The following is a 72,089-nucleotide window of genomic DNA, read 5'->3' on the forward strand; positions in this document are numbered from 1 at the left end:
CCTAGAGGAAAGGTCAGTTCAGATAGAGAAGGGAGCACCAAATAAAGGATGTTTGGAGGGTCCTCCCAGGAGGGGAGATTCATGTCGAAAGTAGACTATGGACTGAACATGTTTGCCACTCAATGCCTCTTTTGCAGATCACAACACCCAAAAGGAGAGAGAGAACACAGGGGATTGCGCTGCTACAGAGACAGGGGCGATGGGGGAATGGGGGTGGGAGGGAAATTATCCATGGTGGTGGAAAATGGGCACTGGTGGACGGATGGGTATCTGATCATTGTATAATTGAAACCCAAGCACAGAAAATTGTAAATCTACAACTGTAAAAAAAATAAAATAAAGGGAAAAAATTTAAAAAAAAAGAATCAGGGACTTTGCCACGGTGTCAAAAATCAGATGTGCTGGTCACGTAATGAGATTTAAAGACGACCGCTGGACTAGAGCTGTTACCGACTGGATTCCATGGGATGTCAAAAGACTGCGTGGCTGCCCACTACCAGATGGTCAGACTTCTTCATCAAGATCATGAATGATCAGTTTGAGGCTCTTCATGTTCCTAGAGCGACTAGACCCCATTGGGCTACACTAGCACGCAACAGGGACAAATGGAGACGTTACTGGCGCCCACTCGAGCAAATCGACGATTAACGGGAAGTGATTAAGCGATTAAGTGTAATCACTAATTATACACTTAAATTGGCAAACTTTATGGTATATAAGATATACCTCAAAATAACATTTAGGAAACAAATGCTAAGAAAATAATCTAAAGCATGTTGTCAAAGTTTTAAGCACCATAATACAGTGCCACTGTAAGTTGAAAAGTTGTACTACCTAAATCATTGAAGCGAAACATCATATGAATATCTACTTATTGTAAGTTAGTCACTAAACATGAGAAATGAATCATATTCTAACCACAGGGAATTTGCAAGAAGTCAGTTAAGCCATAACAAATCAAGACAGAATGTAGAGGGGGGAAATAGGGAAGTGTTGAAAAGGTGCTGCCTGAGCACTTGTAATTCACTTCCCCAGATTATATTGCTTCTCATGGAGATAATTTCTGTACAACTACCATCCAAAGAGAAATATCCATCCCTGTAAGATGTAATATCAGGTCCAACTACAGCCACTTATTAATGTGACTATATACCATTAAAGATTAGATAAAGTACTGGGAAGCACAAACTGGGAAACCTCAAACTCTCTCAGGGGCTTAACATACCCCTGTAGAATAGGTGGGAGGTTTGCCATTACCAATAGTAGGTTTTTTTTTAATCTCCCAGATCCTTACCTGGCTATATACACAGAAGAGGTTCATAGATCAGAAAATGTGCAAATACAAGTATATCTAATAGCCCCTCCTGCTGTTGGTTCAGATTCTTATTCTCAAATTTCCTAAGATCTGATCGGGGAGAATGCATAAGACAAGGCACTGATAAAAAAAAAAGTTTAATAAGTGATGGCAGCGGGAATATGGAAGTTACAAAAAGCACCAGATCTAGTGGGGGATAGGACTATGAAGTTTTCAAGAAGTGCTGAACTCAGTTTCCAAAGTGGCAAATAACTAGCTGAAACGTTGGATATTGAGGCTATTGCAGGTGAATCTGAAATATCTTTCAGAACTGGAGGCAATTTTCTATTTAGAAAGATATTTAAGAACACTGTGCTGCATGCACAGTCTCTAGCTGTATGTAGCTGTATTCCATGAATTTGATAAATGGTAGATACTCAATCTGTGGAATGAATAATTGGGTCCAGATGGAGCAATTATTGTCAGAGGAAAGTAGGCCTTCTCCAAATAAGAACGTAAACTACAAATAATAATAGCTACATTCATCTTAACAACAATCTTATGGGATAGATTTGGAATGTGTCATTTTAAAGAGGACTCTGGAATTTAGTGAATCACACAGCTGCTGAGTAAGGTAATAGATGTGAATTATCTTTTGGGTGCACCTGACTCCAGAGCCCATACTTTTAACTGCTACTCTTTACTGCCAACTCATTTCAAAAATGAGCAAAGAACTAGATTTGGAAATTCACAAGAGGAAATACGCAAATGTTCATGAAACATAAATGAACAGATGCTCAATTTGATCAAAGCAATACTCTTATATATTCTAATGACTATAACATAAAAATAATTTTAAGATTTATTAAAACTGGGCTGGAGAATGGTGTAATAGGCTGAGTGCATGCTCTGCAAGCTGGAGGCTTGACTTCTCAAGACCCAGTATTGCATAGTCCTCCAGAAACCACCAGAAGTGAAACCCAAGCATAGAGTTGGGAACAGCTTCTGACTACCACCAGGTGTGGTCCAAAACCAGAAAACATTTGGGGCCAAAGAAACAGTAAAAACACGTGGGCAATAACCCTTGAACACAAAACTAGTTGTGAACTCTGAGCACCACCATGTGCAGCTACAAATAACTGACATTTATAAGTTGGTGAGTGAAGTATCTCTCTGATATACATCATATTTATGCGGTAAATTCGTATCAAAATTTAAATAATATGGGATCATTACCTTCCATATTCCCTCTGCCAGCACCAGGAGTGATCCCTGAACACTACTGTTTTCTGACATGATGTTACTGAACACTGATCTGAATATATCTATGGAAGCTATGAGACTTTTCCATATGTGCTATAGTTACCTCTGAGTTTATTTGCCTTCAGAAAGGTGGTTTTACTCAATATCCCCTAACCATATATAGGTGTTTTATTACAAAGCATAATGAGCTTATTTTGCCATTTCAGATGAAGAAGAGAGAAAACTGAAAGGAGAAAGCCAGTTCTGGGTGAGGGGAAGATAGGGGAGAGAGGATTTTATCTCTGGAAAGAGCCTATGATACTTTTGGGGTTAATTTAGGGCCAGGCGATCAGAAGGCGGGGTGGGTGGAGTTGAACAAGTGGAAAAGGGATAAAGGCCAAGCCCTGACATACGGCATCCACCCATCGTTCGTTCGTCCTCAGTGTAGGGCAACAGGTAAGAAGAGTTTTGTGTTTTGTGCCTTCTTTCTGGCCTGCCAACCTAAAGGCTGCTTTGGATGACTCCTGACTGTGTTAATTTTGTTTCTTAGAATGTATCTCCCTCATATTCTGTCACCTGCCTCTCCTATGTGTCTTCTACTTCCCTGTTTTCAGGTTTTCTTTTTATTTTTCTCCCCTTGTTTCTTCTCTGTGTTTAAAATCACTCATTTCACATCATCTCCTTGACACTAACTTTGTATTAATGTCCCTTCATCCAATACCTGTGTGTGTATCTTCTCTCTGCCCCTTTTCTCTTCTCAATATATCTCCTTTGTACTCTGTATCCCTCGATCTGTCTTTCACTCTCCCGTTCTCCTTCTCCTGTCCATGGATAATGTCTTGAAATTGCTTCCAGGAATTTTCCATCTTTAACTCCTTCTCCTTACTTGGGTGACATCAGAATTCAATGCCTGGGAGGCCAGAGGTAAGGATGGAAAACTTACAGAATGTGAGGATGATAGGAATAAGGATTTGGATAGGATATAATTAAGAAATTTAGATATATAAAAATTATAAAAATTTAGAGTAATATTGTGTCATTAAAAATCTGAAATAGCCCCTATTTTGAATTTATTATATTTGTACTCTCATTCTAATTAATGAGACTGCAAGAGCTAAGCCATTCATCCTCTGAAAAAATAAGAGTTTGAACTATGTTTTTTTTTTTTTTTTGCTTTTTGGGTCACACCCGGCAATACACAGTGGTTACTCCTGGCTCAGGCACTCAGGAATTACTCCTGGCGATGCTTGGGAGACTATATGGGATGCTGGCCATCGAACCCGTATTGGCGCGTGCATGGCAAATTACCTACCAGCTGTACTATTGTTCCAGTCCCTGAAGTATGATTTTCACAATGTATTCTGGTTTTTGTGACCTTTAAAATTTTTCTTATTCTAAGAATTTCAGATTCCAAAAACAAATTATTTTCTCTGACTTTTCCGTGGAAATGAGAAGGTACTAGGAGGGAAGTATATCTGATATTTCCAATTGATAAAGAAAAGTGATTACATCTCATCCATATCAAATTTACTTTTGTAAAGAAGGATCCTTGCAATAGGAAGAGAGGGGACAAGAAATTCTTTAATGGATGGTTTCTTACTATGGCAAGAAATAGTGTTGTGGTTTCCTCTTCTGGTCTCTGGAACTGAAGATTGGTTACTGACATAAGAATATTTTAAGGTGCAAAAAAAACCCAGTTATGGTCCATTGCTTTGCCTGAAATTTGAGTTTCAATTTTTGAGGTGGAAACAGTATTTTAAGCAGGTCACTGGTAAAGACTATCATACGATAGATATTTTAATTTTTTAATAATGGAATGAGTGAGTGACTGAATGTTCACCAATGCCCTAAATTCTATTTAAGTTTAAAATATGCTAATTTTATGGATGTTTTATATGGGAATAAATACATTGTTTCCCCCATTAAAATATGTTAATTTTGTAAAAGCATTTTTAACAATTCAAAATCAAATATCTCAGAAAGAGGTCTACTAGTGCAGCAAGGGGGAGGGGGCACCTGTTAATGTCTGACCAGACTTTTAGTAATATCTACTAATATTTGAGTCCTAGACCCACAGTGGTTAAGTTAGTTTGCTCTTTAACCAAGTTGCTTGCTGTCAACTCCTAGTTCTCCTGAGTTCTTACTCTGTGACCTGGTAAGGTTATTTAATCTTTTGGGGCCTCAGTTTTCTCAACTTTGAAATAAATTTACAAATAATAGCTATCTCATAGAGTTGTGAATATGATGAGGATTTACTATGGTATTGCCTACGAACCATTTTCAAACAGCATCCAACCCAGTAAGTACTCTATGAGTATTTGGCTATCTAAACAAGATATAATATATACAGAGAAAATTAGGCCAGAGAAAAGAGGCAGAATCCAACATATAAAGTTTTGATGGGATAAAAACACAAGGACTGAATTAAGCTACTCATACCTGGTCAAGTATATTCATGGGAAGAATTCCCTTTATCTTTCCTTTAACTTCCCTTGACCTTTCCTTTAACTGCCCTTGTGACCTTTCATTTAACTTCCCTACATAAAAACAAAATTAAAGAGAACAGCTAACACTTCCAATATTTTCACTGGAATAAGAATTTTTCTGTATACTTTACCTAGTCTTCACAACATCCATCTGAATTATATATCCTTTGCTCGAGCGGGCCCAATAACGTCTCCATTTTGAGACTTCTTGTTACTGTGTGTGGCGTATTGAATACATCACGGGTACTTTGTCAGGCTTTGCCGTGTGGGCGAGATACTCTCAGTAGCTTGCTGGGCTCTCCGAGAGAGACAGAGGAATCGAACCCAGCTTGGCCGGGTTGGCTGAGTGCAAGGCAAACGCTCTACCGCTGTGCTATCGCTCCAGCCCATATATATTTACTACCTACATTTTACAGATATAAGGCATAGAGCAGAGATGTGACTTTTCTAAGTCCCAGAGATAGGGATTATGAGACTGAATCAAAACAGTAGAAATTGGAATTACAGCTTGAAAGACTTGTTAACTCAACAAATCCAAGAAGTATACTATTTTCCCCAAAAGTCTGAGAAAATCATAGGCAAAAATCCCTTGGAGGTAGTGAGAGACAGCATTTGTCATTTTTGTTTTTGTTTTGAGGCCATAACAGTAGTGCTCAGGACTTCTTCCTGACTTTGCACTAAGGATATTCAGGGTACCAAACAATCAATCAATATATATATATATATATATATATATATATATATGTATATGGATGAATATAATAAACATCAAGGCAATCTGACTTTGCCTTTGATGTTGGGATTTTTCTTCTCATTTTATACCCAAACATCACTGTTGTAAGTGTTGTAAAGGAGTTTGTAGGAATCTGAAACCTGGCTATGCTCCTTGTTTGCCTTTCCTTATGCAATCCAGCCCTCTCTTGCCATCAATAACCAGCGTCAGCCTTAACCAGATGCTCAGAAGTGATTCTAGCAAAGAGCACTGCTTCTCTCCCACACCCTGATCTCAGCTTGGAGAGTGGTCAGACCTTAATGAAGATAAACTTGGGGAGTGAGCTTTAGAGCTTTATCTGTGTTCTGCAGGCTCAACCACAAGCACTTTAGTCTTTTCAGGCAGACAAGGTAAAGAAAACATCACCAGATATGATGCAAACACTGGGTTCAATTCATTACCTATCATATGAAGTAGGCATAAAGAAAGTAGCAAATATTTAACAACAGATAAAAACAAAGACTTAGAGAGGAAATGTGGCTTTCCAAAAACTTTCAATAGGGACTTGACATGGAACTTAAATTAAAAAGGCTAACATTTATTGAAAACTTTTATGTGTCAGGCCCATAAATGCTTGAGTGTCATTTAGTCCTTTCAATACCTCTTGGCCATTCCCAATTCAGGGCCCACATATCCTGGTCCATATACTAAGCTATGCCTGTGAGAACTGAAAGGAGTTTGCTTGGGGTGGAATAGGAAAAGAGATTGCTTTGAGTTAGGAAGTAGACTCTTTCTCAATGAGATATGAAAGGGAGGGATGTTCTGCAAGAATTAAAGGTATTTGCCACGTGAGAACATATTAGAGTTGGGGGGCTCCCATTGTTAACTTTTAACAACATAAAACCCTGCATATTAGAAGTACTGTTAGAAAGGGATAGATACAGAATAAGCTTTCTCATGTATAGGAGTTAAAATACACAGCAAGGTAGCAACAAAGGGCCAAAAGTAACACCTAGGATAACTGATCCACAAAATTCAATTGGTGGAGGAAGGGTTTGAATGAGAGGAGTGTCCTTGGGGTAGGGATGTAAGTACACTGGTGATGCGTGTGGTGTTGGAATTATGTGCATGAAAAACCATCATTGCTAACATTATTGCAAAGCACAGAATATCAATCAATGAAAAAATCTTTCTAAAAAGAAATATTGTTAGATAATACTCAGTGGTTCTTCTGGTATTGACATGGTCTGATCATAATCTTGCCACATTCCTCTATATCTCTCTCATTGTTATATCTCTTGTCTCATTCCTGTTTCAACTTCTGACATTCCAATTTCCCTTTTTTCTCACAATTTGTTTATCCCTCTTATGTTCTCTCTTCTCCTTCCTTCATCCCACATTCAATTCACATTAGCCACTACCTTAACTTTATCATTTCCTTCTATCACCCAGTTTCTACCTTCAGTCTCAAAAGTTCCAACTCCCATTTCCCTGACTCTTCTTTGTTGCTCTGTAGCATGTCCACAGTGGCAGTATTTCTTCTTTTTATTCATCCCTGACTCTGTGTTTGATGAATTCTCTTATAACATGCTCTCAGTTTTTTAAGTCTTTGTATACTATTTTTATTATTCTGTTTCATGACCTCATCTTCCTTTACCTTGTGTCCTGCAGTCTGCCTCTGCCAGTATCTCCACTTCCTCTTCCACATCTTCTTCCTTGTCCTCCTCCTTTTCTCTCTCTCATAGTCTTTTCTCCATCTTTCACCATCCTTATTCATTTCTTATCATATTCTTGAGTCCATTTTGTTTATATGAACCAGTCTTCCTTTCCCTTCTTTTCTTATATTTATCTTGTTCACTGGTTCTTATAATTCTACAACTGTCACTGAATCTTTGTTCTTTCATTTTCTTTCATCTTCCCTAAATATTATTTTCTTTCTACTCTTCCCCTATGCTACTCTTTCTTCCATTTGACTCCTTATTCTGTACCACTGTAGCGCTGTACTCCCATTGTTCATCAATTTGCTCGAGTGGGCACCAGTAACATCTCCATTGTGAGACTTGTTGTTACTGTTTTGGGCATATCAAATACTCCACGGGGAGCTTGCCAGGCTCTGCCGTGCGGGAGGGATACTCTTGGTAGCTTGCTGGGCTCTCTGAGAGGGATGGAGGAATCGAACCTGGGTCAGCCGCATCTAAGACAAATACCTTACCTGCTGTGCTGCAGACGCAGATAAACACTTAGACATATACCCAAACATACATACACAAAAAGGCACACAGAGACACACAGACATATATACACAGCCATATAAGCAGACCACCATATCGCACACACATACATATACAGTGTCTGGGTGCACACAAGACACTGGACATTTACACACAGAAAAACACAGACACACAAATATACAAATGTACACAATGACATACACATATACACAGATACACAAACATATACCAAGACACACACAAACCTGATCGAAAAGATAGGTAGACATATACACAGAGACAAACAAAAATATACACAGATACACACCCACATGCACACACAGACACACACAGACATATACACAGACACACATATAGATGCACAGAGACACACAGAGACATACACAGGGACACACAGACACATGAACCCAGAAACACAAACATGTACACATATACACAAACATGTACACAGAGGTACATATAAACAGAGTAGGAGATACAGATATCAATATAGACAAACACATACATATACAAATATATACACATAGAGACACATACAGAGATATATAAACACACATACAGTTGCACACATACAGTTTGGCTGGAGCGATAGCAGTGGGTAAGGCATAGACAGATACACAGACACACATTCTCACTAACATGGAGAAAGAAACACAGATATAAATACACACAGGTGTACACATACAGACACAGATAGACATATACCCAGACAAATACAAAGGCACACACAGAGACAAACAGGCATATACACAGAGAGACACACAGAGGTATACACCCAAACATACACATTCATAGATATATACAAAGATTCCTTATTCATATTCATTAATTTACTCCCAAATCCAATACACATTTATTGAAGACTTGATTTCTGATTTTTTTGTGTGTCCTCTTTTATTTCTCTTTGCCCCTGTTTCTCTGGGGTTTTCTTTTTGTTGTTGTTGTTTTCTGTCACACCTAGAGATGCTCAGGAGACACTTCTGGTTCTACACTCAGGAAATACTTCTGGCAGGCCACAGGTGGACTATATGGGATGCTGGGGATTGAACCTGGGTCAGCCGCGTGCAATGTAAACACCCTACCCACTGTGTTATCACACCAGTCCACATTTTTGGTTTTTTTTGTTTTGTTTGTTTTCATCTTTTTAAAAATTTTATTTTTTTTAATGAATCACCATGAGGTACAGTTGCAGACTTATAAACTTCCGTCCTTATCTATCAGTCATACAATGATCGAGTACCCATCCCTCCATCAGTGCCCATTCTCCACCACCAAAGTTCCCAGTATACCTCCCATCCACAATGAATGTATTGAATGGCCATCATGTTCAGTCTATAGTCTACTTTCCACACGTATCTCCCATCCGAGCCAGTCCTACAAACACCATTTACTTGGTGGTCCCTTCGCTATCTGAACTGCCATGGAGCAAACTTCATAGAAATTATCTCTACTATTATTAGGTTTCCCATTCTGATAATTTCTATTCCACAACAGTGCACTCTTTTTATGTCTGTCCCTCTCTTCTGACTCATTTCATTTAAGATGATACTTTCCATGTTGATCCACTTATATACAGATTTCATGACTTCATCTTTTCTAACAGCTGCATAATACTCCAATGTGTAGATGTACCAAAGTTTCTTTAACTAGTCTCGGGCACTTGGTTTTTTTCCAGATTATGGCTATTGTAAACAGTACTGCCATGAATATACAAGTGCAGATGTCATTTCTACTATGCCTTTTTTGCATCTCCGGTATATATTCCCAGAAGTGGTATTGCTGGGTCAAATGGGAGCTCGATTTCTAGTTTTTTGAGAAAAGTTCATAGTGTTTTCCAAAAGGACTGAACCAGTCGGCATTCCAAACAGCAGGGAAGGAGAGTCCCTTCTCCCCACATCCATGAAAACACCAGTTGTTTTTGTTCTTTTGGATGTCTGCCAGTCTCTGTGGTATGAGATGATATCTCATTGTTGTTTTGATCTGCATCTCCCTGAAAATTAGTAATAAAGAGCATTTATTCATGTGCCTTTTGGCCATTCAGATTTATTCTTTGAGAAAGTTTCTGTTCATTTGTTCGCCCTATTTTCTGATGTGATTAGATATCTTCGTCTTGTAGAGTTCACTGAGTGCCTTGTATGCCCTTGATATTAACTCCTTATCAGATGGTATTGTGTGAATATCCTTTCCCATTCTGTATGTTGTTTTGTACTTTGGAAACAGTATCTTTTGAGGTGCAAAAACTTCTTAGTTTAAGATAGTTCCATTTGTTTCTCTCTGTTTCTAATTATTTGGTCAATGGCGTTTTGTCCTTAAAGATAACTTTAGCTTCAATGTTGTAGAGGGTTTTTCCAACCTTTGCTTCAATGTACCTTATGGAATGTGGTCTGATGTTGAGGTCTTAAATCCATTTTTATCTGACTTTTGTGCATGGTGCTAGGTTAAGTTCTGAGTCCATTTTTCTGCATGTAGCTGTCCAGTTTTGCCAGCAGCATTTGTTTAAGAGACTTTCTTTGCTCCATTTCACATATCTTGCTCCCTTATCAAAGATTATATGAATACCATGCTGTCTTAATTATTACTGTTTTGTAGTACAGTTTGAAGTTGGGGAAGGTGATGAACCCCATCAGTTGTTTACCAGAGAATTGCTTTAGCTATTTGTGGGGGGGGGGGGCTTGTTGTTCCATATGAATTTCAGGAGTATTTGATCAATTTAAGAATCTTATGGGTATCATTATAGGGGTCACATCCAACCTGTATAATGATTCGGGTAGAATTGTCATTTTGACAATATTAATTCTCCCAATCCATGAGCAGGCTCTATGTTTCCATTTCCTTGTATCCTCTTTTATTTCGTAAAGTAGAATTTTGTAGTTCTCTTTATACAGGTCCTTTACTTCCATAGCTAAGCTGATTCCGAGGTACTTTATTTTCTGAGGCATGATTATGAATGGGATTGCTTTTTTCATGTCACGTTCTTCTCTCTCATTATTTGGCTATAGGAAAGCCATGGACTTTTGGGTATTGATTTTATAGCCTGCGAATTTACTATATAAGTATATTGTTTCTAGGTGTTTCTTGGTAGAGGCTTTAAGGTTCTCTAAATGCAGTATCATATCATCTGAGAATAGTGAGAGCTTGATTTCTTCCTTTCCTACCCGAATGCCCTTAATATCTTTTTCTTGCCTGACTGTTATTGCAAGTACGTCCAGTAACATATGAACAGAAGTGGCGAGAGTGGGCATCCTTGTTTCGTCCATGATTTTAGAGTAAAGGCTTAGTTTTTCCCTATTGAGACTAATGCTTGCCATAGGCTTGTGGTAGATGGCTTTGATTATGTGGAGGAAAGTGCCTTCAATGCTCATTTTTGTGAGTTTTCATCATAAAAGGGTACTGGATCTTGTCAAATGCTTTCTCTGCATCTATTGATATGATTACATGGTTTTATCTTTTCTTTTGTTGACATGATGGATTATGTTGATTGATTTCTGAATGTTAAACCATCCTTGCACCCCTCAGATGAATCCCACTTGGTTATGGTGTATGATATTATTGATGAGTTGTTGGATTCTATTTGCTAATATTTTGTTGAGTATCTTCGCATCCATGTTCATCAGGGATATCGGCCTGTAGTTTTCTTTGGTGTGTGTGTGTGTGTGTGTGTGTGTGTGTGTGTGTATGTGTGGTGTCTCTGTTTGCTTTTGGTATTAGTGAGATATGTGCCTCATAGAAACTGTTTCGGAGAGTTTCTGTTTCTTCAATTTTCTGGAAAAGCTTGAGAAGAACTGGCAATAGGTCTCTTTAAATGTTTGGAAAAATTCGCTAGTGAATCCATCTGAACCTGGGCTTTTGTTTTTGGGAAGACTTTTAATACAGTTTCAATTTCCTTGATAGGAATAGATCTATTTGGGTATTGCAGATAATCTTGGTTTAACTTGGAAGATTATACGAATCCAGAAATTTATACATTTCTTCTAGGTTCTCTTGTTTGGTGGCATGCAGACTTTCAAAGTAGTCTCTGATAATCTTTTTAAGTTCTTTGGTTTCTGTTGTTATGTCCCCCATTTAATTTCTGATTCGGTTTATTACTGTTCTCTCTCTCTCTTTCTTTGTGAGTCTTGCTAGTGGTTTATTAATCTTGTTTATTTTGTTTAATCTTGAAGAACCAGCTCTTGGTTTCATTGATGTTTAGGACTGTTTTTTGGTTTCTATATTGTTGATTTATGCTCTAAGTTTTATTATTTCTTTCATTCTGACCGGCTTGGGCTCCTTTTGTTGGTCCTTTTCTAAGATCTTTAGCTGTGAAGTCAAGTTATTTATGTGGGCCCTATCTTCTTCCTGACAAATGCTTGCAGAGCTATAAATTTTCGCCTTTACATGGCTTTAGCTGCATCCCACAGGTTCTGGTAGCTCGTGTCTTCATTCTCATTTGTTTCCAAGTATTGTTTGATTTCTTCCTTGATTTTCTTGTTGACGCACTCATTGTTCAACATTGAGTTGTTTAATTTCCAGATGTTTGATTTGGTTCTCTGCGTCTGTGCGTGATTAACGTCTATCTTCAGTGCATCATGGTCTGAAAAGATAGTTGATGCATTATGTATCTTCCTAATTCTATTGAGGTATGTTTTGTGGCCCAGCACGTGGTCTATTCTAGAAAATATTCCATGTGATCTGGAAAAGAATGTGTATCATTTTTGGAGGGGATGTAAAGCCCTGTATAGATCTATTAGCCCTCTCTTATTTCTTCCTTCAAAGCCAGTGTTTTCTTGCTGAGTTTTAATCTTGTTGATCTATCCAGAGGTGATAAGGTGGTGGTGAAGTCTCCAACTACTATTGTGTTGCTCACAATGTCTTTCTTAAGGTCTGTTAGCAGTTATTGTAGGTATTTGGCTGGTTCCTCATTGGGTGCATATACGTTTAGGAGTGTAAATTCTTCCTGCTGTTCAGATGCCTTGATTTTTTAAAAAATGGCCTTAGCTGTCCCTTCTAATATTTTTAAACCAGAAATCTATGTTGTTGGATACCAGTAAGGACATCTCGGCTTTTTTGAGGTAGTTGTTTTCTTGCAGGTTTTTATTTTCCATCCTTTGACTTTGAGTCTGTGTTTGTTCTGACTGTTAGAGGCATTTCTTGTAAGCAGCAGAATGTTGGGTTCTGTCTCCGAATCCATTTTGCCACTCTGTGTCTCTTAATTGTTGCATTTAGACTATTGACATTAAGAGAGATTATTGCATGGAGTTTTGTGCCATCTTTCTCTTGGGTTTTTTTTGTGCTTGTAGGGTTTTCCTTGTCCTACGGTAGCCCCTTTAGTCCTTCTTTTAGATTTGGTTTTGAGTCTATGAAGTTCCTGAGCTGTTGGTTACGCATAGAATAGTGTATCGTTGCTTCGAGTTTGAGTGAGAGTTTAGCTGGATAAAAAGTTCTTGGTGAGGCATTCATCTCATTGAGTTTTTTCACTATATCCCACCATTGTTTTCGGGCTTGGAGGGTTTTCTCTGATAGTTCTGCTACACATCTAAGCGGTTCTCCTTTGTTTGTAATTTCCTTCTTTGACCTTGCTACTTGCAGTATTGTGTCTCGATCCGTGGCGTCCATCATTCTGACTATGATATGTCTCGGAATCTTTTTATTAGGGTCTCTTTTAGCTGGCACCTTCGGGCTCCTTGGATCTGCATTTTCCAGCTCTGGGCACTTTTCAGCAATGATATCTTTAATTGTAGCTTTTTCATTGGAGTTGCCTCCTTGTCCTTCTGGTACTCCATTGATTCAAATGCTGTTCCTCTTGGAATCATCTCCTAGGTCTCTTGCCCTATAGCTATTTTGAGTTCTTTTCCTATTCTTTGTTGTTGCCTGTAAGCTTCCTTAAGCTCATCTTCAAGCTCAATGATTCTTTCTTAGGCTGTAACCATTCTACTGTTGAGGGCACCCGCTGAGTTTTTTTTTTAAATTTCATCTACTGATTCCTTTATTAGTGACACTTCTGTTTGTAGTGTTTTTTTTTTATTTCTGCTCTCATTTCTTCCTGTATTTTCTCAGCTGTCCATTCCATTGTTTCTTTTATGTCCTCCTTTAATGTAAAAATATTTACACATGTGCAGAGAAGGGATGACGATGATGTGTGTGTTGGCAGGCTTTCTGGACGGGTCTCTCTCGCCACCCACGTTCAGTGCTCTCGAGCCGCTGTGTATAGAACGGATCTGCATGGCTCCTCCTTTGTGCTCTTCTTCTGTGTGTGCCGCTGTGCTCTCTGCTGTTTGTTGTTCTATTTCTGACTCTGTCTCTGTAGTCTCTCCTCTGGTCTCTTCCGATCACTCTCTCTCTGGAGCCCTTCTGCTTCTCTCTCTGGAGCCCTTCTTTCTCACTCTGGATTCTGACTCTGTCCCCTCCAATCTTACAGTCTTAGTTTATATAGCAATCACATAGGGTGGTGATATAAAGGTGGGTTGAACAAATCAACAAAGAGGGGTAAGACCACTCCTCCAGGAGATTAACTCAAAGACAAAATATTATCTAAGGAGATTATTACAGATTACTAGGAGATCTGCTTAAGGGCGGGATCCCATCCAAGGTGTGTTGCTTTCTTCTTTCCTCAGCTAGTAATCCTCTTAATTAGTTGTAGTAAATCTACTTCTAATATTTCTATCAATGTTGTTCTTTATGAGCACAGTAAGAGATATATCAAACTTAAAGTTTGGTTCTTCCTGAGGACATCTCTATATATCCCAGACCACAGTGCTCAGGCCAGGTTAGTCTTCCTAACCCCAGCAGGTTCTTATCTCGTCGTTACTTTTGGATCATGAACAGCATTTGTCCATGATCATGCTCTCAACTTATAGTTGATTATTGCTGCGCTTTGTTCTGGCCCATTTTAATGCCAGGGTAGCTCACAGCTTGCCCTGAGTCCATTCAGTTACTCACTGGGACCCTGCTTTTGGGGTGCTAGGAACTAAGGGCAACTCAGTTGAGAAAGCAGATGCCCAGGAGTAAATATTATTCAGAATCAATCAACTCGCAAGTTACAAGAGCATAATATTATCTGTCTTCCTATGTCCAGACAGAAAGGACATTGCTTTAACGCAAACTAAGTTCTCTGCGGCAAGACTGAAAGGACAAACCCAGTGTTATCCTACACTTTAATTTACTATATGCCTGTTCCACTGTTTCTTTCGGTTCTTTGAACATCTTCAACATTTTATCTCTTAATTCTTTATTGGAGAGATCATATTTGTTGATAATGCCTATGGATGTTTCTGTACTTTTTTCTTCATCCTCTCCTCATGATGGGGATTTATGCTGTTTCTTCTTGTTGTGGTGGTTGTATGGAGGTGGGAACTTCCAGTTCATTATCACTATTCCCTCTTGCTATTAGAAAGGATTCTGGATGAGCTTGGTCGATGGTGGTCACCTTTTTCCCCTTCTAGAATACGTCCTTCCTTTCAGGCATTCCTCTGTGACTTATGTGAGGCCTCTATTGATGCTTCGAAGGATGTGATCTTTTATACTGGGCTTAAACAGATTCTTGTGTTCACCAGTATTATGGTGTAATTACAATAGATTAGTGGCCTAGTGGACTATTTTGTTCGAGATAGCTAGGATGTTCTTCACAGAATTAAGTGATGAATATTGAGATGTGACTCCAAAGTGCTGGGAATGGGGAAAATAAGACCGCTGCCTCCAGACCACGCCCACTATCATGGAGACCATGCCTCCTGATAAGTTTTCCGTGCCTCCTGACGCGCTCTAGATAGGGTGTCAGCTGGGGGTCACCCACCTGGGAGAGGAAGCAAGCCAGAGCCAGCTCTGGACGACAGGATGGGCATGGGGGCCTGCAGGATGGCGGTCCGGGAGGCTAGGAGTCTTTGGGTTTGAAGGACTGGCTGGGGTGCGGGCACAGGAGTGTTTGTTTTCATCTTTTTGCTTTTTGAGTCACACACAGAGATGCTCAGACGTTGCTTGCCCCCGTTTCTCTGATTAGCCTCTGCCTCTTTCATTCATCTTGTTTTCCAGTTCCTTGAGTTTTACGTTTACATCCTTCTGTGTTTTTCAAAAATTCACCATCAAATTCAAAGAAAACAAACTGCCACCCCGTGGCAAATGGTTCTGTACTTTAGTGATAGTCTCTGAGTCTACTTAAGCTTGTACCTGTGACCTTAAACTCTTCTGTTCTGAAGAAACACTGAATCTGTTTGAGTTAACACAACGAATATTCTCTTATCTGAGGCAAATATTCTTAGAAATGGTATTGGTTTTAGGTATTATCATTTCTAATATTGCCACAAATAATCACGTCTCAATGATCCTGATCATCACAGACTAGGCCAGTGGAGGAGTTTGAACAAGAATTCATGCTTTCTCTCCTCGAGTTGGAACTCCTTTTCTCACTCCTTTGCCTAATGGTCAGTTTACTGTTTGATTTTCCCTGAAGCCTGATAGATATATTTAATCACTGGAAAAATATTTATCCTACAAGGACAATAAGGATATCTATTGGAGAGAAGCAAACACTGGGTTAAAATCAAAGGCTAAAGATCACAGGAATGACCCTTGACGTCAATGATATCATGATGAAATTCTCTTTCACATCTTCTGCAGGACTTTGGGCTCAACATGGTAACAGCAGCTATGTTGCTACAGTGCTGTCCACCACTTGTTCAGGGTACCACAGGCCTTCGAGGGAAGATGATTAAGGTTCACCAGTTCCTATTTAATATTGGACACTGTCCTATTCTGGCCATTCAAAGACCAACCTGTTCTCAAATACATCTGGATGTAACCAAGGCTGGAGGAGGTAAGAGGCTACTGGAAAATAGAGAATATCAAGGTCCTAGACAATGTTTCAGGTAATAGTGACCATCATTCCCTAATAACTGTGCACCTTCATGTAAAGAGTATCAACACAGACTGAGCAGGGCCCTAAATATACCTGGAATCTGAGTTTTGCTAGAGTTTCATTTTCTAGTCCCTCACACTGTATAATTCATTTAGTGCTGAAACAATTTAACATTACCTGGATCAAGTCTACTGTCTCAAGCATTGTGCTTTTGATTCTGTCAAATGGTTCTCTCACATACTTTTTTACCAGAGTATCTCATACTTCTCATTCAACACTTAACTTAGGCATCATATCCTTTGCAAAACCTTTCTAACCTCTAATCTTGGGCCTGGAGCAATAATACATAGGGTAGGCTGCTTGCTTTACATGCATCCAACCTGAGTTTGATCCCCAACATCCCATATGTCTCCCCCAAACACCATCGGGAGTAAGTAGTTCGTGAGTGCAAAGCCAGGAGTAACCTCTAAATATTGTCAGGTTGTCCCCCAAAGCAAAATGCCAAACCCAAACAGTTAACCTGTCCAATTCCAATACTGGATCATGTCTCTTCCATTTTCTAGTCTTCCATAGTTTATGTGTTCTCTTCCATCCTACAACTGTTCATTATAAATCTTCACTGTATGCTAATACCACAAGCTTAAGCACTTCCCTAATGCAGGTACTTCATGTTATTACCATGGTCCGAGATAGAGTTTTGGGACAGAGTAGGTCTCACTACTCATTGTTAAAATAAACTTTATCAATGCACTGCCACTCATCCTATCATCTTTGTATAGACTCTGCATCATGGGCGAAGAGTCACTGTCCCTTCATGTTGACGGAACTACAGGATGGGAAGAGCAAGATTGTGCAGAAGGCACCCCCAGAAGTCCAGGAAGATGTGAAGACTTTCAAGACAGGTTGGAATTAGGGTCCACCTCACCCTACCCCTACTCCTAATGCTTGAAACTATTTCACCATCATAATCATTAGCAAGGCTAATCCAAGAGCAACTGTACACATTTCACATATCCATTGCTGCAAAGTCAATTCATTCCTATACAAATAATGTTAAACTGTAGCTAAAACTTCCCTTAAATGCAACACACACACGCATATATGAACACATGTGCATGTGAACAGGCTTCTATAATGTTTGGCTATTACGCTAAAATAATTTATTTTAGATACTACTCAGTGGTTTCTGGTGGTTTTCCAGCCTCTGCTGAGCTGGAGAGATAGTTCACCAGGTTGAGCACACATATGCTTTGCATATGGGATGCCTGTGTTTGATCTGATGCCTGTGTTTGATCTGAAGCATCACATGCAATTGCTCCCAAGGACCTGTGGAAGCATACCCTGAGCACCAACTCAAGAGCAGTCCCCAAACACTACTGGTTGTGGATCCCAAACAAAACAAAATAAAGTAGTTCTTCCTCTATACCTTTATTAAATGGGCTTTAATAGGCTAAACTGCCACATTTAAGCAATAGCATTCTATGACAACCTGGATTTTCATGAAAGGGGAAGTGTTGGAAGTAGGTCCTTCTTTAGAAGGGTAGACTACAGATAAAAGACCAAACATGATAACCTCTCAGTATCTGTATTACAAACCACAATGTCCAAAAGTAGAGAGAGAGCATGGAGAATATTGTCTGCCATGGAGGCAGTGGGAGTGTGGGAAAAGGGGGTATATTGGGGATATTGGTGGTGGGGAATGTACACTGGTGGAGGGATGGGTGTTTGATCACTGTGTGATTGTAACTCAAACACGAAGGCTTGTAACTATATCTCACAGTGATTCAATAAAATAAAAAAATAGAAGGCTAGGTCAACTCAAACGGTACATAGCACTCAAGCTCTGAGAGATGGCCTGTTGACATCATTCACAGCCTTTTAGGTTAATTATTAAGGGTAATTTTTAAATTTAATTTTAATGGCATTTAGAAAAGAAATGTTAGACTGTATTTACCTTTCATGTGAAAAATCTAAGGTGGCTGCTCAGTTAATGTTTCCAAACGAGAGAAATATTTTTAGCTTTCTTAGGTTTTTTGACACAGTAGTTTCCACTTGGGGAGATGAGGAGGGGCTCACTTTCTCTCTGCCGAAGGACTTCCTGTTTATAAATTTAACTGTTCATATGTTTCATAAAGAGGATTTCCACATACTTCCCTTTTCCTCTCTTATCATCATGGTCAATGAATGCCAAAGTCTCTCAGTCTGGAGCAGGTCTCAACCACTCTCTGAAAGTCATTCTCTAGAACCTAGAGCAGATGTCAGAGAAGGTTGTACATGACTCAGAATAATATGACCAGTGAGTTTGCTGAGGCCTAAATAAAAGAGTTAGAAATATAATACTGAAGGGTACTAACAGAGTAGAGGAAACAGAAAGAAAGAACTTCGAAACCTAAAGGATTCTTAGAATTTTAATGCTTGTACTTGCTGGATCTGAGTGCTTTAGCAAGTAATTTACTAAAATGAAAATGAACTTTTATTCAATGAGAAATCTTCAATGAAATTTTAACACCTACCTCAACAGGTTATCATAAAGAGGAAATTATATTTATAGAAGCATTTCTACCTTGCTAAAGAGCACTCATTAAACATTATTTCCCTATTATTTCTTCTCCATGCATCACTTAAAATTATTATTCTTTTATTTATTTATTTATTTATTTATTTATTTATTTATTTTTATTTTGGGTTGGAGCGATAGCACAGTGGTAGGGCGTTTGCCTTGTGCGCAGCCAGCCCGGCCAAGCCGGGTTCAATTCCTCTGCCCCTCTTGGAGAGCCCAGCAAGCTACCGAGAGTATCTCGCCCACATGGCAAAGCCTGGCAAGCTCCCCATGATGTATTCAATATATGTCAAACACAGTAACAACAAGTCTCAAAATTGAGATGTTACTGGGCCCGCTCGAGCAAAAACCGATGAACGATGGAAGGACAATAGTGTAGTGTTGTTTATTTTTATTTTAATTAATCACCGTGAGATACAGACCTACAAACTTGCATGATTACGTTTCGGTCATACGATGTTCAAGTATCAGTCCCTCCACCCGTGACCATTCTCCATCACCAGTGTTTCCAGTATCCCTCCCGCCAACCCGACCCTTTCCCCCCACTGTCTCTTTGGCAGGCACATTCCCTCTAACTCTCTCTCCTTCTCAGTATTATGGTCAGAAAGAGAGAGACAAACATAGAATGACTGCCCTCAAATGTGGAATATAAAGTAACATAATAGGAGACTAACACTTAAGGATAGAAGAGATAAGGGCCAGGCGGATCACTCTGCGGCTTGGAATCTGATCTCATGTGCTGGGGGGGAAAGGAAGCTAGGATAGAGAAGGGACCACTAAGTAAATGATGGCTGGATGGCTTGCTCGAGGCAGTAAATGCATGCTGAAAGGAGATTATCGACCAAACATGATGGCTGCTTAGTACTTGTAATACAAACCAAAATTCTTATTCTTAATAAACAGCCTTTTCTTCTCTCTTTTATGTGCTTACATTCATTTTGCATTATAAAATTTGTTTTATGCTCGTATTATAAAAGAAAGATGACTGCAACATATTTTTCAATAGATATAGGAAAAGATAGAGTAAATTTAAATAACTCAAAGGTCCAACATTCAGCACTGAAAGGAAATAGAATTTTATTCAAGATATTCTCCTCTGATACAGACATGCACAGGCATGCATGCACATTCACAAATTCACTTCTCCACTCTCCTCCATAAACATGTTTTTATTGTAAATGTGATTTCATTCTATCTGGAGTTTATAATTTTGCCTTGTTCACTTAATACCTCATTGATATCACTCATTGTCCCTAAACATAAATGTCTGATAATATTAATAGTTGAACTATGTTCTGTAATGTAGATGCAATATCAGTTGACTAATCAAGAACCTATAATCCAGGACATAGTTTCCAGTGTGTATGTGTTTTCTTCCAGTTTATAGTGTTTGTTGATTTTACATAAGCATATACATGTCACAAGAAGCACTGTAGCACTGTCCTCCGTTGTTCATCAATTTGCTCGAACTGGTACCAGTAACTCTCTCCGTTGTGAGACTTGTTGTTACTGTTTTTGGCATATCGAATATGCCACAGGGAGTTTGTCAGGCTCTGCCGTGTGGGTGGGATATTCTCGGTAGCTTGCTGGGTTCTCCAAAAGGGACGAAGGAATCAAACCTGGGTCGGCCACGTGTAAGGCAAACGCCCTACCTGCTGTGCTATCGCTCCAGCCAGATTCTAATAAAGCTCCCTGGTAATTCCTAGACCCTGGACAATAAAGTAGCAGAGTGGTTCAAGGTATATTTTTTCACAATTTGGAATGTTGGCTACAAAACAATGACAAGTAAGTCTTTTTCTTTCTAGTAAGTGGCAGTCTCTAAAAGTGTCAACATAATTTCTTTGGTGAGGGAACAGAGCACTTTCATGCCCCCAAAATTTCAACACATGGAATCATGATTATTTAACACAACACAATTTACTCTGGCTTTATAGGGAAATTTTTAATCCTATTTGCTTGGCATATAACAAACGTGAGTAGTAAGATCCAAGAGAATTTTGAAACCTGATTTAAGTTTTGAGTGGCCAAATGCTAATTTGCCTGCAGTTAATCATTCCTAAGAGGAAGCAGAAATTAAAACCCATCTGCTCTCCAGTGGGATCTGTGTTCTTTTACAGGAACCCTAAGGTTTCTATTCAGGCAACCCTTAGGAAAACCTCTGATCAAGACGTGTAATTATCATTAATACCTGAAACCATTTCTTTCCATAATCTGATCTGCCTTAAGTAAAACTGTCAGCTTTCTGAAAATTATCATATAAACTTTGGAGTTGTCACATACTTGAGCAATAAAATTTTGAAAAATAGTCCAAGAAATAATGCAGCTTTACAAATCTTGACTCAAATCCCTATCAATTACTACTTACATGACCTTGACCAATTAAGGTTTTAAGTCTGTTTCCTCAGCTATAAAGAGGAGAACAGCCCCAAAGTAAGATTCAAATGAGGTCTTGTACTTGGAGTGCCTAGGTCGCTACACTGCTTGCCCAGTGAGATGTAAGAAAGGCCTATTAGTTACCATCGGCCACTCTCCAAATTCAGCAAACCAATCCTGACCTTACGATAAACATTCATGTCATTGGCCAGCAACACATTTAAGTCACGACCACATTAAAAACAAGGTATCTTTACTGATTATTCTTGCTTCAACACACACTGTGGCATGTTGTGAATACGCAGACCCATTCTTTCCCGTCCTCACAGGGCCATCCCATTAACCTCCCCTTAGATCTGCATTCTGAGTACAGGCAGAAAAACAGTTTGCTTTAATATTAGTATGGATATACTATGACTGTTCATCTAATCCTGTATAAAGTTGCTTGCAAATTTTCCTATTGCAAATAGATATCCTTAAATAGACCCCTCATTACACAGGTAACTGTTTCCCTAGATAGATACTGAGAAATAAAAATCCCCATGTACAAGAGACATATACTTTCAACATTAATATTTACAATTAGTTATCTAAGGTGGTTGTACCAATTTTAATAGCTGTATTAGTATTTGTATACCTTGTATAATATCAAATATTATATGATAAAATACTTATCAAATTTTATTAATTTGATAAAAAAATTTTGCAGTTTGATTTTTTCTGATTAAGCATATTTTATTTTAATTTTATTTTAATTTTATTCACTGAACTATATTTAACATTCTTTGTTCATTTTACTGGGTTAAAAGTGTTTTCACATTAAATTTTCAGGGTTGTTTATAAATATATAAAATAAATCCTCACTATTAATATTTTGTTGAATATCTGCAAATATTTCTCTATTATATTAATATATAAATTTCAACAAACTCTTGATACATATTCACAAATATGTTTGCAGCATAAGAGGTTACAAATTTGCTATTTACCACATAAATTTTCATCTGTAATAATCCTAATTTGTTTCATGTATAGAATTTTTGAGTTTAACAACCTTTTGCGCTACAGTTTTTCAATTTATCCTGAAAACATGTTACTCCATTTTTCAGTGTTAGTGAATAAAGAAGTGTACTTTAGATTACTTACTTGTAGGCTACATACTTGATATATGACCTTGGTCAATTTACCAAAGCCCTGTATGTCCCATTTTCCTCATCTATATCACAGCGATACTAAGACAACTGTCCACATAAAATTCCTGTGATGATTACATAATATTTTAAAAGTTTCTAAGAAAGGAAAATACATGTAATAGACACTCATGAAATGTTAGCTATAACAACAAATATTATGCATTATTACTACTATTATTACTTCTATGATTACCATAATCATAATTCTTCTACTAATAGCATATAACATACATTACTTTGGGTGTGTTACCTTTTCTCTGTCACCAGATGCTCATAATTTTCACAAGGAAGAGTATTCGATATGCCAAACACAGTAACAACAAAGTCTCCAATGGAGACGTTACTGGGCCCGCTAGAGCAAATCGACGATCAACGGGAGGGCCTATAGCTATAGAAATTGAAACAAAAAGAAAGGATTCATAACTTGCTCAAGTTCATCCAACTAAGAAGTGGTAAAGCAAGTAGATATAAAAAGTTGAAACTTCCCACTGAAACCAAAAATAGTAATTTTAATAAGGAAGCTGCTATACTAACCAAAAGAAGATAAGTGGAAATTATACCAGGGTTAGGAAGACTGAGTGAATGTATTAATAAATTACTGAGTGAATGCACAAATGAGTAATAAAAGGGGATATTGAAGCAGTGGAGAATTAGCAGTGCATCAAATAAATGAATAAATTGAAAGAAAATTGAAGAACTCAACAACATAAATAAAATATACACTAGCAATTTAAAATAAATTATTTTATCTTCATCTCCACTCCTGCAGGAAATCATGTCTTTGGTTATGACCAGTTTTTCAGGGACAAGATCATGGAGAAGAAACAAGACCATACCTACCGTATATTCAAGACCGTGAACCGCTGGGCTGATGCTTACCCCTTTGCTCAGCATTTCTCTGAGGCAGCTGCAGCTTCAAAAGATGTATCTGTCTGGTGCAGTAATGACTACCTGGGCATGAGCCGACACCCTAGGGTATTGAGAGCCACACAGTAAGTAGTAGGGTCTGAATCCTGAGCTGTGTGTGGAAACACATTCAGAGAAAAGACAAAGCCACAAAGAGAAGGAAAAGGCAGAACTAGCAGTGGAAAGCTGGGTTCAAACCACATTCTTTTTTTCAAGGCACTCTATCATAATTTTATCCAAAGTTAGCCAACAAGCTATGTTTTCCAGACACCTGAATGTCTAGTACTATGCAGGGAGGAGAGAATAGGAGACTGGGAAAGGCTCACCCTCAATAAGCTCTTATTTACTCTGAATGCAAATATCCATTTGAATGAATATTGTTAGATATGGTGTGGCACTTCCTCTAGATTTTCTATGAAGCAGCTCAAGTTTGACCTAGCTTCACCCTCCATCTGTGCTTCAGTTTGAGAAGGAGGGTAAATGTTCCTTCATCCTTTCCATGCTGCTCTGCTGTTGGTCACATTGGACAGCATTCATAAAGTATTAACCCCCATTTTTTTTCATTAATGGGGGTCAACATCAACCCTCATTAAGGAATAAAAACTTATCTACTCAGTTCCTCCATGTCTAAGCTTTTTCATATCTCATATTTTTCCTGGTCAGGGAGACCCTGCAGCGTCATGGAGTTGGGGCTGGTGGCACACGCAACATCTCAGGTACCAGTAAGTTTCATGTGGAGCTAGAGCAGGAACTGGCTGAGCTACACCAGAAGGACTCAGCCCTGCTTTTCTCTTCATGTTTTGTGGCCAATGACTCTACTCTCTTCACTTTGGCCAAGATACTGCCAGGTAAGCCTCAGGCCCAAGCTTTGTTCAGGACTGGTATCCCACATGTAGCCAAAAATCTAACTGACTCCATAAGTCTTTCCTTCTATTCTGATTTCACTGTCTCACTAATTTTCCTTTTTACTAATCTTTCATTTCTTCTAATACTAGATGTTTATAACCCTCTGCTATTTCTTCTTATTTACATAAAAAAATCTCTGAAGGAGCCGGAGAGATAGTACAGTGTGTAGGGTGTTTGCCTTGCATGCAGCTGACCCAAGTTTTATTCCCAGCATCCCATATGATCACCTGAGCACTGCCAGAAGTAGTTCCTGAGTGCAGTCTTAATCATCGCCAGGTGTGGCCCCAAAACAAACAAAATATCTCTACTGAGGAACTTGTCCAACCTTACAGAGTGGTCACACTAAATTTGTAAACTTTTAATTTTTTTTTATTAAATCACTGTGAGATGGGTCCTTACAAAGCTCTTCATGATTAGGTTTCAGTCATAGTGTTTCAATACCCATTTCTCCACCGGTGTACATTTCCCACCACCACTGTCCGCAGTTTCCCTCCCATCACCCCCACCCAGTCTGCCTCTATAACAAGTGCACTTCTTCTCTCTCTCTCTCTCTCTCTCTCTCTCTCTCTCTCTCTCTCTCTCTCTCTCTCTCTCTTTATCTCTCTCTCTCTCTCTCTTCCTCTCCCCTTTTGAGCATTGTGGTTTATAATACAGATACTGACAGGTTATCAGGTATAGCTCTTTATCTACTTTTAACACTCAGTTTTTGTCCAGCATAATTCCAGCTATTATTGTCATTCTGGGCTGGAGCGATAGCACAGCAGGTAGGGCATTTGCCTTGCATGTGGCCGACCCAGGTTTGATTCCTCCATCACTCTCAGAGAGCCCGACAAGCTACTGAGAGTAGCCCGCCTGTACGGCAGAGCCTGGCAAGCTCCCCATGGCATATTCGATATGCCAAAAACAGTAACGACGAGTCTCACAATGGAGACGTTACTGGTGCCTGCTAGAGCAAATCGATGAACAATGGGAAGACAGTGCTACAGGACAGGACAGTACTATTGTCATTCTGGTCCCTTTGTAACCTTTTAATTCAATTGTGTTCGTAACACTTTTATAGCCCCACAGTAACTTTTTTTTTACAATCATAATTATTTATTTGGGTAAGATCACAAAATATATTTTATAATACATAAGAGAAAAAACACATTTGGATGAATAAAAAGAAAAATGACAAATGACAGTAGTTAGTGTTTATAAATGAGTAACTTTTAACAATTCAGACAAGAAACTGAAAGAGTATTTGAAAGCTGAGACCAAGTTTTAACAATATAACAAAAAAAATTAGGCTTTTAAGGACAACACACGACAACAGCTTTTCAAATGATTTTGTATAGATTTCTAGATATTGTCATATATGAACATGAAAAAAGACAAGAACTTTGGCAGGAAAAGTATTAGTTCATAGCAGCTTGGTAAAGTTTTCTTTTATATAAATATTTCTGAATTTAAATTTGCTCCACAGTAACTTTTACAAGCTTCCTTCTCCTTTCTAAAATATCAACTTCCTCTTCACTCTTAGCAAATAACTTCACATTTTACATCACAAAACAGAAGACACCAGACAGAATCTGTTACTTATTAAACCTACAAAGTTATCTGATGCTTCATCTACCCTTCTTTCAATTCTTCCATTTTACAATTGAAGATACATCTCTCCTACTAAGGATAATCAATCCTTTTAATTGTACTCTAGACACTATCTCTACTATCTCACTTGCTAGGCAATAACGTCTACAACTCATATGTGTATCCTTCTATCATATCTCCAAACCCAGATCAATATAACGTTCCCTTTTTCCTCTTTGTCAATCCTAGTTTTATACAATTGTGTGGCTGAGAGACACTACAAATTCATGGCCACTAGTAGGAAATGTACAAAAATTACTGCACCACATCATCAAATTACTCATGACCCTCTACCACTGTTCCTCTAGTCCACCTTTTCAAACTCCCACCCTGACCCTTTTCTTCACTGCTTGGTAATTACTTTTGTAATACAAAGCCAGTGGTTTCTCATCATTTGTTACTATCACTGTATCACTTGTATCACTTGTCATCTCGTTGATCGTCGATTTGCTCAAGCGGGTTGCTACTATCAATTCCCTTATTTTTTCTCTATACCCATAAGAAAAATCGTATTTTTATGTCTTTAATTATTACACTTATAAAATGGAAATGCTAAGAATAGCATTTACCCCAATGAAAATTAGATGAGTTAATAAATGTAATGTGTTTAGAACATGGCAAATAGTAAATAGTAAACAATCGATTCTGTCCATCTGTGCTCTCAGTATTGTTCAGTTAACAAAACCCTGCAGGAATAGAGTTATAGTACAGTAGGTAAGGTGGTTGCCTTGAATGATGTCAATCTGGGTTTGATTCCTGGTACTATGTATGCTTCTCTGAGCCCTGCAAGGAGTGATCTCTGAGTGCAAGGTGAGGAGTAAGCCCTGAATACAACCAGGTATAGTTCAGAAAGCAAAACTAAAACAAAAACACCACATTTCTCAAGTCCTAGAAAATCTTTAGACATTTTAGTATCATCAGTTATATAATAAATGGTTTGGAATCCATGGTTACTAAAGTTCTTTCTGGTTCTGAGAGTTAGAGTTAGAAGCCTTGAGTTTACAATTCTAACTATGAAATTATTATAAATATTGAGGCTAGAACTATAAACTTGGAGAAGTACAATAGTCAGAGTACATGAAAGGGCCATATGGCCCCGTATGTATCCTTGGATGCCCTCAAGCATCAACTGAGTGGCCCTGGTGGTCCCAAACACTGCAGAACCTGAGAACACCACATCCTCTATCCCTAGCATCGAATCCCCTACTCCAATGACTGAGTACCACAAACAGCAGTCCTCAAAACAGAATGGAAGCTCCCAACTCTTTTAAAATCACTTTAAGATTGTAGTATCAAGACCACAGTTAAAAAGAACTAGAGGTAAATGTTAATGAGAAGGCATGGTGAGTTCTTCCAAGGGAGGAGAGTGTCATAACGGCTTTGGGAAGAAAGAAAAACAAAACAGTGTCTTCAGAGGGAGGCGAGGGTTGATTGATTGTCCCTGTTAAGTCAGTCTTGAGATTTAAGTGGGAGTACTATAGAACAGCGGTAGGGCATTTGCCTTACACACAGCCAGCCTGGCCAAGCCGGGTTCGATTTCTCCGCCCTTCTTGGAGAGCCTGGCAAGCTACCAAGAGAATCTCGCCTGCATGGCAAAGCCTGGCAAGCTACCTGTGACTTATTCAATATGCCAAACACAGTAACAACAAGCCTCAAAAATGGAAAGGTTACTGGGCCCGCTCGAACAAATCGATGAACAACGGGAGGACTATGACAGAATCTTAAAAAGAATTATATATCTGCTTTCTCAGGATGTGAGATTTACTCAGATGCAGGCAATCATGCTTCAATGATCCAGGGTATCCGCAACAGTGGAGCAGTCAAATTTGTCTTCAGACACAATGATCCTAATCACCTTAAGAGACTTCTAATGAAGTCAAACCCCAAGACTCCTAAAATTGTGGCCTTTGAAACTGTTCATTCTATGGATGGTATGTATATATGTAAGTGTACGTTCATTAATGTTGGTCTCACATAAAACCATGAGGATAATTAGAAAGGCTAACATATATAAATGTGTATTATGTGCTAAGCAAAGAAAAACTATTAATTTACATATATTAATCTTCACGTGTACTGCTTAATCTTAACAAAAAATTGCAAAGTAGGATCTACAATTATTTCTATTTATATGAAGAAATGAAAACACAGAGAAGCAATTTGCACAGCCAGCAGATGCTTGAGGTTAGATACAACAATAATACTAATCTTAGACTAAAAACTAACGGTTGGAAACACATTTTTCTTGAATGGCTCAGTAAATTGATGGTAAAGTGATTATTTGAGTCCTAGAAAACATTATTCCAATTCATTCACAGGATATTCCCTCCATTAGAAATGATGTGCAGATATAAATCATCACAGTATATGCTTTTTTCAATGGAAAATTTTACAAACCATTGTCTGGTAGTACAAGTTCAGTATGAAGGATTGACATTCATTATGAAAACAAGTTTTCATTTCAGACAGACCTAGGTTTAAGTTCCACCTTGACACCTATTTGCTGAGTCACTAAATAATTTGTAATTCGCTGATCTTAGTTTTCCCCAAGATAAAATATTTGGTTGTAATAATTATAGATAATGGAAGTAATTTTATTAATCATAACTTAATATCAACAAATGACCTTTACCTTCTTACCTTTGTTCTTTTCCCAGTTAAAACAATGCCTAAATAATTTTGTTATTGCCCTTATTTAGCAAGAATCATGTGTTTGAGACATCACATTCTGGATTTTTTAAAGGAAATGACTTTGATTCAAATTCTCACTTTGTCAACTAAAACAAAGAGGACACAGTATCTCCATATTTTCTAGGATTTAATTGTCATCACTATCACTTAATGGTGATGCACGGAGAGTGGAACAAGACCATCTATGTTCAAACTTCAGCATGGCAACTTACTGGATTATGCACCTTCTTAATTGCTGTGTCTTAGCCTTAGTTGAAAAATAGAAGTGATAGTAATAGTGTATCTTCGAGTATATAAGTTAATAAATATGAAGGAATTATTGCCATGTGCACTTCACTCCTACATTTCTATAACTAGCAATAAAGTAAAACAAACCATCCAATAATTATATTTCTGTCTCTGAGAATAATCTAAGTAATTATTTCTCTAGTGGAAACAATGTTTGAACCATTATACATCCTTCCATTTAAAAATTACTATTTCTTATATTTTTGATGGAAACTACCAAAACTATAAATCCTGATTCTCACTTTCTTCTTTCTCAGGGTGTACCTCCAGTGGTTGGCTTGTTTCATGTTGTTCCTCCAGTTGCTCACATTATATTCTCTTTTGATATTTTGGTTTTGGGGTTACACCATGTGGTATTCAGGGATTACTCCTGACCCTGTGCTCAAAGATTACTCCTTTGGTGAACAGGGGACTATATGCAGTGTTGGGGATAAAAATGTATGCCAAGCACATGCAAATTATGCACTTAACCCCTGTAACCATCTCTCCAGTCCCTTATACTATTCTTTTTATCAAATAGCCATGATTTACAAAGTTATTAATAGTTGAGTTTTAGGCATAAATAATTCAACATCAATTCTTCCACCAGTGTCAACTTCCCTACACCAGTGTTTCCATATTGTTTTAAATGTATCTATTTTTTTCTTCTGTTTCTATGGTTTCTGCAATGACTAAAGGTCATGCAGTTCGTTGTGGCCCTCACACACTTGTTTATCGTATGCCAGAGACTCCCAACAGTTTGCTGTGGCACCAGAGCCCCACAAATGACATCTCACTGAGATTAACCTTGGCACAGAGATGATGGCAGAGATTGAAATACTGGTTTCACACTTATAAGGTAGACACTTTACCACTAAAGTATCCCTAGGTTCATTTTTTCATTCTTTAATCTGGCTTGGAGTCCCTATTCCTACCTAAAGAATTTTCTTCTATAATCCATCTTCTGTATTCAACTTACTCTTTTTAACTATCAGTTTCCAGTGATGGGGAATGCCAGATGGTATGAGATCATACATATACAGAATGATAACAAAGTTTATGTAAGATTCACAGTCATTTGAAAATTTTATAAGCAACTATAAGCAAAAATAATGTCTATACTTATATGAAAATCTATGGATCTGTATGGGAAATGAAGAGAAACTTCCAATTCCCTCTAATTCAACAGATTGGAATTGTGCCTATGGGTATATACTCAGGTAACAAAACTAATAAAGATATATACTTACACAAAGACACTGAAAAGACAAAGAGAAGCACAAATAAACTCATAAAGGTATGATACAAAGAAAGTCTGAAGCAGAAATATAGAGGTAAACAAATAGAAAAGAGGAGAAATGAAGGAAGAAGGTAAGGGATGGAAGGAAGAAGAGAAAGTCAAACCATAAGGCGAGGGAAAAGATAAAAACAATGGCAAAGAAAAAAATAAGACATAAAAACAAAGATACAAGGAAAGAAGGGGAGCGAAAGAGAGCCAGTAAAGAGTTAAAATACTGACAGGACTGCCAACAGTACCTGGATGAGGGGGTGCATGAGATATGAAATCAGTACTGTATTAACCTGGATCAAAAAGTGACTTTTCAAACTTATTTAAACAAAGCCATCATATAAGGCTAGTGTCAACCTGACATGGAAAACCACAAACACATAGGTGAAAAATAAGCAAAGAAAGCAGAGAGATGTTGAATATCTAAGAAAAAAGAACAAATATTTTGAGAATGATGTTAAAATACAAAGGATAACACACACATAATTTGAGTTTTAGTGGAGTGAACATAGTCCACTTAAAAAGACATTTAGAGTAAAGCTAGAGGTGTACGCCCTACTAATTTACCACCCAAAATTGTGGGTGATAAATTCCAAACTGAAGATGCAGCTGGAACGAAATCATCTCCTAATTCTTGGCTTTGCTCAGGTGCTATCTGCCCCCTTGAGGAATTGTGTGATGTGGCTCACCAGTATGGGGCTCTGACCTTTGTGGATGAGGTTCATGCAGTAGGACTATATGGGACCCGGGGAGCTGGTATTGGAGAGCGTGATGGAGTTATGCACAAGATTGACATTATCTCTGGAACTCTTGGTGAGTAAATGCCTTGGCCCACCCAAAACCCCTTTGCTAGACTCATCTTTCTCTTTCCAAAAGCCGCAGGAGTTGTTTAGGCAGAATTAACTGCGCCAGTGAATACCTGGGCTCCTTCCTTCCAGTCTTACTTAATTACAGAATTGATGAGAAGTTCTGGGCTCAGGTGGGGTATTATGAGAAGACATCTGAACTCAGTCAAACAGTCACAACCAATTCAATAATTAGAGAGCTGTGGTTATAACCCCTTAAAAATAGGATATATACCACACAACAGTCCCAAGATTCATCTTAGCTCCTTCTCCTTTGGCCCTAACCAACTGAAATTTCCCACCGAAATTGCTGCTTATCAAGTCATTGCCTCTAGCAGGTTTTGAACGCTCTATCTCAAAGCAGCAGAATTGCCAGTGAATAGGAGATAAGAGTAGAGGTTTGGGAATGGAGTCTGGAGCTCCTGGTATACCTCAAGCTAAGTCATGATTCTGTTCTTCAGGGAACTGATAATGAGGTCTGCATATCCTCCTCCCTTTCTCCAGGTAAGGCCTTTGGCTGTGTGGGTGGCTACATCGCCAGCAACCATGACTTGGTGGACATGGTGCGCTCTTATGCCGCGGGGTTCATCTTCACCACTTCACTGCCCCCCATGGTGCTTTCTGGGGCTCTGGAATCCGTGAGGCTGCTCAAGGGAGAAGAGGGCCAAGTCCTAAGGAGGGCTCACCAGCGCAATGTTAAGCACATGCGCCACCTACTAATGGACAGGGGCCTTCCTGTCATTCCCTGTCCCAGCCATATCATCCCTATCAGGGTGAGTGTCTCAGCATGCCTATTACCCTCTTCATTAATCTCTTCCCACATTCAGCTGACCAACACTTGGTTTTGTTATCAATTCTTTGCTTTCCTATTAACTATAACCCTTAACACCTGCTTTGTTACTCTTGTTGAAAAAGTGTAAGTTATTGTGCCTTGTCTTTTTGGCATTTTCTCATGCATATTTTACTGTCCTGACGCTTACAATAGACCAGATATTTTACACACTGTGGATCAACACCTCCCATGTACCACAGATTTTGGTGTACAACAAAAACAGTAAACGGTAACAATTTATGAGATAGTTCTTTCATTTTTGTCTGTGTATATGTACATGTATGCACACATGCATACGTGTAAATGTGTATAATGTTATAAAACTTATTTTTGTGAATTACAAAAATATAAAATCAAAAACCTTGGAGGCCAATGCAAGTTGTCTGAATCTGATACTTCTCCCCTTATGGTACACTGTTCATTGCTAGTAGTAGGCCCAGGTGTACCACCTCCAATCTGGCCAGGTACTACAGGGACTGAGCACTATCAGGAGTGGGCTCTATTTTAAAAAGTCATGGGACTTCCTATTCATGCTGGTAACCTGGTTCCATCCTCAGCATCACATATAGTCCCTCGAGTACCACCAGAATTGATTCTTGAACACAGCTATGAGTAAGTCCTAAGCACCGCCAGGTGCAGCCCAAAAATTCAAAAAATGAATGGGACTAGCTGAAACTTTGGATTTCAAAGTACATTAAAGTGTTTATTCCTCTTAAAAGTGAACTCCTACCTCTTAAATGGTATCTATGTTGTAAATTTAGATTTGGGAATGATACTTTTCTGTGACATTTTATGAATAAGAAGTCACCATTATTTTTCTAATCCAGTATTTCCTTTAACAATTGCTTTTAAAGTGTTTTAAATTAGCTCTCAGAAGTTGCTAAAAGGATTGCCTAAAATCACCCAAACAACATCAGTCACTTTAAACCACTGTACATGCTCTAAAGCAAACAGCTTCAAGACAAAGTCCCTGATGCTATCTATAACTTACCCCTTCAAATTTGATTGCTACTTCTAAGAAAACTATTGAAATTCTAAAGTTGCCTCTGACTGGGTTCCTTACAGAAAAAAATCTATCCCTAAATTAAATGGTGTACTTACATCCAGTTCTCTCCACCTGTTTATTGGACCTAGTAAAATTGTGGCTAGGGTGGCAGAAAATAACAAGATTTTTTTTCCTGAGCCCAGGTTGGTGATGCAGCACTCAACAGCAAGGTCTGTGATCTCCTGCTTTCCAAGCATGGCATCTATGTACAGGCCATCAACTACCCAACTGTCCCTCGAGGTGAGGAGCTGCTACGCCTAGCACCCTCCCCCCACCACAGTCCTCTGATGATGGAAGACTTTGTGGGTAAGTCCTCATTATAGGATATCTATAGCACTTTCCCTCCCTTCAACCCCAGAGTCTGAAGAAATTGAGATAATGGAAGTCATAAGTTTCAAATATTTTTTGAATATCTATTATGTGTCAGACCCTGTACTAGGCTTATAAATGAATGACAAAAGTTCACATTTTGTTGCTTTATGTTCCCCAGATGAATGCAATCTTTCTGTGTCTATCCCACTCTTTCTGACTCATTTTGCTTAACATGATACTTTCCATGTAGTACCACTTGTATGTAAATTTCATAACTTCATCTTTTCTAACAGCTACATAGTACTCCATTGTGTAAATGTACCAAAGTTTCTTTAACCAGTCATCTGTTCTCGGGCACTCAGGTTTTTTTCCAGATTCTGGCTATTGTAAAGAGTGGGCACTGGTGGAGGGATGGGTACTTGATCATTGTATAACTGAAACCCAAGCACAAAAATTTTATAAGTCTATAACTGTACCTCATAGTGTTTCACTAATAAAAAAATAAAAAATTAAAAAAATTTTTAAAAAGTTCACAGACATTCAGGGCTTCAGTTTTGCATGTGTGGAGGGGGAGCATAGTGGACACTAACAGTGACTACAAAGAGTAATAAATCAAAGTTCTAGAAAGTTCAGTGCACAACAGGAGGGGCCTGACCCAACCTGATGAACACAATACAGTTTTTCCAGTTAGAGCTACAAAGTGAGTAGTATTAGACCAAGAGAAAAAGAGTGTTTAGAAGAGGTATTCATATGGAAGAGCACAAAAAAAGACAAGAATTGGAGTGAGAAGCAGCTTGAGATATATCAACAGCAATAAGCAGGTGTTACTGGAATTTAGAGTGTTAGGAATAGAGCAGGGAAGGGAAATTCAATCTATTAGACTAGAAAGGACTGAATGGAAAGATTTAAAATGTTAACTGAATAGTTTGGGCTTCACCTGAGAGATGCCAGTTAAGTCAATTTTTCTGAACGCTGATAATTTGCTGGATTCCTGCTGGGTGCAGTGTTTAGTGGAGGATCTGACATAGAGCATGTCTTTTGGGCAAAGACAGACTAGACAGTCTAGCAGTCAATAACAAAACATGGAATGGTATCAAGTCAGCATAATGAGTTTCAGTATTCTAGAAGCTAGAGTGAGTAAAGCTCGTTTATGGCTTGAGAAGGTAGGAAGTATAAAATTGGGAATGCTTTCTGCGTGAGTATGCCCTGTGTACCTTGAAGCACATGTGATATGGTACATATGATAAGGATATTCCAGAATATGAAATTTCATGAGGAAGGCCTAGAGATAGGAAGACAGAGGGTATGAACTGGGAACAATTACTCAGTTTGGAGCAAATAAATATAAAAATTCAAAGAGGACAAGTTAGGTCGGTGGTACACATTCATTCATTCAAAACATTAAATAATTGTAGATCACTGTATCACTGTCATCCCATTGTTCATTGATTTACTTGAGCGGGCATCAGTAATGTCTCCATCCATCCCAGCCCTGAGATTTTAGCAGCCTCTCCATACTCCTCTTTCCCAATGCTGCCGTATTGGCTCTTTCAGGGTCAGGGGAATGAGACCCATTATTGTTACTATTTTTGGCATATTGAATATGCCACAGGCAGCTTGCCAGGCTCTGCTGTGGCTGTGCAGAAATCTTAGATAACACTGTTAGATAATTAACATTATCATAGATAGTTATCTTAGATAAGATTTACTATTTACCATGTTCTAAACACTTTACAATTATTAACTTAGCTAATTTTCATTGAGGTAGATGCTATTCATTTCGATTTTATAAGTGTAAAAACTAACACATAAAATATGATCTTTCTTATTGGTATAGAGAAAAACAAAATAAGGGAATTCACAGTAACAAGGGAATTGACAGTAACAAATGATGAGAAACCGTTGGCCTTGTATTACAAAAGAAATACTACTGAGCAGTGAAGGGTGGGTGTAGGAGGTTGAAGAGGTGGACTAGAGGAACGGTGGTGGAGCATTGTGAGCAATTTGGTGACGTGGTGCAGTCATTTTTGTAGAATACTACAAATGTTAATACTGCTGAAACCATGTTACTTAATTTATAATAAATTATTAAAATACTCGAGCAGGCCCAGTAATGTCTCCATTGGAGACTTTGTTGTTACTGTGTCTGGCATATCGAATACTCTCGGTAGCTTGCCGGGCTCTCCGAGAGGGGCAGAGGAATCGAACTCTGGTCGGCCATGTTGGCCGCTTGTAAGGCGAACGCCCTACCCGCTGTGCTATGAAAAAATAATGTAATGACTAGCCCAAGATCATATTACTATTAGATTAGAACTGGAGATTGCCCTACTTCGGCTGATGATCCTCACTTCTGGAACTTTTGCTCCTGTCTCACAGTGGCTTTGAACTTCTATTATAGAGCTCTCATACTCTAACTTCCAAGTATCTCTCAGACTAAGATAGAGATAGAAAAGCGGGTAGAGTGCTTGCCTTGCCAACCTAAATTTCATCCCCAGAATCCCATAGCCCCCCCTCACCCCAAAGTAATCCCTGAGCATAGAGCAAGGAATAAGATCTGAGCACTTCTGGGTGTGGCCCCAAAAACAAAATAAAAGACAAGTGTCTCTCAGACTCTATGTGTTCATTTATGCTAAGCTTATACAGAAATATTGACTCATGCTAATATTTTCTACACTAGTCATATCTCAAAGCCAACCCACCCATCCATGAATATTATAAATGTCTCTACAATATCTCACTCAAACATGTTCACTTTTCTCCATTTTCACTTCTTTGGTCTATATCAATGTCATTTCTTCTTAACTTTCCCACTCTCACTTGCCTTTTAATCCAAAACTGACCATAAGAGGTTTTGTTTTGTTTTGTTTTGAAATGATACCACATAGCTCCCCTGCTTAAACCTCTTTGTTTCCCTACTGTCTTGACTACAGCAGTGGTTTTCAACCATTTTACACTTGTGGACCAACATGAAGTCTAAACCACTGTTCTAGATCAGTGGTCCCCAAGATGTTCCAGAATAAAAAGATGTATCACAATTTTATATTTACTTTGTTTTGGGGGTCACACACGGTGGTGATCAGGGAATGTTCTTGGCTCTGCAGTCAGGGTTTACTCCTGATGGTGCTCTGAGGACCATTTGTGGTGCCAGGAATCAAAAACTGGAATCTGTCCTTGCCATTCAAGTATTTCAGCCCCTATACTATCTCTCCACCTTCTATTTACTTTCAGTTTTGGGGAGGGGGGTAAAACCCATGCTTAGGGCTTACTCCTGATCAAGAATCATTTCTGGCAGTGTTTGCAGGGACCATGCGGTGTCAGGGATCAAACCCGGGTAGGATACATGCAAGTGCTTTAACCCCTACCTTACATTTTCAGCCCCTATATTTAATTTTTAACTAAAATGGAGTATTACTCATGTTGATCTTTAATCTATAAATTGACAATGATGTTTTTGTGGTATTTAAAGCAAGATACATATTGAAACATTTGTACTGATAGGATAAAGAGTCCAAAACCTTTGAGATTATTGGCCTGTGACATTCCTTCATAACATTCACTTTCAACATGGTGATATCTATATCCTTACCTCTTTACCACCTTAATTTTATTTCTACAGTAAATTACTTATAGTTCCAGTAATTTACTTAAGCATCTTTCTTAACTCTGGGCTTTACTGATGTCTCTCTTTTGATTGGAATGCCCTACCTTATCCTATCTTCTAGACTACTTCCTTTTATCTTCCAGAATTAAAGACATCTTTTCATTTATTCTTTCAACAAATATTTATTAATTCCTCCTGTGTATTATACACCATCCTAAGAGCTGTATCTAAAACACCACAATCTAGTAGTAAATAAAACACAAAATACACATCTTTTTGGAGTTTACATTCTAGTAGAATAATATAGTTTTTAAAAATTTTTAAAAAACAAATTATATAGCTTGGTACGTAGATCCAAGTGCTATAGGGGGAAAGTAGACAAGGAAAGAGTAAGCACTGGAGGTGAAGCAGAACAGACTAGTTTGAAATTACTAGAATATTAGAATTAGAGTAGAGAGTATTAAAATAACAGTTGGGGAAAGATATTAAGGAAGTAAAGTTAGACATGTAAGGGAACGTCATCCCAGAAAGAGGGAATAGTTTAAGGCAGAAAAGACTCTAGCATAGGAGTATTCATTTTGTATTTGAAGAATGAGTGGTGAATGAGTAGAAAAAAGAGAAGAGAGGCAATGTACAGACCCAGAGGCAATCTATGTAGGATAAGAATTAAATGGCTGACAATATCCAACAATGGAGAAGAGAACCAATATATTAAAGGATTTGAGCAGTTGAGTATTTCAGGTTTAATAGAACCATTCTAATTTCTATGTTGAAAATAGAATGAAAGAAAGAGTGGAAGCATAGAGATTCACTAAGGAATTACAATACTATAGGTTAGCACAGACTTGGTAACATCATAGTAACTGGTCAGATTTTCATTTTGAAGGAAGAGCCATTGCTACAAACTGGTGAATTGGATATGGCAGAAGAAAACAAAGGATAGCTCTGAAATTTTTGTAACTGGGATTGCCATCAACTGAGAAGGGAGTGGCGGAAAGAATAGATTTAAAGATTAAGAATATCAGTTGTTGTTCACATGGATGTTGTTTATGTAAAATTAGAGATGTCAGTTAAATTTCCAGGTGGAGAAATAGAAAGAATTGAATATACAAGTCTGTAAATCAGGGGAGAGGATTAGGATTGAGATTTTAAAAAATCTCATAATTATCAGCATACAAATGGTGTTAAAAAAGATAAGCTCACCAAGAGAGTATGCATTAAAAAAGAGAGATAGCCCTGGCATACAAACTTAAGTACTTTAAACAGTAGCATCATATTCTCTCCTCTGATTTCCACCCACTTTAGTATCAGAGGTCAAATCCCCCACCCCATGTAAACCCCCACCTTTCACTCGAGGCTCCCAGGTCATGACAGTGATTAGACTGTGTGGTTTCTTTTTCCTTGCTAAACTAGGAGTTTGAAAGTAGATGAATTAACTTTTTGGTTATAGAGCATCTTAAATTTAGGAGTTGTCAAACTTAGGAGTGGCCAGCACAGTTACAAATTAAATCAAACTAGTCCTTTCCATCATAGTTCCCATATATAAACAATAGTCACAGCATACAATATCTCCAGTTCTGAGACATTTTGAAGAGGTGAAGGGGTAAATTTCATGGTAGATTCTATCCTGATACAGTGATTAAAAGAATATAATCTAACAGTTCATTCCCTTCTCTCCCTAACCACCTTCAGAGAAACTACTGATAACCTGGTCTGAAGTGGGGCTGCCACTCCAGGATGTGTCTGTGGCTGCCTGCAACTTTTGTCACCGTCCTGTGCACTTCGAGCTCATGAGTGAATGGGAACGTTCCTACTTCGGAAACATGGGACCCCAGTATGTTACAACCTATGCTTGAGAAGCCAGCTGCCTCAGATCCCACTGCACCTGTACTTGAGGCTACATCTTCTGTTCTCTGCTTTGTTGACCTTCTAGTTGATTTGAATCTGAAAATAAAGAGCAAATTGCAACATTTGTAGCCTTTTGTTGAACAGAAACAAACAGCTGCACTGTACCTGTACATGACTCTCTCAGAAAACTGGCTGTGAAAAAAATATAGGTCACTTGTTGGTTCAGAATTTTGTCAATAGTGAAAATATTGGTTCCCACCCACTCTAGTATCAAAGGTCCAATACCCCACCACAACTAACCCTCCACCTTTCACTCTAGGCTCCCAGGTCACAACAGTGATTAGACTGTATGGTGTCACTGTCCAGAAAAAGATCCAAAAAAAGACAGTCAAACACTTCTGCGATTTGTACAAAGAATCTGGATGCTTAGTAGTTTTGTTTGAAAATGATTTTCAACAAAAATCCAGGAACTTACTCTTCATTGGAAGACATGGAAACCAAGGTCCCAGAGTAGACTTTGAAGCCATAAGCAGTCTTTAGGTCTTTAGTCAAAATGACTGTAGGAGTGCTTCTCCAAAATTTGGAGGTATTTTCCAGCAAAGGGAATGTCTTCCCCCTCAGTCCATTCATTACATTTCCTTCCACAGCACTTTACAAAACAGAATTTACCAGCTCCCCTTTCTATAAACAGGAGACAGCTTGGCTCTATATTTTTGCTTTTGGGGCAATACATGACAGTATTCTAGGATTACTCCTGCTGGGGCTTAGGGGACTGTATAAGGGCCAGGGATCGAACCCAGGTTGGTCACATGCAAAACACCCTAACCACTGTACTACTTCAAAAGCCCCATAACAACTTAAGACACTGCTTCCAAGCTTTTCAAGTCCCACCACACAAAAAACACTTGAATAGCACACTTTGGTAAATATACTACCTGCTTAGAATGTACTCTTTCCTTAAGCATAATTCCTGGCCTTGCCTGGCCATTCTATAACTGGAGAGGCTGATTTCTTTCTACCCTGTAATCCATTTGTGGAAACTACAGGCCATAGCACTTGGGAATAACTAGTTTAAGACAAAGTACATGTGAGCTATATATACTGAAATATACTGTATATTCTGTCCTATATCCACCACCGTCAATAGTGCAGGCACCTCTAAAATTCAGAATTCTTTGTGATGAGCACTCTTCCTTCCCTTTCTCTACAGGTTTAATCAAGATACAGTCTAATCTTAACATGGTATAGAGATTTAACTCAATTGAACACTTAACTCATAAATCCAAGATATCCACACAAAACAAACTAAAAAGACAAATACATGTGGGCTAGAGTGATCGTACAGGTTAAGTCACTTGCATTACATGCAGCTGACCCAGGTTTGATTCCCTGCATGTATGTGGTCTGCATGTGGTCTCCTGAAGATATCCAGGAGTGATCCCTGAGCAGAGTCAGGAGTAAACCATGAGTGTCATCTGTAGCACAGATAATACATAAACTTTATTTTGGCATAAATACATTTCCAGCCAGGAAGGAAAGGGTTTAAAAATCACAACCTCCTAGTGAATGGTTGCTGTACACTGCTAACAAGGTGAGAAGGTGGGGAACTGGGTCACAGCATTAAGGTTTAAGAAGTTCACCAGTGAAGAAACAAGTAAAAGGGAGAGGAAGAGAGGTGCTGGAGGAAGAAGATAAAGGGAAAAGTAAGGATGCTTGAGGAAGGTGTAAGGGAAAGAGGCCTTGGTGGAAGGTAATGCAACCTAGGAAGAAGCAGGCCTCAGATCATGTACAGAGTTGACCATACAAGACATCCTTAGGCTTAGGTTGGTTTAGGTAGGCCTACTCCAGAGAAAGAAGTTGCAACGGGAGGAGGGGTCAGTGGGAGGACCCTGGGGCCTAGCACAAATGTAGAAGTGGCGACCCAAATTTGGTCCTGGTTTCTTCACAATTCTCCTCACACATGGCTCCTTGTGACCCCCACAGAGGGGCATGGGCAAGGGCCCCCCAAGAACAGATTTCCAGAATGAGATCTGTAACTCCTTCTCATCCTTGTTCTTTGAATCTGATACCTTGGTCTGTCCCTCCCCAACTTTGTCCATCATCGCCTCTTTCTGCATCTTTGGAGTCACAAAGGAACTCAAGGAAGGAAGTTCCAAGTTAGGAGAAGCTTGGGAACAGCGAGAAGATGGCAGAAAATAGCTCTTCAAGTTTTTCTGGCCTTTGCTGGAGTCAACCTGACTTTGTCGAGGCCTGGTTAATCGCACACGAGCTTTACTTTGGTGTGTCTTTGTCTGTGTTTGATTGAAGAGTGGCAGCATCGACTGCTTAAACACAGGATCTTGATCCAGACGAACAAGAAAGTTAAGGATCTTGAGCTGGGTACCTGCAAATTCAGGAAGGAAACAGGTACAAAGAGATGGGCACTGTTTTGCAGGCACAGGGGATACACTCATGACCGCACCTACAGGGCAGTGGTCAGAGCCCATAACCTCAGGCAGCAGGAATGAATCCTTGAAAGTGTCTATCACCAAGTTCCTGTCCCCCAGTACATAGTCAAGCCGGGAGCCATAGTTGAAATGTCGGGCGCCAGTGATGGTTGACCAGCAGGTAAAAGCACCCTCTTGCTCTGGCTGGAAGTAACGGTAGCTATCAATGAAAAGCCCTATGCGGTGGGACCCAGACTGGCACCCTAGGGTACTGAGCAACTTATTCATCCATTTGCGCCCTGGATCCTCTTCAAAGCATTCCTGGAGGAGGAAGGAAATGAAGTGAGAGGCAGAAATACAAGATAGAACTGGAAGGTACTCAAATTAAGTGCTTCATTTTACAGACAAAAAAATGTGGCTGCATCAAAGAAGTCTACTGCTCAATAAACACATGGCAAACCTAGAATTTCCATTCTAATGTAAAAGTCTTTCCTTGTTCACGCTGCATCAGGCTATATATACTCTGCACTGGTCCATAAATGCTAAGTATGAAAGCTTGTTATTTGCTTAATCATAGCGATTCTCAGAATTGCTTATCATTACAAAGGAATGAAATATGGAAAATTAAATGTTTGCCTCTAATAAGTAGGTATGGGCAGTTAGAGACCACTGCCTTTTTCATTTAAACTATCTAACATGATTTGGTTTATGTTGTATGTGTCAGAGTTCTTACAAACCAACCATACTACTCTCCTAAGTAAAGGGATCCAGTCTTCGGGACCAGATAATATACTGGGTACTGCAGTTGCCTTGCATGCAGCTGACCAGGATTTGATTACTGGCACCACATGTAGCGTCTCAATCACTGCCAGGAGTGATCCCTAAGTACAGAACCCCGAGTAAATCCAGAGAACCAGGGATTGCCCCCAAAACAAAAACAGAAATAAAACACAAAATACTTTGTCACACCCAGCTAGTTCATTATCCTCATGCATCAAGGGCTCCATCTCCCAACCAGCCCCATAACTACTGTGGTGCCTGTGACCTACCCTGGACTGAGGAAGCCCTTCCCAAACCCCTCTCAAACCCATGTGACTCCCCTAAGGACACAGAAAGCTGATGTGAAATTAGCAATACAGGCCTATAATAAGAAAGAAAAAGTCCATATCAACAACCTAAACACGCATCTCAAAAATCTGGAGAAAGAAAAACAAATCTACAAAGTAGAATAAAGGGGTAAATAATAGAAAACAGAGCATAAATCAATAACACAGAAACCAAAAATGCAATAATAAGAATCAATGAAACCAGGACCTGGTTCTTTGAAAAAATAAACAAGATAGATGAATCTTTAGCTAGACTCACAAAAAAAGAGAAAATGTTCAAATAAATCAAAATAGAAATAAATTGGGAGAACTTACAATGGATCCTTCAGAAATTCGAAATAGAATGAGAGGTTAGTATGAACAACTTTATGCTCTTAAGTTGGAGAACCTAGAAGAAATGGATGGATTCTTAGGGTAATATAATCTTCCAAATCTGAACAATGAGGACGTAGAAAGCCCAAAAAGGCCAATTAAAAATGAGAAAATTGAAACAGTATTTAAGAATCTCCCTAAGAATAAAATTACTAGTCCAGATGGATTTACTGGTGAGTTCTATCAAAGCTTCAAAGAAGATTTATGCCTATACAATTTACACTGTTACAAAATAAAAGACAAAAGAATCCTTCCTAGCACCTTCTATGAAGCTAACATTACACTAAAACCCAAAGCAGACAGAGGCACTTCGAGAAAAGAAAATATCTGATCAATTTCCCCGATCAAAATCAATGTAAACTTGTTCGGACTATAGTCTACTCTCATCATGCATTTCCCATCCTGAGAGGAACCTCCCAACACCCTTTATTTTCCCCTAGCGTGTGCAGCTGTCCTCAAAGCCATGGAGTAATCCTCCTGGTACTTATCTCGGCTATTCTTGGGTGTTAGTCTCTTATTTTGTTACTTTATGTTCCCCAGATGAATGCAATCTTTATGTCTATCCCTCTCTTTCTGACTCATCTCACTTAGCATGATACTTTCCATGTAGTACCACTTGTATGTAAATTTCATGACTTCATCCTTTCTGACAGCTACATAGTATTCCATTGTGTAGATGTACCAAAGCTTCTTTAGCCAGTCACCTGTTCTTGGGCACTCGGGTTTTTTCCAGATTCTAGCTATTGTAAACAGTGCTGCAATGTCTCTTTTGCAAACCACAGCACTCAAAAGGAGAAAGATAACAAAAGGGAATGCCCTGCCACAGTGGTAGGGTGGGATGGGGGGAAAGGGGGTGGGAGGGATACTGGGACTGGTGGTGGTGGAGAATGGGCACTGGTGGAGGGATGGGTACTTGATCATTGTATAATTGAAACTCAAGCACAAAAATTGGTAAGTCTACAACTGTACCTCATGGTGTTTCACTAATAAAAATTTAAGGGAAAAAAAATCAATGTAAAAATCCTTAACAAAATCTTAACTAACCCAATCCAAAAAATAATACTTCCTGATCAAGTGGGATTCATCCTAGGGATAGAAAGATGGGTCATCATATGTAATACACAACAGTAATAGCACTGTAGCACTGTCCTCCCGTTGTTCATCAATTTGTTCGAGCGGTCCCAGCCTGGCAAGCTACTGAGATTATCTCGCCCGCACGGCAAAGCCTGGCAAGCTACCTGTGACGTATTCAATATGCCAAACATAGTAACACAACAGTAATAAAAGATAAAAATTATATATCATATCAATTGGTGCAGAAAAGCCTTTAACAAGATCCAACATCCATTCATGATAAAAACCTTCAAAAATAAGAATAGAAGGAAAATTCCTCAAGATAATAATGGCCACCTATAACAAGTCCACAGCCAATATCCTTTTTTTCTTATTTATTTATTGTAATGGATCCCCTTGAGGTACAGTTACAGACTTACAAACTTTTGTGGTTACGTTTCAGTCATACAATGTTCAGTACCCATCCCTCCACCAGTGCTCATTCTCCACCAACAATCCCAGTGTGCCTCCCCCACTCCCACCTCATCCCTCCCACCCTGCCCCGCTTCTGTGGCAGGGCATAACTCTCTCATTTTGGGGGTTGTGGTTTACAACAGAGGTATCGAGTGGTCATCGTGTTTGGTCTATATACTTTCAGAATGCAAATCCCACTCTGAGAGGGCCCTCCAAGCACCCTTTACTTGGTGGTCCCTTATTTATCTATCCCCCAGCGTGTGAGGCCAGCTACCAAACCATGGAGCAATGCTCCTGGTGCTTATCTCTACTATTCTTGGGTGTTAGTCTTTCTTGCTGTTACTTTATATTCCACAAATGAGTGCAATCTTTCCATGTCTGTGCCTCTCTTTCTGACTCATTTCACTTAACATGATGTATCATCCTTAATGGAAAAAAAAATGAAAGAAATCTCTCTAGGATCAGGTCCAAGACAAGGATGTCTACTTTGTCCACTTCTATCCAACATAGTATTAGAAGTTCTGGGTACAACAACCAGGCAAGAAAACCAAACCAAAGGGGTCCAAATTGGAAAAGAAGAACTCATATTATTGCTCTATGCAGATGACATGACTATATACATAAAATCCTAAAGAATCCACAGAAAAGCATCTAGAAGAAATAAACCAATATAGCAAAGTGGCCGGTTTCAAAGTCAATACACAAAAATTGGTGGCATTCTTATATACAAAGAATGAGTCAGGGAAAAAAGCAATCAAGGAATCTATTCCAGTTAGTACCAAAGACACCAAGTATCTAGGAATCACCATAACAAAAGACATGGAAGATCTATACCATGATAACTTTAAATCTCTTTAAAAAAGAGATAGAAGACTTTAGGTCATGGAAAAATATCCCATGCTCATGGATCGATAGATTCAATATTATTAAAATGACTATCCTAGCTAAGCTATTATATAGAGTCAATGCAATCCCCATCCAAATTCAGATATCAGGATTCCAGGATTTAGAAAAGTCATGTGTTTGGAATCGGAAAAGCACACAAATAGCCAAAATTATATTGAGCCACGCCCACTTCTACAGAAGCCACGCCCACTTTGGTACATTTACACAATGGAGTACTATGTAGCTGTTAGAAAAGATGAAGTCATGAAATTTACATACAAGTCGTACTACATGGAAAGTATCATGTTAAACGAAATGAGTCAGAAAGAGCGGGATAGACACAGAAAGATTGCATTCATCTGGGGAACATAAAGCAACAAAATGAGAGACTAACTCCCAGGAGTGGCTGAGAATAGTACCAGGAATTTTGCTCCATGACTTGGAGGCCAGCCACACATTCTAGGGGAAAAGGAAGCTCAGAGAGAGAAGAGAGCACCAAATAAAGGGTGTTGTGAGGATCCTCCCAGGTTGGGAGAAGCATGCTGAAAGTAGACTATTGACCAAACATGATTGCCACTCAATGCCTCTCTTGCAAAACACAGGACCCAAAAAAAGAGAGAACAAGGGGGAATCCCCTGCCACAGAGGCAGGGTGGGACAGGGGGGTGGGGGGTGGGAGGGATGCTGAGACCCGTGGTGGTGGAGGATGGGCGCTGGTGGAGGGATGGGTACTTGATCATTGTATAACTGAAGCCCAAGAACAAAAATTTGTAAGTCTATAACTGTACCTCATGGTGTTTCACTAATGAAAAAAACTATATTGAAAAATTTTAAAAATGGGAGGTATTTTATTACCTAATTTGAAACTGTATTTTGAAGCTATAGTGATCAAAACTGCATGGTACTGTAATTGGTCCTGTGATCACAGTTAAGAATCAAATATTCAATGACAAAATCCTGTATTTTGACAGTTTATTTTTGATAAGAAAACTGAGAACATGAAATGCAGTAAAGATAGCCTCTTCACAAATGGTACTAGGAAATCTGGCTAACTATGTGTAAGAATTAAAGCTGAATCTATACCTTTCACCTGACACAAAAGTCAATTCAAAGTGGATCAAAGACCCTGAGATTCAACCAGAAAATATAAAGTACATTAAGAAAAATATAGGCAGAACACTTCAAGATATGTACCTCAAAGACATCTTAAATAATGCCCCTAGCAAAAGCACTGTCACTGTCACTGTCCTCCCGTTGTTCATCGATTTGCTTGAGCGAGCCCAGTAACATTGTGAGACCTGTTACTGTGTTTGGCATATTGAATACATCACGGGTAGCTTGCCAGGGCTTTGCCGTTTGGACAAGATACTCTCGGTAGCTTGCCGGGCTCTCCGACAGAGGCAGAGGAATCGAACTCGGGTTGGCCATGTTGACTGTGTGCAAGGCGAACGCCTACCTGCTGTGCTATCGCTCCAGACCCTTGCAAAAGCAACAAAATAAAAAATAAGCAAAAATAAACATAAAATTGAAGAACTTTTGCATGGCAAAAGAAATACGGGCTAAAACTGAACGACAGCTAACTGAATTGTAAAAATATTTTCATTCAAAACATCAGATAAAGGTTTGCTATGCAGGATATATAAAGTGCTCACAGAGATCAACAAAAAAATTCAAGTACCTTATCAAAAATGGGAAGAAAGGAACAGGAACTTCTCAGAGGAAGATAGCTAGATGGCCAGTAGGCACATAACAAAATGGTCAGTACCACTATTATAAGAGAATTCCAAAGGAAGATGACAATGAGATACCATATCAAAAATAGTAGGAAAAATCTGCATTGGCCGGGATGTGATATAAAAGGAACTCTCATCCACTGCTGGTGGGAATGTTGTGTGGTACAACCTTTGCGGAAAACAGTATGGAGAGTTCCAAGTAAACTTAAAATTGAGTTGCCATATGACCCTCTTTGGGACCTCTACCCCCAGGACATGAAAACACTTTCTAAAAAGGACATATGCATATCATTATTCATTGTTGCACTCAGTATAATAGCTAAAATATGGAATCAATCTAGATATCCAACGACAGATGAATGGATTATGAAGATTGGTACATCTAGAAAATGAAATACTATGCAGCTGCAAGGAACAATGTAATCATGCAATTTGCTGCAACGTGGCTGGAACTGGAAGATATTATGTTGAGTAAAGTAAGCCAAAAGAAGACAAACACAGGTTGATTGATCTCACCTATGTATGGAATATAGAATACTAGATGAGGAAATATATTGTAGTATAAGGGGAGTGCCTAGATCACCCTTCACCCCAGTATTTACAGAGAAGGGCAGAGATAGGAAGAAATCAAGAGATGGTAACAGAAGAGAACAAGAGGTAATGGGTGGACAGGCATCAGGACTTCAGTTATACTGGTGATATGAGAGAGTACTAGGGCCACATATCCAAAACAGAGTCAACAACACTGAAAACATGAGCTCTAAAATGCAACCACTGAAACTTTGTAATGCGCCTGTCAAGTTAACAGAAGGGGATGGGCGAGGATCCAGGAGTGGGGAGGGACTATGGGAATGCTGGTGAAGGGAAGTTGACACTTGTGGTGGGATTTGTGTAGAAATATTATATGCCTAAAATCCAACAATTAATAACTTTGCAATTCACAGTTATTTAATAAAAATAAAAAATACTTTGTCATTATCTACCTATCCACTCTACTTAACTGTGCATTCAGCATAACAAATGCTCAAAGAAAAGCATGTTAGGAATTATGCTCGGGGCAAAGCAGGAATATGATTCCATGCTAGATGTCCTTGATCACAAGAAGAGGTATAAAGCTGAAATGTTAAGGTTCAGCAAAAATAAACCAATATATGCTAAAACTGAAAGAACAGTCTCTACTGCAAACCTACTACGGGAGCATATATAAAAACTTAGTACTTGAAGGGAAAACAAATTAAACATGATTAATGCTTAAACTAGGATGATTTAAGAAAAAAACAGAGAAAACTGAAATTAAAGGTTGGTTTGGAACCAGACTCAATACTACTTGCTAATAAATTATATGTGGGAACAAGAGGCAAAGAACAATACTAATAGAACAAGGTTTTCTGGTTAGAACAACCACGGGGTGTCACTTCAGTGAAATCAAAAGACTAAAAAGTGAGTCTTCTCATTCACTGCTGGTGGGAATGCCCACTGATCCAGACTTCTGGAAAACAATATGCGCATTCCTCAAAAAACTAGAAATTGTACTTCCATGCTACCCAGCAATACCACTCTGCGAACATACCCTAGGGTTCCAAAAACACAATGCAGAAGTCTTCTGCACTCCTAAGTTTACTGCAGCACTATTCACAATAACCAGAACCTGGAAACAACCCAAGTGCCTGAGAATAGATAAGTGGATAAAGAGACTATGGTATATCTACATAATAAAATCCTACGTAGCAATTAGGGAAAATGAAGTGATGAAATTTGCTTATACAGGGCTGGAGCGATAGCACAGCAGTAGGGCATTTGCCTTGCGTGCAGCCAGCCAAGCTGAGCCAGGTTCAATTCCTCCACCCCTCTTGGAGAGACCAGCAAGCTACTGAGAGTATCTCACCCGCATCGCAAAGCCTGGCAAGCTACCCGTGACGTATTCAAAATGCCAAAAACAGTAACAACAAGTCTCAAAAAAATGGAGACGTTACTGGGCCTGCTCGAGCAAATCGATGTACAATGGAAGGACAGTGTTCATGGATGGACATGGAGAGTATCATGTTGAATGAAATTAGTCAGGGGGCGAGGGACAGACAGAGAATGATCACATTCATTTGCAGGATATTAAAACTGAAAATGTCACTTAATTACTGTCTATTAATTATTTTTCTGGAATAAAAATATAGGAGATGCTGAGAACGAACATGGTTCTAAAATAAGGAGAGATGGCATATATTAACACTATCACAGGAAGCATAAAATATGAAGTGAAGGATAGAAAGATAATTCAGTGGGTAAGGCATTTGCCATGGAATCAATGAAGCCAGGTTCAATCCCCGACACTCTGCATAGTCTCTGAGTAACGACAGGAGCAATCCCTAAGGAGAGACAGGAGTAAGCCTGGGCACTGCCAGTTTGACCCAAAAAACAAAAAGAGAGAGACGGCTTGAGAAAGAATGCATAAGTTAATAAGCTTGCCTTGAACACAGCTAGCTATGTTTCCCATCTCTGGCACTGCATATGGTACCCAAGCACCACAGAGCCTGAGCACAGAGCCAGAAGTAAGCCCTGAGCACTACTCAGGGCTTACTGAGTGTGTATCCCAAAATGCAAAAAAAAAGTAAATGAGTACAAGAAAATATGCAAAAGGCCTCATACTTAGAAGTATGTATCCCTTCCCATACCACTATTAGCATTCCATAGTTTTATTATTCTTATTTTCCTAGCTGGAAGTCACATTTCTATTTATATGGCTCATCAGCAAACTAATTGAGAAATATATATACACCCATACACACACACACACACACACACACACACATATATATATTTGCTTTTGGGTCATACCCGGCAATGCACAGGGGTTACTCCTGGCTCTGTACTCAGGAATTACTCCTAGTGGTGCTCAGGGGATCATATGGGATGCTGGGAATCAAACCCAGGCCGGCCGCATGCAAGGTAAACGCCCTACTCCCTGTGTTACCACTCCAGTCCTGAGAAATACTCTTATAACTCCTTCCTTATGTTAAGTCCAGAGCTAAGCTGAATTATGCAAATGTAGTTTAATGATCTTTGCCCTCATGTGACAAACCAAGAACTAGCTTTTAGAAAATAAGTCAGTATCTCTCAAACCTGTACAATAAAATCAGTACAGTAATTTTTATAACATACTGCTACCCTGGTACCACTTACATCAAATTCTGATTTTAACTGGTTTGCTGTATCTCCAAAGTATTAATATCATTGTAAAAAGTCCCTGCCAACAGAGCCTGGCAAGCTACCCATGACATATTCAATATGCCAAACACAGTAACAAGTCTCACAATGGAGATATTACTAGGCCCGCTCGAGCAAATCGATGAACAACGGGAGGACCATGACCGTGACCGTAAAAAGTCCCTGTTCTAATAATCTGTCAGAAATTGAGAAAAACTGGCATAGAGGGAGTGAGAAATGAAAGGCTCATTCAGAGACAGAAGGATGGGGCATCCCTCAATTCAGGGCACTGAGAAAAACTAAAATGAGAATAGCTTTTGCAATGGGCAGAGAGGGGGCAATCTAGTAGTAGAAAAAGTACACAAAAGTACAGAAATGGAAGCAGGAGAAAGACCAGAAAGAACTTAGAAATCTAGACTTAGATGTTCTTTCTGCATCACAGAACAAACAGGGTTTGTTCAATTCAAAGCAAGAAGTATAGAGGATAAGAGAGACAGCAAGGGATTAAGGTTCCTGTCTTGCATGTAACCAACCCAAGTACCACCAGGAATGACCCATGAGCACAGAACCAAGAGTAGTCCTAAGTACACCTGGATATGACCCCAAGAAAAGGAAAAATAAAGGGAACAGAGTAACTTAGAGAAATTATCAAGACAGTATGGAGTTCAAGGCTCTCAAAACCTGACTCCTATATAGGCTCCAGAGCCCTATTTCCTGGCAGTCAACTTCCTTCCCATATCATCTCTTAAAACTACAGGAATTGCAGTTCCCCATACATGCTAGGTAAATAATCCCTCTGCAGCCTTTGTTCATGCTAGAATATTTAGCTTCCCCTACTCCAAAGCACTATTTTACTTAGCTTTTAAGACACAATCTTTTCAGACAGTGCTTGCCTGATGTCCACTCTGATAGAGGAATCCCATTTCTGGGTTTCACTAGTCCCCTAAGCAACCATATCAATATCACTACTGAAAACACCATTCTCGTCACTAGAACCTCAAAAAGTGGGTTATGTACTTATAGCCGATTACCACCTTAATTGTCCCACATGCTCTGAGAGGGTAAGAGTTCGATATGACTAGTAACTGAGTCCCCACATGACTTAGGGCTAGGCAAAGGGCAAGGTCAATAATGTCTCGACAAATAAACAATCCTTGTACTCTGAGAATAGTAAATCAAATTCTGCCTTCCATGAAAGAAGTTACCCTGACCCCAAAATTTAGCACTGATCAGCTGGTTAAACAGAGTAACAATTAAGAGTGATGTCAGGAGCCTAGAAGGAATCTTACCAGGTTACCTGAATCCCAGTGGTCAATGGAACGATGGGCTGTATTCAGGTCACCCAAAATAATCACGTGGCTGTAAAACATGATATGGAGTCATCAACTCAATTCAAGAAAGAAAATTCAAGTCCTGGGCGATACACTACTGCAATTCAGGCTATCTTCCACAGTGAAGCCAAGATGGGAACCAACATAGCAGATTGTCTCTCTAGTTTTATCACAACCATGCTGCCTTTTATACCCAGCCAACCCAATTTCAGGAGAGATAGTACAGTAAGTAGGGCACTTGCCCTGCATATGACCAACCAAAGTTCAATCGCTGGTACCCTATAAGGCCCTTGAGCCCTGACAGGATTGAAACCTTAGGGCTGAGTCAGGGATAAACCCTGAGCACTGCTGGGTGTGGTCCAAATATTTAAAAAAAAACATTCTGAGGTAGGAATTGACATACTTGTTTGACAAAAGAAAACATAGGCATGCACTGAGGATCATAATGAGTGAAAAAGGTGCCTGAGTACAAAACCTCTAATGTTACAACACTGAGTCTTCACAGCTCATAGAAAACTGGGTTTATTCTGGTGAGCATGCTAATGTCACCAACCAAAAAGTCAAAAGCAAAAGATCCCATATCATTTTTTAATGGAGCTTTAGACAACACTGGACATCCGGAACCAGCTCAAGGAATTCTTGCTGCTGTGGTTTATAGTACCTGCCAGCTGCCAGGAGGGCTTCTGCTCGGATCTGTAGTAAGTGATAGAAGCGTATCTTAAAGGCCAGGCGTTCAGGTTTCCCAGGGTCTGCATGAGGGCAGTACACATTGATTAAGATCAAGGTCTTTTCCTTTCCTTCCTGTGTGCTGCAGAGAAAAAAACCCAGGGGTCATTTTCAAGCATCCAACTACTTCCCTTCTTAAAACTCTGTAGCTTCCAATCAATGGTAATCTGGGGAATAAAAGAGCAAAATATGAATGAGATGGCATGCATAGGACTGAAGACTGAATATAGCTGAGGAAGAAGAAAAGGCATTCTAGATGATCAATTTAAGTTATCCAGATGATGATGTTTTCATTTTTAAAGACAAGACACTAAAACAAAACTTAAAACAGTGAGTTTAGCACTACCTAAGCTATTTTTGAGGTTCCATTGGTAATAAGAGAGCTGCATTTCCAGGTAACCCTTCTCCCTCTCCCCACTGTAGAGATGGAAAATTTAACGTTCCTGGGGAACATGAATTGGCAAGGGTTATATTGGACCAGAGTTCAGGAAAGACAAATTTAGAAACTTGTTCATAATAAATGTGTGCTTATAGGGCAACCCTTAGAATTATCACACTCACAATGACAGGAGAATGGGGACCATTACCGAATCTTGTGCTGTGTAAGGAGGGCCCGACCTTCGCTATCCAGGTCTCGAAGCTCCTCTTCAGTGAATGCATCCATGTTTCCATAGCAACCCACATTCTCACTCTGGCTGGCAAGTAAGCCACTCAGGCCTTCTTCAGCAGCCACAGGGGTAGCACTGTCCTTACAGAAGGTGGCTACACCTAGAGATAGATACAGTACTGAGTAGGCCTGACTGTTAATCACACACAGGTCACAGGAGTCATCAAGTGTGATTCTACTCTCCCGAATCTACTCAAACTGAGACTCAAAAACTGGAGTTTTGGTTCCTTTATCTAAAAATATTAGAGTAACTTCTGAAATTCTAATTTCTATATAGTATGTGGTCAAAAGTATTACCTATTATTATTTCCATCACATAGATTAATTAAATATTAATCCCAGGAAGGGGCATCATACACATTTTCCAGCTGAAGAATCTGACGCATAAAGAGTAACTTGCCAGAGGGTCACCGCTAGAAAGTAAGCTAGGGTTCAAACTCATGCAGTCTGGTTCCAGAGATCATACAAAAAATCACCACACTACTGTGATCTGAGGTCCAACAGGATAAATATATATATATATATAAAATTATCCTTCACATGATTTTATATGGCTTTAGTTCAATAAAGTTCTAAGTTTGTTACCTTTCTATCAAATATTAGAAATTGTTTCTGCATTAACTGATGCTGTAACTAATTTGAAATCCCCCCAAAGCCCATTTACCAGAATAGCCACTTCTGTTGCGGCTGAAGCTGAAATAAGAGTTATAACCTTCAATGATTGCCAAGGGCTCTGTCAGCGCATCCCCTGAAAGAAAGATGCAAGATTGTCAAAGATAAAACCAGGCCAGGACCCAGGACACACAAAACCCTGGAATTACTGTTATATACTAATTCTTTGCATACATTACAACCAGAGTTAGTATGGAAAATAAAGTACCTGTTATCAGAAAGGAGGAAACAAGATATGTGATTAATATTAGAAATGGGGAATAGACTATGGAATGGGAATTGGAAAACTAGGTGGGGGAGATAATTAAGAGGCTGGGGGCTGGATGACTAGTAATAAAAGAGAACTAGAGCTGGAAAATGGTCATATACAATCAACAACTGGGAGCCTGGGCTAATGATCTAGGAAAGAAGATATTTGAGGATCTGAACAGGAGAGAGGAAAAATTGTTAGGACATCTCAAAAAGTGGCGAGGTGAGCAAAGAATCAGGAAAGTAAGCTAAAACTGGAAGATGGATGGAAGAAAGAAGGAATTAATGATTCTAATTTTGGGGTGGGGCATGAGGCAGAAACCATGACAAATTGTGAGCATGGAAATGGGGTACAGTTAAAGAACAAGGAGAACGAAAGGAACATATTATGGAGTCCAAGCTGAGGTCAAAAATAGAGAATCAGTGAATCTGAGGTGGGGACAGGAAAGGAGAATTGGAGGTTTGACTTGGGTATGAGATGTACTAAGGAGGTGTGGAACTTGGTGGACTGAGTTTGGGGAAGGAGAATGAGTGGGAATTCGAGAATCTAAGTGAGAATGGGAGTTGCAAATGGGGAAACAATTGACCTTGTTCCGCTAAGGACAGATGAAGTGAGAATGAGGAGATCTAGTTGTGAGAAATAGGGGCTTAAGCGGAAGGATATAAATGAATCAAAATAGAGGGCTCTAATAATAGAGAAATAGAAACGTGATATGAGAAAGGGAAGAGGGCAAACGTTGGCGGGAAGGGGCAAGCAGGATAAGATTCTGTATTCTTGAGTACTCACTGGTCACTCTGGTTTCCTGGAGACAAATTATATCAGCATCCAGTTTATCCAATATGCGTCCCAAAGCCATAGTAGTACAGTTGCCGGGATCCTCGTTAAAAACTCCTGGCAAAGGGCTCCGAATTCCGTTGATATTCCAGCTCACTATACGCAACATCGTACCATCGAAAAGTTAATCCACCCAAGTTCGCGACAAAGTAGGGCTCCAGTGAACGCGAAAACTCCTAATTCGCCAAGACCATACTTCGGCGCGCATTTGCACAGTACTCGGGAGGGCATATCACGCAAAGGTCAGACGCACGTGAGGCGGGGCTTCAAGTACCTCAGTTCTCATTGGCTAGGGTAACAAACGAAGTAACAGGAAAAGGTCTTAATTCTAAGGATTCCAATTGGTTCCTGTTTCTCTCTCCGCCCACCACCCACTCCTGAGTCTGCGTTCCGGTGTTGTTCAAAAATCCTCTCGGTGCTTCCTATCGATTATAAAACTAAAAAATTTCGCCACTCGTTGAGCAGCTTAGCCTTGTTCCAAATTGCTCCCCGGACCTAAGCCCCGCTTATGTAAACACCCAGAGAATACAAGTATCAGATGTACCAGATGTAATTGTGTGGCAGATGTAATTGTGCTTCCGTGGGAGGGGCTTCTCGTGAAACTGTAGGAGGGAACAACAACAACAAAAAAAACAATCTGGTGGACAATGGCTTAAGAGAAGGGCTCTGACTTTTATTGGAGAAGGAGGTAGGGAAGGTATTTTGTCTCAAACTGCCCTGTAGTAAAGACATTTTGTGGGGCCCTATAGATGTGGCCTCAGTCGTACTTTCTGCTGACGCCATTTCTCAGATGCTCAAAATCGCTGCTCAGATTTTAACTTTCACACCAGCACCGTCTCCCTTTGTATTCCATTGCTTTTCCATGTTTTGTTGCCTTCTTAGGCCAACTGTACAAGGTGGCCTTCTCTTAAGCCTTTGTTCTCAAGAGTGTTGTTGTTGTTGTTCCCTCCTCCAATTTCATGTGAAGCCCTTTCCACGGAAGCACAGTTACATCTGCAACACAATTACATCAAGTGCTTGTGAAGATAGAGCTTGAATTCATATGTTGTCTTAATGAACTCAAGGAATACTTTCTTCCTAACTGAGCATCTCCTTGGTTAGATTTTTTTTTTCTCTCTGGAAACTCTCAGCACCTTATAATTCTTTTTGTCACAGCACTTAACACAACTACTACACTTTTTTTTCATTTCTGTCACTAGACTGCCAAAACTTGTGATTAGTGAGTTCTGCTTCATCTTGTTAGCATCATCCCTCAACATAAGCCACAACCTATATCAGGCATCAGTGAATAAAAAATGGACAGTACCAAGAATATCAACAGATTAATGACTTGTTCCGAGAAAGCAAAAATAGAATTAATGTCAGATGCCCAGAAAAAGCATAACTTTGCATTCTTAGGTTCCTCATCCATAATTACAGCACATTTTTCTTTAGATCTTCATGGCTTTAAAGACATCCTCAATATCTGCAGAGAAGAACCAATAATAAGCTTTTATACCTGGAGGACTTAAGGTTGCCTTTTTAACTGTTGTCATCAGAATAGCTATACAATTAAAATGCTAGTGCTATGAACTTTTCTAGGCTTTTTGGCTTATTAACAGCAGTTTTGAGTACTGGGAGTGGCATTTAAGTAGAACAAAGGAAATGAACATTTTATTGCCCTTGCTTGAAATTGCAAAATCAATTTCTAGTAAGGAGTTGTGCTAATTTGCATTGAAAATCAAACTCAGCCCAAGAATTCCCAGATCTTGTTGTTTTTAATTTATCTATTTTTCAGTACCTTATTTTGACCTTTGGGACAAAATGAACACATGGTTGGTAGCACTGTAGCACTGTCCTCCCATTGTTCATCGATTTGCTCGAGAAGGCCCAGTAATGTCTCGATCCTGAGACTTGTTACTGTGTTTGGCATACTGAATACATCATGGGTAGCTTGCCAGGCTTTGCAGAGCGGGCAAGATACTCTCGGTAGCTGGGCTCTCCAAGAGGGGAGGAGGAATTGAACCCAGCTTGGCCGGGCCAGCTGCGTGCAAGGCAAATTCCCTACCGCTGTATGATAATAAAATACTCTAGGTGACTCAGAAACATCTCTGGCAATTACATCAGCTGATATTACCAGTGATTCTCCAGTCTTCATAGGGAACCAGTAAATGTCTCTGGATTTGCTACCTCTTGGGCAGCACCCTCTGTACCTTGTCCTAGGGATCTAAATGCAAGATCAGAGTGTCCTCCAGGAAAATTATCAGATAATTAGAGATGGAAAAAGTCTCCCGGAGAACAGGTGAGACAAGAGGGGAAAAGGTATGAATTGTATAAATCCAAACTTATTCTTTGGGCTATCTGGAAAGTTTTCTTCATATGAGTAATCATTTGTGATGTTCATTAAAAGATAAGGAAAAAGTTGGGGGAAAGATGCTAATTCTACTTACCTAATATCTAATTACTTTTCATCCATTTTAATCTTTTGTGGAACATTGACCCAAAGAGCAACTCCATGACTTCTTTAGACATCTAATTTAGTACATTCCAGTTTTGAATGAACTGAATGATAGAGATTAAATCTCTTACTTCGCTAAGGTAAGTGGCACTGTTTTGCTATAGTACATTAGACAAGATTCTTTTTTCCTCATAGGTTTCAGTAGTTTCCTACTAAAATTAAAATTGTCTGAAAGTGAAGGAGTTGTTGGAGGAAGGTAACCGAAGGTCTTTGGAGAGTTTTATGGCATCCATGCTCTAGATTAATGATTCTGATTATTTTCTCTAGCTTTCATAGATGATGTTACACAAAATCTTCTATCTGGGTTGTGAATTAACAAACCTAGCAATAAGCTCCAGTGAATCTTGACCCTATCCAGGCATGAAAATGAAAATATTGGAGGCTAGTGTGGTTCAGAGTAGTGGCTAAGAAGAAAGTATCCTATATTGCTACTATGGAAGGTCTGATACTTTTATGTAAGTGCCTGTGTAGTAAGCATATGGCCAATCCCTCCTATGCACCTTAACCCCTACAAATACGTTCATACCCACACACTTCATTACCCCACATGTTCTTTTATTACTGATCATTACTTGTCTTAATACTCTTTATGGAATCCTACTATATATCCCACAATTTGGGAACGTGGTCAGGAATGGAGAGTTTTTAGGAAGTCACACTGCATGATTTTCCTTCCCAGGAGTAACTCCATTTTTAGAATTTGCAACTCAGGGAAGTTTTTATTTGTTTGCTTATTCTGTGTGCCCACTTCTGAAGTTTGAGAATTTTTCAAAATGCTTCGTTCTAACTTCAGATTACTTCTCCACCGAGTTCTTTGCATTTACATTCTCAACTTTTATTATTTATTCAACATGTCTCAAAATGGAGACGTTACTGGGCCCGCTCGAGAAAATCGATGAACAATGGGAGGACAGTGCTACATGATTATTTATTTATATGTTCTTCTAATCTAGGACAGAATACAACTACTAATATTTATTTATTTATTTTCTTTTTGGGTCACACCCGGCGATGCACAGGCTCTTTTCCTGGCTCTTCACTCAGGAATTACTACTGGCCGTGCTCAGGGGACCATATGGGATGCTGGGAATTGAACCTGGTTCGGCCGCGTGCAAGGCAAAAGCCCTACCCACTGTGCTATCACTCCAGCCCCACAACTACTAGTTTTTAATCAATTATTTTTAGAAATTATTGTTGATGTTTTTCATTATTTTAATATTGATGTTTTAGGCATATCATGTTACTATACCACACTCTACACCAGAACACTTACTACCCAAGAATATTCACTGTGTGGAGTCTGAACTGAACACTGGAAACCTAGATAAAAGATAATTAGTATCCAGTTTCCATCATCAAAGGTATTAAGACTGTGATTCTAAATCACAGACAACTGGGAATTTGAAACAATAAAACACAGGTGGATACCTGCTCAAATGAAAGAAGCATATGAGCAGAATGAGACTCAATATCCTGTAATAAGACCTAATATTCTGTAACAAGGATATTAGGGAACCTTCCCTAAGGAGGCAAACATTCAACTGGGCCTTGGAATTGAGTCAAAATTCACTGTGAATGGACAGAAAGAGAAGGCATTCCAGGCTGAGCAAAGTCCCAGATGCCAAAAAAGTATACAGTGTGCTTTAGCCCCCCAAAGCTAGCTTGTACAGTTTTAAGTGTGGGGGTTTCAAAAGACTGACATGACTGGAAAGATAAGTTGGTACTTGACTAAGAAAAACCAAATGGAGGCTTTTCCGTAAAACCTGTTTTATCTTGTTGCTACGTTCAGGATTAGTAAAGTGATAAAAAAAAAATAGGTAATACCAGGCCATTTTTAGTTTATCAAATTTCAATTGCAGGTTTACTATTTTAAACATTGCCAAAATCCCAGTAGTCTCATATCTCATATTTCCTGCTGCTAAAATTATCTTTCTGCAGGGTCATGAGGACAAAAATGTAATAACAGGATGGTTGGTGTGACTGGTTCAATTACCTTGGTCAAGCGGTTTCCCTTTCCTAGATCTCAGTTCCCTGAGAGACTTATGAGGATGTTTTAAGAGGTAAGTAGGAAAAAATGAGTTTCTGCTTTGTGGGCCATTAAAAATGCACATAAATGATTAATAGCATTGGCGTTAGTAGAATTATATCGGTTATGAGACTAACGATTAAGAGAGTTTTATCTTACATAGCTCTGAGATTTAGAGGTTCTAAAATAATCCAGATGACCATAATGTTAAATAAAAATAGGTTTATCTATCAAAGAAATGCCCTAGAGTGGGAGAAATGAGGTCCTCAATACTCTTCTCCTGACTTGGAATTTCACATGACACAAGATATCAGTAAAACCTGTTTCCTTACCTGAGAGATTGGATGAAATGATTTCTAGGGAATTTCTGTACCACAAAAAAGTGAATTCATTTTTCTAACTAACCAGAGCTCTTCATTTATTATAAATGTTAAACCTTTGTCATAATATTATATTTGACTGGGTGTTTCCTATTTGCTTGATACCAGTGGCATATTAGCAAAAGAAGTAATCAATAATTTGTTTCAAAAAGATAAATACCACATTAGATGATATATGAATAATCTCCAATTGCCTTATATTTAACACATTAAATATTCAACAACCATAAGCAGTTAGATATTCTTTAATAATTTCATGTTCCTGAGGGCTGGAGAGATAGTACAGCAGGTAGGGCAATTGCCTTGCACGCGGCCGCCCCGGGTTCGATTCTCAGCATCCCATATGATCCCCTGAGCACCGCCAGGAGTAACTCCTGAATGCAGAGCCAGGAGTAACCCCTGTGCATCGCCGGGTGTGACCCAAAAAAGCAAAAAATAAATTTTATGTACCTGTTGAAAAAAACCTGAGGCACTGAAAAATTGTCTTCTATCCAGGATCTTAAAACAAGAGGAGGAAGTGCTATGCCACAGAGCACATTGATCTTTTTAAAATGTTTTATTTTAGACATCATACTTTAAAAGACTGTTGCTGTTTTCATTCATAAAACATTCCAGCACCACACACTCTACCAGAGTATCTGCTTCCACCCAGCATTGTCTAAGTCAGTGTGTCCTCTGAAGCATTCCCTCTCTAGGTAAGCTTTTTACTGAAGACCAGTTCTCAGTTTCTGTTGTCTTAGGTCATTTGTTATTCAACAAATATGTTTCCTTATATCCCACATAATAGAGGCGTTAGTCTGTGTCTGTCCTACTCCTTCTAAATGATTTCAAACTCAGCATGATACTCTCCAGATCCATCCAAATAGCAGACAGTTATATGATTTTATCTTTTATAAAATTCGAGTAGTATTAAATTGTCTGTATGTACTATACTTTCTTTATTCAGTAAAGAAATTATTGGTTGTTTAGATATTTTGATTGTTTCCAGGTTGAAACAGCACATTAATAACAAAGAACAGAGGGGTGCAAGTGTCTTCTTTGAAAAGAATTTTTGGGCCTTTGGGTTATATGTCAAGAAGTGAAATTGCTGAGTCATAAGGAAACTAAATTATTAGTTATTTTATTTCCATATCATTTTCCCAAAAAGCTGTACCAGACAATATTCACACCAGCAGTGAATGAGGGTTTCTTTTCCCACATATTCATGCCAGCAATAGGGTATTTTGTTGTTATTTTTCTTTCCTTTTTTTTTTAAAATTTTTATTAGCGAAACACCATGAGGTACAGTTGTAGACTTACAAATTTTTGTGCTTGGGTTTCAGTTATACAATGATTGAGTACCCATCCCTCCGCCAGTGCCCATTCCCCACCTCCAATGCTCCCAGCATCCCTCCCCCCACCCCCATCCCACCCCTGTGGCCAGGCATTCCCTTTGGTTCTTTCTCCTTTTGGGTGCTCTGGTTTGCAAAAAAGACATTGAGTGGCAATCATGTTTGGTCTATAATCTGCTTTCAGCATGCATCTCTCATCCTGGGAGGATCCTCCCAACATCCTTTAGTTGGTGCTCCCCTTTCTATCTGAGCTGCCTTCTACCCCAGCATGATATTCCCCAGATGAATGCAATCTTTCTATGTCTGTCCTTCACTTTCTGACTCATTTCACTTAGCATGATACTTTCCATGTAGTACCACTTGTATGTAAATTTCATGACTTCATCTTTTCTAATGGGTCTCATTCTCCTAAAGAGCCTTGAATATAATCTCAGGACTAGGATGAAGGAGACGTTACTGGGGCCTGCTCGAGGCAATTGACGAATAACAGGATGATTTGTGATTTTGTGATTGTGTGATCTTTTCTAACAGCTGCATAGTACTCCATTGTGTAGATGTGCCAAAGTTTCCTTAATCAGTCATCTGATCTCAGGCACTCGGGTTTTTTTCCAGATTTTGACTATAGTGAATAGTGCAGCAATGAACATAGAAGTGCAGATGTCATTTTGACTGTACTTTTTTGCCTCTCTGGGATATATTCCCAGGAGTGGTATTGATGGGTCAAATGGGAGCTCAATTTCTAATTTTTTGAGAATCGTCCACACTGTTTTCTAAAAGGGCTGAACCAGTCGACATTCCCACCAGCCACATCCGCGCCAACACAGTTTGCTTTTGTTCTTTTGGATGTGGGCCAGTCTCTTTGGTGTGAAATGGTATCTCATTGTTGTTTTGATCTGCATCTCCCTGGTGATTAATGATGTAGAGCATTTTCTCATGTGTCTTTTAGACATTCGGATTTCTTCTTTGGGAAAGTTTCTGTTCATTTCATCACCCCATTTTTTGATGGGGTTAGATGTTTTCTTCTTGTGAAGTTCAACCAGTGCTTTGTATATCCTTGATATCAACCCTTTATCAGATGGGTATTGGGTAAATATCCTTTCCCATTCTGTATATTGTCTTTGTATTCTGGTTATTGTAGCTTTTGAGGTGCAGAAGTTTCTTAATTTAAGATAGTCCCATTTGTTTATCTCTATTTCCACTTGGTGTTGTTATTTTTCATGTGTGCCAATCTAACTGGTGTAAAATGCATTTCATTGTTGTTTTGATTTGCATTTCCTTGATGAGAAGTGAGCAATATATCTTTTGGTTACTTATATGTCTTCTTTGAGGAAGTTTCTGTTCATTTCTTCCCTTGATTTTTGGTAGGCTCATTGTTTTATTCCTGTAAATTTCTAGCAACACTTTACATCTCAGGATATTAACCTTTTATCAATTTATCAGTGAGCAAATACTTTCCCCTAATCTATGGGTATCTATTTTATTCTGATCATCATTCCCTTTGTGGTGCAAAATATTTTTTGCGTTGAACTATCAACTGTTTATTTTTCCTTCTCTTTGCTGGGTTAATTGGCATCAAATCTTTGAAGATATCTCAAACTTCAATGTCAAGAATTCTTCTACCTAAGTTTCTGATATTATGGAGAAATAGCCCCTTCTCCCCAGTGTGATACTGGAAAAAGGACATATTCTGGGACCAGTGGAACAGTACTGAGAGTCTATAGACAGATCCCCAGATATATGGAAGACAGACAGAGAGACACAGAGAAAAAGATGAAGAAAAGGGTATTGACGGAAAATATGTATATAGTATGTATAAAGGCATATGTATATATTTCCCTCCATGATTTGTTGCCTACTGTCTGAACCCCATAAAATATGGTGTAGTAATTATGGAAAATGAGTAGGGAATGTCTTATAGTGTGTCCAGGAATATGTTCCTTTTATGCTCCCTTCCAGGAGAAGCAGCCATGAGTTCTGGATGGTAGTCAATGAGAAAATTATCTGGCACCATCAGGAGGTGGTTTACGGGTGTGACCCGTGGGCCCACGGAGACTGTGGGAATCAGGCAAAGGATCTCTCTGCTCCTGGGTTCCGTTGAGCACAGAGTCCAAGGTCACAAAGTTCTGCATTACCTGGGTTCCTTGGGACTTGACTCATGCATGAGGCCCAAGTGTGTGGGAAGTGGCCTGGACCGTGGCGGTGGTTGGGTTGTGGAGGTTGGATGCCAGGGCTGGGTCCCTTAGGATGGGGAGGGCTCTCACCTGTGCCCCTCTGGGGCACCCTGAATGAAAACAGCCTGGCGTGGAGTCCGGCGCCATGGTTATGAGGGCCTCATTTTTATGCTCCTTCTGGGAGAAGAAGCGGGAGTCCTGGACGGTGGCTGATGAGGAGATTGATCACAGCCAGTTACAAATTTCTTTGTGAAATAAATTAATACAGCAAAAGCATTAGAGTCAATACTACTTTATGTATCAAACTCAAACTAAAATTAACACATTAACTCTGTTACTGCAATTTATGTTAAACCAATTTCAAGTGAAATCCACCAGTGGTACATGATGCAGTCAGTCTGTTAAAGTACAAATTTAGGAGGACAGGTTGCTTTTGTTCTTTTGAATGTGGGCCAGCCTCTGTGGTGTGAAATGATATCTCATTGTTGTTTTGATCTGCATCTCCCTGATGATTAATGATGTAGAGCATTTTATCATGTGCCTTTTAGCCATTCGGATTTCTTTTTTGAGAAAGTTTCTGTTCATTTTGTCACACCATTTTTTGATGGGGTTGGATGTTTTCTTCTTGTGAAGTTCCACCAGTACTTTGTATATCCTTGATATCAACCCCTTGTCAGATGTGTATGAGGCGAATATCCTTTCCCATTCTGTAGACTGTCTTTGTATTTTGGTCACTATTTCTTTTGAGGTGCAGAAGCTTCTTAGTTTAAGATAGTCCCATTTGTCTGTCTCTGTTTTCATCTTTGAAGATATCATTAGCTTCAGTGTCATGAAGGGTTTTGCCAACTTTGTCCTCAATGTACCTTATGTATTTCGGTCTGATGTTGAGGTCTTTGATCCATTTTGATCTTACTTTTGTACATAGTGTTAGGCAGAGATCTAAGCGAAGTTTTTTGCATATAGTCGTCCAGCTTTGCCAGCACCATTTGTTTAAAAGGTTTACTTATTCCACTTCGCATTTCTTGCCCCTTTACCAAGACTAGATGATGATATGTTTGAGGGGTGATGTCAGTATATTCAACCGTGTTCCATAGGTCTGCAGCTCTGCCTTTGTTCCAGTACCATGCTGTTTTAATTATTACTGCTTTGTAGTAGAGTTCGAGGTTCGGGAGGTTAATTCCTCCCACTTTCTTTTTCCCAAGAACTGCTTGGCGCGGATGTGGCGAGAAAGGGACCCTCCTTCACTGCTGGTAGTAATGCCGACTGGTTCAACCCTTTTGGAAAACAGTATGAACGACTCTCAAAAAATTAGAAATTGAGCTCCCATTTGACCCAGCAATACCACTCCTGAGAATATACCCCGGAGAGGCTAAAATGTATAGTCAAAGTGACATATGCACTTGTTTGTTCATTGCAGCACTGTTTACAATAGCTAGAATATGGAGAAAACCTGAGTGCCCTAGAACAGATGACTGGTTAGAGAAACTTTGGTACATCTACACAATGGAGTACTATGTAGCAGTTAGAAAAAATGAAGTCATGAAATTTACATACAAGTGGTACTACACGAAAAATATTATGCTAAGCGAAATGAGTCAGAAAGAGAGGGACAGACATAGAAAGATTGCATTCATCTGAGTAACATGAAGTAACAAAATAAGAGACTAACACCCAAGAGCAGCTGTGATAAATACCAGGTTGTTCACTCCATGGCTTAGAGGCCAGCTGCACACTCTAGGGGCAAAGGCAGCTCAGATAGAGAAGGGAGCACCAAATAAAGGGTGCTGGGAAGATATGCCCATGATGGGAGATGCCTGTTGAAATTAGTCTATGGACCGAACATGATTGCCACCCAATGTCTCTTCTGCAGACCACTGCACCCAAAAGGAGAGATAAAACAAAAGGCAGTGCCCTGCCACAGAGGCAGGGTGGGATGGGGGATGGGGGGTGGGAGGGTTACTGGGATTGGTGGGGGTGGAGAATGGGCACTGGTGGTGGGATGGGTACTCGATCATTGTATAACTGAAACCCAAGAACAGCAACTTGTAAGTCTACAACTGTACCTCATGGTGTTTCACTAAAAAACAAAAACAAAAAAAACAAAAAAAATTTAGGAGGACATAGCTGTGGGTGGCTGTAGTGCCGGCATCCAAGATGTCAACCTAGAATTTCTGAATGAGTGACGGTGACTGGATTTGCCTTGACAAAAAAATGTGTAAACATAAACTTATCCAGAAGAACCACCTGTACTAGATGTAGTCAGGAAAAAACAACTGAGATGATGAAAGCTACAGGCAAAGAAATAGGAGAAACACTTGATCCGAGGCCTATTTGGTACTAGTGACTGGCAGTGTAAAACTTGTAGTACTGTGAATTGAGCCAGAAAATCAGAGAGTAACACGTGTAATATTCCAAAGTATGCTAAAGTAGAGAAAATAACAGGATATGATGGTGGTTTTCATGAAAAAGAAAACGTTGAATATATAGAAAGAGAAGAATTGATAGTGAATATGATGAGTTTGGATGGAAGAAATAATAGATGGAAGGCAGTTGGTCCTACATCTTTATTTTTATTAGTGAAACACCATGAGATACAGTTGTAGACTTACAAGTTTTTGTGCTTGGGTTTCAGTTATACAATGATTGAGTACCCATCCCACCACCAGTGCCCATTCAACCCCAGTATCCCTCCTAGCCCCCTAATCCCCCATCCCACCCTGCCTCTGTGGAAGGGCACTCCCTTTTGTTCTCTCCTTTTGGGTGCTATGGTTTGCAGAAGAGGCATTGGGTGGCAATCATGTTCGGTCTAGAGTCTACTTTCAGCATGCATCTCCCGTCCTGGGTGGTCTTTCCAACACCCTTTATTTGGAGCTCCCTTCTCCATCTGAGCTGCCTTTACCCCAATAGTGTGCGGCTGGCCTAGAAGCCATGGAGTGGGTTCACTGGTATATATCACACCTGCTTCTGGGTGTTAGTCTCTTAGTTTGTTACTTTATGTTACCCAAATGAATGCAATCTTTCTGTCTATCCCTCTCTTTCTGACTCATTTCACTTAGCAGATACTTTCCATGTAGTACCACTTGTATGCAAATTTCATGACTTCATTTTTTCTAACAGCTACACAGTACTCCATTGTGTAGATGTATCAAAAAATTTTTTAACCAGTCATCTGTTCGCGGGCACTCAGGTTTTTTCAGGTTCTGGCTATTGTGAACAGTGCTGCAATGAACAAACAAGTACAGATATCACTTCGATTATACTTTTTTGCCTCGCCAGGATATATTCCCAGGAGTGGTATTGCTGGGTCAAATGGAAGCTCAATTTCTAATTTTTTGAGAATCGTCCATACTGTTTTCCAAAAGGGTTGAACCAGTCGGCATTCCCACCAGCAGTGGAGGAGAGTTCCTTTCTGGCCACATCCGCGCCAACACAGTTTGCTTTTGTTCTTTTGGATGTGGGCCAGTCTCTTTGGTGTGAAATGATATCTCATTGTTGTTTTGATCTGCATCTCCATGGTGATTAATGATGTAGAGCATTTTCTCATGTGTCTATTAGCCATTCGGATTTCTTCTTTGAGAAAGTTTCTGTTCATTTCGTCGACCCATTATTTGATGGGGTTAGATGTTTTTTTCTTGTGGAGTTCAAACAGTAATTTGTATATCCTTGATATCAACCCCTTGTCGGATGTGTATTCAGGAAATATCCTTTCCCATTCTGTAGTCTGTCTTTGTATTTTGGTCACTGTTTCTTTGGAGGTGCAGAAACTTCTTAGTTTAAGATAGTCCCATTTGTCTATCTCTGTTTTCACTTGCTTGGCCAGTGGCGTGTCATCTTTGAAGATACCATAAGCTTCAATGTCATGGAGGATTTTGCCAACTTTTTCTTCAATGTACCTTATGGGTTCCGGTCTAATGTTGAGATCTTTGATCCATTTTGATCTTACTTTTGTACATGGTATTAGGCAGAGATCTAAGCGCAGTTATTTTGCATTTCGCCATCCAGTTTTGCCCGCACCATTTGTTAAAGAAGTTTTCCTTACTCCACTTCACATTTCTTGCTTCTTTATCAAAGATTAGATGATCATATGTTTGAGGGGAGATGTCAGTATATTCAACTATGTTCCATAGGTCTGCAGCTCTGCCTTTGTTTCAGTACATGCTGTTTTAATTATTACTGCTTTGTAGTAGAGTTTGAGATTCGGGAGGTTAATTCCTCCCATTTCTTTTTCCCAAAAATTGCTTTTGCTATTCATGGAGGCTTATTTTTCCATATAAATTTCAGGAGTGTTTGCTCCATTTCTTTGAAGAATGTCATGGGTATCCTTATAGGGATCGCATTGAATTTGTACAGTGCTTTGGGAAGTATTGCCATGTAGACAATGTAACTTCTCCCGATCTATGAACAGGGGATATTTTTCCATTTCCTCACGTCCTCTTTTATTTTCTGAAGCAGTGTTTTGTAGTTTTATTTGTACAGGTCCTTTACTTCCTTAGGTAAGCTAATTCCCAGGTAGTTGATTTTCTGGGGTACAATTGTGGACGGGATTGTTTTCGTCATGTCACATTTTTCTCTCACTATTTGTGTATAGGAAAGCCATGGACTTTTGGGTATTGATTTTATAGCCTGCAACTTTATTATACAAGTATATCATTTCTAGGAGTTTCTTGGCAGAGGTTTTAGGGTTCTCTAAGCATAGTATCATATTATCTGCCAATAGTGAGAGCTTGATTTCTTCCTTTCCTATTTGGATGCCTTTAATATCTTTTTCTTGCCTAATCCCTATTGCAAGTACTTCCAGTACTATATTGAACAGTAGTGGAGAGAGTGGACATCCTTGTCTCATCCCTGATCTTAGGGGGAAGGCTCTCAATTTTTTCCCCATTGAGGATGCTGCTTGCTGTAGGCTTGTGGTAGATGGCTTTAACTATATTGAGGAAAGTCCCTTCTATTCCCAGTTTCGCAAGGGTTTTCATCATAAACGGGTGCTGGATGTTGTCAAATGCTTTCTCTGCATCTATTGATATGATCATATGATTTTTATCTTTTCTTTTTTTATATGATGAATTATGTTGATTGATTTCCGAATGTTAAATCATCCATGCATTCCCTGGATGAATCTCATTTGGTCATGGTGTATGATCTTTTTGATGAGTTGTTGAATTCTATTTACTAGTATTTTGTTGAGAATCTTCGCATCCATGTTCATCAGGGATATCGACCTGTAGCTTTCTTTTTTGTGGTGTCTTTGTATCCTTTTGGTATTATAGAGATGTGGGCTTCATAGAAACTGTTTGGGAGAGTTTCTGTTTTTTCAATTTCCTGGAAAAGCTTGAGAAGAACTGGGAATAGGTCCTCTTTAAATGTTTGGAAAAATTCGCTAGTGAATCCATTGGACCTGGGCTTTTGTTTTTGGGAAGACTTTTGATTACAGTTTCAGTTTCCTTGATGTTAATAGGTCTATTCAGGTACTCTATATCTCCTTGACTCAGCTTTGGGAGATTATAGGAATCCAGGAATTTATCCATTTCTTTTAGGTTCTCTTGTTTCGTGGCATAAAGACTTTTAAAGTAGTCTCTGATAATCTTTTGAATTTCTTTGGTTTCTGTTGTGGTATCTCCATTCTTATTTCTGATTTGGTTTATTAGGGTTCTCTCTCTCTGTTTGTGAGTGTTGCTAGCGGTTTATCTATCTTGTTTATTTTTTCGAAGAACCAGCTCTTGGTTTCATTGATCTTTCGGATTGTTTCTTTGGTTTCCATGTCGTTGATTTCTGCTCTAAGTTTTATGATCTCTTTCCTTCTGCCCGATTTGGGCTCCTTCTGTTGATCCTGTTGATCCTAAGATCTTGAGCTGTGTAGTGAAGTTGTTTATGTGCATCCTTTCTTCCGTCCTGAGATATGCTTGCAGGCCTATAAATTTTCCCCTTAATATGTCTTTCGCTGCATCCCATAAGTTCTGTTAGCTCATGTCTTCATTCTTATTTGTTTCCAGGTACCTTTTGATTTGGTCCCTGACTTCCTTCCTGACCCACTCGTTGTTCATCATTGAGTTATTTAGTTTCCAGGTGTTTGATTTGGTTCTCCGTGTCTGTGTGTGATTCACTTCTATTCTCAGTGCATCGTGGTCTGAAAAGATGATTGATACTACTTCTATCTTCCTGATTCTATTGAGGTATGTTTTGTGGCCTAGCACATGGTCTATTTTGGAAAATGTTCCGTGCGCACTGGGGAAGAATGTGTATTCTTTCTTTTTGGGGTGTAAAGCTCTGTATAGGTCTATAAGCCCTTTCTCTTCTATTTCTTCTTTCAAAGCCAATGTTTCTTTGCTGATTTTTGTTCTTGTTGATCTATCCAGAGGTGATAAGGCGATGTTGAAGTCTCCAGCTACTATTGTGTGGTCCTGCATCTTTTTTAAAGGAAATTGAAGATAAAGAACCTGAGAAAGAGGAAGAGGATAGGGATGAAGATCTTTCTAAATAAAAATTAGATAATGAGGATGAAGTTGATGCTAATCTGTCAAAATATAATCTTGAAGCCACTGAAGAAGATAGTAGTAAAAAGAAATTTAATAGATGAAATCGTTCAAAGTCTTGATCTTCTCATTCATGGTCTTCATCATGATCATCCTTCCCCTCAGTTTCAAGGTCTAAGTTCAGATCCCAATCAAGAAGTTAAGTCATTGGTTGAAAGCTTGTCACAAGTGCGCGGTGGATGAAGGGCAGTTAGGATAGAGAAAATAGAGACACATTAATAGTTGGAAGTAATCACTCTGACCAGGAACTGAAAGTTGAAACTAGGTAAAGGGATACACCTAATAATCTTTTAGTATTTGTATTGAAAACAAACCATAATGTCCAAAAGGAATGAGAGAGAGAGAGAGAGAGAGAGAGAGAGAGAGAGAGAGAGAGAGAGAGAGAAGTGCCTACCATAGAGGACGCAATGGCCAGAAGGAAACTGGGGACATTGGTCGTGGGAAATGTACACTGGTGACGGGATGGTGTTGGAACATTATATGACTGAAACCAAATCATAAACAACTTTGTAACTGTATATCTCACTGTAATTTAATTACTAAGCAAATGAAAAAATCTGGAAGTTCTTTCAATTCGCAGTCAAGATCTTGTTTCAGTTCCAGAGAACACTCAGGATCTCTGTAGGTCAAAATCAAGATCCAGCTTCAGGTCGCACAGGGGCTTTCTTCCCCACACACAAAAAAGGATCTTATTCAGAATCGGAAGGATAGTACAGCAGGTAAGTTATTTGCCTTGCACATGGCCAATCCAGGTTCCATCCTCACTATCTCTTATCTACCCCGAGCACTGCCAGGTGTAACTGCTGAGTACAGAGCCAAGCATAACCCCTTAGCATCAACGGGTGTGACTCTCGCCCCCCCCCCCCAAAAAAGGCCAAAAATATAGAAAACAGAAAAAGGTCACTTATTCAAATTCATCATCTTCTCCTGAGAGGAACAGAAAGAGAAATTATTCTATATCTTCATCTGGTGATCACAAGAAATGATGAAAAATTTCACGATTACTGGAAAACCAGATATTGGTGAAAACTCCAAACAACCCTGAGCCCAGGGCTCAACCCCTTGGAACACCACTACTTTATCCAGGAACCAGGGGTCATTTGGATCATCCCATTCTGGTTCCTATTCAAGTTTGAAAAAGAAATAATGTATTAAAATTTCCATTTTAAAAAACAAAACCAATGCAGTACATGAAGCATAATTTTAAAGAAATTGGATTGGTGTCTTATTTTACCAGAAGTGCTTAGAAGAGTTGCATGCCTTTCATTATTTTTCAGAACAGTACAAATGGGGAGTTTTTTTGAAATTGAAAGTAAATAGTATTTTAAGTCATAATGTTCCAATAATAGATATTCTATTTGTTATTTACAATCATCTGTTTCATTTAAAAATTATCTAAGCAAAAGCAGTGCTTTGGTTCTAGTTTGAACTCTTAGTTCTATATTTCCAAATCTTTCTTTTGAATAAATGAAGGATTGTGTTGGTTTGCCTGAACTTGGAGCATGGAGGAAAACCTGTGGTAAAGTTGTTCATAAAACTCTGTTATGTTAATCTGGGAAATGGATGTTTGACATCTGAAGTGCCAACAGATGTCAAAAGTAATTCTTCCCCCCAAAATTTTAATCTAATTGTAAAACAACCAACTGGAAACTTTAAAATTCCCTATTCTTAAAGAATGTCTTAGAATCATTCTCTCTTTTATCCAGTCATACTTTTTTACACCACAACATTTAATATAGAAAAATCCTGTAAATTTCAGCAGGAGAAAGGTGTTATTTATTGGTTTCTGATTCATAATTTGAGTGTGAACCTCTACCAAGGTCATCTGTTCACTACTGTTATGGTTATCTTATATGAATGTTTTTCCAAAATAAATTAATATTTAAGAAGCTTTGTGGGTTGGAGTGATAGCATGGCGGGTAGGGAGTTTGCCTTGCACGTGGCCAATCAGGGTTCGATTCCCATCATCCCATATGGTCCCCTGGCATGCCAGGAGTAATTCCTGAGTGCATTAGCCAGGAATAACCCCTGTGCATCACCAGGTGTGATCCAAAAAGAAATAAAAGCTTTGTGTGACAGTCTTTATAAAACCAGCTATCAGAGCTGGAGTGATAGTACAGTGGGTAGGGCATTTGCCTTTCATATGGCTGACCTGGGTTCAATCCCTGGCATTTCATATGTTTCCCTGAGCACCACCATGAGTGATTCCTGAGTGCAGAGCCAGGAGTAGCCCCTGAGCATTACCAGGTGTGACCCAAAAAGCCAAAACAAACAAAAAACCCCCCCTCAATTATCGCAATAGCAAAGCAAGAGCATACTTAATAAGAAAATTGAAGAAAA

General features: G+C 39.1%; 2 protein-coding genes and 1 pseudogene across 2 annotated transcripts; 2 read left to right on the forward strand and 1 right to left on the reverse strand.

The window, feature by feature from the left end:
• Nucleotides 1–2,891: 2,891 nt before the first annotated feature.
• Nucleotides 2,892–39,210, forward strand: ALAS2 (5'-aminolevulinate synthase 2). Its single transcript, XM_056129982.1, has 10 exons — nucleotides 2,892–2,992; nucleotides 16,555–16,750; nucleotides 17,572–17,694; nucleotides 23,688–23,910; nucleotides 24,488–24,672; nucleotides 28,111–28,290; nucleotides 31,254–31,418; nucleotides 31,955–32,223; nucleotides 33,471–33,633; nucleotides 38,933–39,210. The coding sequence occupies exons 2-10, from the start codon at nucleotides 16,570–16,572 to the stop codon at nucleotides 39,094–39,096; spliced, it is 1,653 nt and encodes a 550-aa protein (XP_055985957.1). The 5' UTR covers nucleotides 2,892–2,992; nucleotides 16,555–16,569; the 3' UTR covers nucleotides 39,097–39,210.
• A 1,389-nt stretch (nucleotides 39,211–40,599) lies between these two features.
• Nucleotides 40,600–55,022, reverse strand: APEX2 (apurinic/apyrimidinic endodeoxyribonuclease 2). The gene is made up of 6 exons (XM_056129983.1): nucleotides 54,767–55,022; nucleotides 53,723–53,806; nucleotides 52,979–53,159; nucleotides 52,327–52,473; nucleotides 51,624–51,693; nucleotides 40,600–41,835 (listed from the first exon to the last, which is right to left on the reverse strand). Exons 1-6 carry the CDS (start codon nucleotides 54,921–54,923, stop codon nucleotides 40,918–40,920), a joined length of 1,557 nt encoding a protein of 518 aa, XP_055985958.1. The 5' UTR covers nucleotides 54,924–55,022; the 3' UTR covers nucleotides 40,600–40,917.
• Nucleotides 55,023–65,373: 10,351 nt separating this feature from the next.
• On the forward strand, nucleotides 65,374–69,892 carry LOC130038052 (zinc finger Ran-binding domain-containing protein 2-like; annotated as a pseudogene).
• Nucleotides 69,893–72,089: the final 2,197 nt, after the last annotated feature.

Source organism: Sorex fumeus, unplaced genomic scaffold, assembly GCF_029834395.1.
Source record: "Sorex fumeus unplaced genomic scaffold, SorFum_2.1 ptg000073l, whole genome shotgun sequence".
Classification (NCBI taxonomy): domain Eukaryota; kingdom Metazoa; phylum Chordata; class Mammalia; order Eulipotyphla; family Soricidae; genus Sorex; species Sorex fumeus.

Coding starts and splice junctions, on each gene's coding strand:
- ALAS2 (XM_056129982.1), top strand. CDS start 16,570: ATGGTAACAGCAGCTATGTTGCTACAGTGCTGTCCACCACTTGTTCAG. Junction 16,751..17,571: donor TGTAACCAAGGCTGGAGGAG/GTAAGAGGCTAC, acceptor ATCTTTGTATAG/ACTCTGCATCATGGGCGAAG. Junction 24,673..28,110: donor TTTGGCCAAGATACTGCCAG/GTAAGCCTCAGG, acceptor CTGCTTTCTCAG/GATGTGAGATTTACTCAGAT.
- APEX2 (XM_056129983.1), bottom strand. CDS start 54,923: ATGTTGCGTATAGTGAGCTGGAATATCAACGGAATTCGGAGCCCTTTG. Junction 53,807..54,766: donor CCAGGAAACCAGAGTGACCA/GTGAGTACTCAA, acceptor TCTTTCTTTCAG/GGGATGCGCTGACAGAGCCC. Junction 41,836..51,623: donor ACTGGGATTCAGGTAACCTG/GTAAGATTCCTT, acceptor TTCCTCCTCCAG/GAATGCTTTGAAGAGGATCC.